Source organism: Vicugna pacos, chromosome 31 (assembly GCF_048564905.1).
Source record: "Vicugna pacos chromosome 31, VicPac4, whole genome shotgun sequence".
NCBI classification, from domain to species: Eukaryota; Metazoa; Chordata; class Mammalia; order Artiodactyla; family Camelidae; genus Vicugna; species Vicugna pacos.
This window is the reverse complement of record NC_133017.1, coordinates 10,224,716-10,291,954: the sequence shown is the minus strand read 5'-3', so window position 1 is coordinate 10,291,954 and position 67,239 is coordinate 10,224,716. Positions and strand designations below refer to the sequence as shown.

Sequence of the window (67,239 nt, the reverse complement as noted above, 5' to 3'; positions counted from 1 at the left end):
GACAAGGAAGGTGCAGGCCAAGGAATGTGCAGACCCTGGAGAGGACAATCCCTGGAATGTGCAGGCCCAGGAGTGTGCAGACCAAGCAGTGTGCACCCCCAGGAGTGTGCAGGGCAAGGAGTGTGCAGGCCCAGGAGTGTGCAGGCACAAGTGGGAGCAGCCCCAGTAGTGTGCAGACCCAGGAGTGTGCAGGCCTTGGAGTGTGCAGGCCCAGGAGGGTGCAAGCCCAGTCCAGGGCAGGTCCAGGAGTGTACAGGCCCAGGAGTGTGCAGACACCGGAGTGTGCAGCCCCAGTAGTGTGCATACCCAGCAGTGTGCAGGCCCAGGAGTGTTCAGTCCCTGTAGTGTCTGGAACCAGGGGACGTCAGGCCCCAGAGTGTGCAGGCCCAAGAAAGGGCAGGCCCAAGGGTGTTCAGGCGCAGGAATGGGGAGTCCCATGACCATACCCACCAAGCAGAGGGCAGGCCCAGGCGTGTACATGCCTAGGAGTGTGCCGGCACAGGAGGGAGTACGCTCAGGAGTGTGCAGGCCAAGGAGTGTGCAGACCGGAGTGTGCAGAGACAGGAGAGTGCAGGCCCAGTATTGTACAGGCCTAGGGCTGTGTATTTCAATCCGTGTGTAGCCCCAGGAGTGTGCCGGCACAGATGGGAACAAGCCTAGCTGTGCACAGGCATAAGTGGTAACAGGCCCAGGAGTGTACAAGCCCAGGTTCATGCAGGCCGAGGTGTGCGCAGGTCCAGGAGTGTGTAGGCCCAGGTGTGTGCTGTCCCAGGAGTGTGCGGGCCTAGGAGAACACAGGCTCTGGAGTGTGCAGGCCCAGGAGTGTGGAGGTCCATGAGAGGGCCGGGCGAATTGGAGGCAGGCCCAGGAGAGGGAAGGCCCATGAGTGTGCAGGCCCTGAGTGTGCACTCGAGGGATTGTGCGGGCCCAGGAGAGGGCAGGCCCTGGGTGGTGCAGGCCCAGGAGTGTGTAGGTACAGGAGGGAGGAGGCCCAGGAGTTTGCAGGCAAGGAGTGTGTAAGGATAGATGCGTACAGGCCCTGGAGTGTGCAGGTAAACTAGACATGGCTGATACATGGACAGTGAGTGCAAAGTTAGAAAGCCTCTGGGTTTTCCCTCTTTAGGGAGGGAGAGGGAGGCTCAGCATAGGTCCTTGAGCTTCCGCGAGAAAAGTGGCTCTCAGCCCAGGTCGGCTGCGGGCGCCTCTGGGGTTGTCACACCTGAGGGGCCCTCTGTGGACGGGTCCTGTGTTCTTGGCACTGACGTGGATTTTCCTCCTCCTCTTCCCCAAGGGGCGGTAGAGGCTCGGGGGGCAGCTTCCAGCCGATCACGGCCATCCTGCTGCCCTCATGCACGCTGGCCCTGCACGCCCGGCAGCTGGACGTCAGGCTGCAGCTGGACTACGTCTCCGCCTCGCAGGTAAGAGGAGCCCCGCTGCTTCCCTGGGGGCCGGCAAGGGGGTCCCTCGGGAGGGGTTTCGGTTGGGGGCTCCTGGCTAGACGCCGCAGCCGTGTGAGTGGCACCGTTGGGGTGAAGGAGGCTGGTGCCAGGGACAGGGCAGGCCCAGGAGTGTGCAGGCCCAGGAGTGTGCAGGCATAGGAGGGAGCAGGCCCAGTAGTGTGCAGGCCAAGTAGAGTGCAGGCCCTGAAGTTTGCAGGCCCAGCTGTGTGCAGACAGAGGAGTGTGCAGGCCAAGGAGGGTGCAGGCCCAGGGGTGTACAGGCCCAGGAGTGTGCAGGCCCAGGCGTGTGCAGACTCCGGAGTGTGCAGAGACAGGAGTGTGCAGGCCCAGAATTGTACAGGCCTAGGGCTGTGCAGGCCCAGCAGTGTTCAGGCCCAGGAGTGTGCAAAATCAGGAGTACACAGGCCCAGGTGTGTTCAGGCTCAAGATTGTGCATGTCCTGGAGTGTGCAGGCCCATGAGTGTGCAATCCAGGAGTGTGCAGGCCCAGTAGTGTGCAAGCCAGGGCCAGAGAAGGCCCATGCCAGGGAAGGCCCAGGAGTGTACAGATCCAGGATTGTGTAGGCCCAGGAGTGTGCATGCCCAGGAGTGTCCAGATGAGGGGTTTGAGACCGTGGTGGGATGTACTTCACGGGCATAAATAGCGTAAAAAGCATAAAACTACATGGTAGTGATGGTCGGACAGCATGGGAATGCACTTAATGTTCCTGAAATGCACAATTTAAAAGGGAAAAAAATCTGTATTTTATTAAAGGAAGTGGAAAATGGAAAAATACAGGATGCCATAAATGATGTAAAACAAATAAGCTAAACTAAAGAAAAACAAAACAAAAGCAAATTCAGGGGTAGGGAAGTCAACTTCGGGTAGGGGAGGGGATTTATGGTGGGATTTTGGAGAAGGTGTAGGAGGGTGCAGAGGGGGCAGAGCCCTAGGGGGTGATGATGCCTGAAATGGTTCTCCACTGCCCAGCGGCCCAGGTGCAGGTGCAGGAACTGCAGGCTTCTCAGGAGCAGCAAGATCAGCAGGAGCGGCAGGCTCTTCAGGAGTGGCAAGATCAGCAGGAGCGGCAGGCTCTTCAGGAGCGGCGGGCTCTTCAGGAATGGCAGGCTCTTCAGGAGCTGCAGGCTCTTCAGGAGCGGCTAGATGAGCAGGAATGGCAGGCTCTTCAGGAGCTGCAGGCTCTTCAGGAATGGCAGGCTCTTCAGGAGCTGCAGGCTCCTCAGGAGCGGCTAGATCAGCAGGAATGGCGGGCTCTTCAGGAGCAGCTAGATCAGCAGGAGCGTCAGGCTCTTCAGGATCGGTGGGCTCTTCAGGAGCGGCAGGCTCTTCAGGAGTGGCAAGATCAGCAGGAGCGGCAGGCTCTTCCGGAGCTGCAGGCTCTTCAGGAGTGGCTAGATCAGCAGGAACAGCAGGTTCTTCAGGAGTGGCTAGATCAGCAGGAATGGCGGGCTCTTCAGGAGCGGCTAGATCAGCAGGAACGGCAGGCGCTTCAGGAGCGGCGGGCTCTTCAGGAGTGGCGGGCTGTTCAGGAATGGCAGGCTCTTCAGGAGCTGCAGGCTCCTCAGGAGCGGCTAGATCAGCAGGAATGGCGGGCTCTTCAGGAGCAGCTAGATCAGCAGGAGCGTCAGGCTCTTCAGGATCGGTGGGCTCTTCAGGAGCGGCAGGCTCTTCAGGAGCCGTGGGCTCTTCAGGAGCGGCGGGCTCTTCAGGAGCGGCTAGATCAGGAGGAGAGGCAGGCTCTTCAGGAGCTGCAGGTTGTTCAAGAGCGGCAAGATCAGCAGGAGCGGCAGGCTCTTCAGGAGCGGCTAGATGAGCAGGAGCAGCAGGCTCTTCAGGAGCTGCAGGCAAGATCCTGGGGAGAGACCTGGGCGATGTCTGGGCAGGAGGCTGTGGTGGTGGGGAGCCCTTCATACCCAGACTCTTCCGGAGCCTGTGCTGGCCTTCCACAGTGTGGCACACCAGCCCCTCACTTGGGGAGCTGGCATGAGTGTCCTGGTTCCCCGGATCCTGCGGTGTCTGGCTCTGCAATGACAGTGACCGGCAGCCGGCCCGGCCCGCAGGTCTCAGAGCCCTGCCTGGCCAGGACCACTCCTGCTTCTGCCCCACTCGACCGTCTGCTGCCTGATCAGACTGGGACCTTGGTCATCTCAGTCACCCGGGAGGCAAGAGACACACCCTAGGGCATGGGCGCCACCTCGGGCAGCAGGGCCCTGCCCCGGTTCTCCACATCCCAGCCAGCCCGCTTGGACCCAGGTTGGTGACGTGATCGGCCCCCCAGGCCTCTGACCCTTCCTCAGCCTGCTCTTGCTTGAGGCAGGACCCCCCCAACATGACTGCCCCACCGCCACCAGTCAGGAAGGGGCTGTGGGGCCACCCGGGTGGGGTCTGAGTGGTGGCCCGGCCTGGGCGGGCCTGCCCTGGGCCTCCCTGTGTTACCTTTCGGTCCCTCTGGCCAAAAGGCCAGAGGCGCCTGGGGTGAGACCCGACCCACTGTCGGCACTGTTGGCAAAGGCCGTTGCTGCGGGCTTTCCGGGGGCCGCGACCTCGGGATCTTGGGATGCAACAAAACATGTCTGAGCTGAGCTGAGTTCACCAGCCAAGTCAGTTGAGAAGTGTCCTTCTCTACACAGCGGGTGCCTGGTGACCTGGGTCCCAAGTTCTGTTGGGCTCTGTTGCCAGGGAAGTGAGGTCACTTCCTGGGGTCCCCTTCCCCAAGCTTCCTCCTTACACAAAGCTCCCCAAGGGCCTTTTTGGGCTGTTGATGGCTCACTTCCCACCCCATGCCATGTCCACCCAGTGACACCAACTCGGCCCCTCCTATAGCCCTGGGGAGGCCTGGATGCAGCCAGGGTCACAGCTCTGATGACACAGCTGGCTTCAGACCCGGCTCCCCCGCCAGCAGTGCTGTCACCCTGGACAAGCCACCTGCTTCTCAGGGTCTCCCCAATCCCCCATCGGCGCAGTGGGGATCATCTGGACCCGGCTTCCTAGGAGAGCCATCATGTCTCTAGAACCACAAACACCTACTGCACCTGTCACCTCTGTGGGCTGGCATCACAGGGAGCTCATGCACAGACTCAGCAAAGGAAGGGCCCCACAGAGGGCTGGTGTGCAGGCCCAGGTGTGTGCAGGCACACGTAGGAGCAGGCCCAGTAGTGTGCAGGCCCAAGAGTGTGCAGGGGTAGGAGTGTGCAGACAGAGGAGTGCGCAGGACAAGGAGGGTGCAGGCCCAGGAGTGTGCAGGCCCTGGAGAGGACAATCCCTGGAACGTGCAGGCCCAGGACTGTGCAGACCAAGCAGTGTGCACCCCCAGGAGTGTGCAGGGCCAGGAGTGTGCAGGCACATGTGGGAGCAGCCCCAGTAGTGTGCAGACCCAGGAGTGTGCAGGCCGTGGAGTGTGCAGGCAAAGGAGGGTGCAGGCCCAGTCCAGGGCAGGTCCAGGAGTGTTCAGGCCCAGGAGTGTGCAGACACCGGAGTGTGCAGAGACAGGAGTGTGCAGGCCCAGGGCTGTGCAGACCCAGCAGTGTGCAGGCCCAGGAGTGTGCAGTCCCTGTACTGTGCAGAACCAGGGGACGTCAGGCCCCAGAGTGTGCAGGCCCAAGAAAGGGCAGGTCCAAGGGTGTTCAGGCGCAGGAATGGGGAGTCCCAGGACCGTGCCCACCAAGCAGAGGGCAGGCCCAGGCGTGTGCATGCCCAGGAGTGTGCAGGCACAGGAGGCAGCAGACCGAGGAGTGTGCAGACCCAGGTGTGTGCAGGCACAAGTGGGAGCAGTCCCAGTAGTGTGCAGGCCCAGAGTGTGCAGGTGCAGGATAGGGCCGGCCGAATTGGGGGCAGGCCCAGGAATTGGAAGGCGCAGGAGTGTGCAGGGCCAGAAGTGTGCTGTCCCAAGAGTGTGCAGTGCCAATAGTGTTCAGGCCCAGGAGTGTTCAGGACCAGGAGTTTGTAGGCCGAGGAGTATGTAGTCACAGGAGGGAGCAGGTACAGGAGTGTGGAAGCCCAGGAGTGTACAGGCCAATGTTCGTGCAGGCCCAGGTGTGCACAGGTCCAGGAGAGTGCATGCCCTGGTGTGTGCAGTCCCAGGAGTCTGCAGGCCCTGGGTTGTGCAGGCCCAGGAGTGTGTAGGTACAGGAGGGAGGAGGCCCAGGAGTTTGCAGGCAAGGAGTGTGTAAGGATAGATGCGTACAGGCCCTGGAGTGTGCAGGCCCTTGAGTGTGCACACGAGGGATTGTGCGAGCCCAGGAGAGGGCAGGCCCAGCAGTGTGCAGGCCCAGGAGTGTGCAGACACAGGAGGGATCAGTCACAGGAGTGTGCAGGTCCAGGAGTGTACAGGCCCAGGTGTGTTTAGGCCCAACATTGTGCAGGTCCAGGAGTGTGCAGGCCCAGGAGTGTGCAGACAGAGGAGTGTGCAGGCCAAGGAGGGTGCAGGCCCAGGCCAGGGAAGGCCCAGGAGTGTACAGGTCCAGGAGTGTGCAGGAGCAGGAGTGTGCAGACACTGGAGTGTGCAGAGACAGGAGTGTGCAGGCCCAGGAGTGTGCCGGCACAGGTGGGAACAGGGCTAGGAGTGTGCAGGCATAGATGGGAGCAGGCCCAGGAGTGTACAAGCCCAGGTTTATGCAGGTCCAAGTGTGCGCAGGTCCAGGAGTGTGAAGGCCCAGGTGTCTGCTGTCCCAGGAGTGTGCAGGTCCTGAAGTTTGCAGGCCCAGGAGTGTACAAGCCCAGGTTCATGCAGGCCCGAGTGTTCGCAGGTCCAGGAGTATGAAGGCCCAGGTGTCTGCTGTCCCAGGAGTGTGCAGGTCCTGAAGATTGCAGGTCCAGGAGTGTGCAGACAAAGGTGTGTGCAGGCCAAGGAGGGTGTAGGTCCTGGAGTGTACAGGCCCAGGAGTGTGCAGGCCAAGGCGTGTGCAGACTCCGCAGTGTGCAGAGACAGGATTGTGCAGGCCCAAGATTGTACAGGCCTTGGGCTGTGCAGCCCAGCAGTGTTCAGGCCCAGGAGTGTGCAAAATCAGGATTATACAGGCCCAGGTGTGTTCAAGCTAAACATTGTGCATGTCTTGGAGTGTGCAGGCCTATGAGTGTGCAATCCAGGTGTGTGCGGGCCCAACAGTGTGCAAGCCTAGGCCAGAGAAGGCCCATGCAGGGAAGGCCCAGGAGTGTACAGATCCAGGAGTGTGCAGGCCCAGGAGTGTGCATGCCCAGGAGTGTGCAGGCACAGGAGGGAGCAGGCCGAGGAGTGTGCAGTGCCAGGTGTGTGCAGGCACAAGTGGGAGCAGGCCCAGTAGTGTGAAGGCCCAAGAATGTGCAGGTCCTGGAGAGGGCCGGCCGAATAGGGGGCAGGCCCAGGAGAGGGAAGGCCCAGGAGTTTGCAGGCTCTGGAATGTGCACACGAGGATTTGTGCGGACCCAGGAGAGGGCAGGCCCAGGAGTGAGCAGACAGAGGAGTGTACAGGCCCAGGAGTGTGCAGGACCAGGAGTGTGCAGACACTGGAGTGTGCAGAGACAGGAGTGTGCAGTCCTAGGATTGTGACGGCACAGGAGGGACAGGCGAAGAAGTGTGTCGGCATAGGTGGGAGCAGGCCCAGTAGTGTGCAGGCACAGGTGGTAGTAGGCTAATGAGTGTGAAAGCCAAGGAGTGTGCAGACACCGGAGTGTGCAGAGACAGGGGAGTTCATATCCTGGAGTCTACAGGCCGAGGAGTGTGCAGGCCCAGGTGTGTGCAGGCACAAGTGGGAGCAGGCCCAGTAGTGTGAAGGCCCAAGGATGCACAGGTCCAGAAGAGGGCCGGCCGAATTTGGGGCAGGCCCAGGAGAGGGAAGTCCCAGGAGTGTGCAGGACCTGGAGTGTGCAGACACAGGAGGGATCAGTCACAGGTGTGTGCAGGTCCAGGGGTATACAGGCCCAGGTGTGTGCAGGCCCAACATTTTGTAGGTCCAGGAGAGGGCAGGCCCAGGAGTGTGCAGACAGTGGAGTGTGCAGGAAAAGGAATACGCAGGCCCAGGCCAGGGCAGGCCCAGGAGTGTACAGGCCCATGTGTGTGCAGGCCCTGGAGTTTGCAGGCCAAGGAGTGTGCAGGCCCAGGAGTGTGCAGACAGAGGAGTGCACAGGACAAGGAAGGTGCAGGCCAAGGAATGTGCAGACCCTGGAGAGGACAATCCCTGGAATGTGCAGGCCCAGGAGTGTGCAGACCAAGCAGTGTGCACCCCCAGGAGTGTGCAGGGCAAGGAGTGTGCAGGCCCAGGAGTGTGCAGGCACAAGTGGGAGCAGCCCCAGTAGTGTGCAGACCCAGGAGTGTGCAGGCCTTGGAGTGTGCAGGCCCAGGAGGGTGCAAGCCCAGTCCAGGGCAGGTCCAGGAGTGTACAGGCCCAGGAGTGTGCAGACACCGGAGTGTGCAGAGACAGGAGTGTGCGGCCCACGGCTGTGCATACCCAGCCGTGTGCAGGCCCAGGAGTGTTCAGTCCCTGTAGTGTCTGGAACCAGGGGACGTCAGGCCCCAGAGTGTGCAGGCCCAAGAAAGGGCAGGCCCAAGGGTGTTCAGGCGCAGGAATGGGGAGTCCCATGACCATACCCACCAAGCAGAGGGCAGGCCCAGGCGTGTACATGCCTAGGAGTGTGCCGGCACAGGAGGGAGTACGCTCAGGAGTGTGCAGGCCAAGGAGTGTGCAGACCGGAGTGTGCAGAGACAGGAGAGTGCAGGCCCAGTATTGTACAGGCCTAGGGCTGTGTATTTCAATCCGTGTGTAGCCCCAGGAGTGTGCCGGCACAGATGGGAACAAGCCTAGCTGTGCACAGGCATAAGTGGTAACAGGCCCAGGAGTGTACAAGCCCAGGTTCATGCAGGCCGAGGTGTGCGCAGGTCCAGGAGTGTGTAGGCCCAGGTGTGTGCTGTCCCAGGAGTGTGCGGGCCTAGGAGAACACAGGCTCTGGAGTGTGCAGGCCCAGGAGTGTGGAGGTCCATGAGAGGGCCGGGCGAATTGGAGGCAGGCCCAGGAGAGGGAAGGCCCATGAGTGTGCAGGCCCTGAGTGTGCACTCGAGGGATTGTGCGGGCCCAGGAGAGGGCAGGCCCTGGGTGGTGCAGGCCCAGGAGTGTGTAGGTACAGGAGGGAGGAGGCCCAGGAGTTTGCAGGCAAGGAGTGTGTAAGGATAGATGCGTACAGGCCCTGGAGTGTGCAGGTAAACTAGACATGGCTGATACATGGACAGTGAGTGCAAAGTTAGAAAGCCTCTGGGTTTTCCCTCTTTAGGGAGGGAGAGGGAGGCTCAGCATAGGTCCTTGAGCTTCCGCGAGAAAAGTGGCTCTCAGCCCAGGTCGGCTGCGGGCGCCTCTGGGGTTGTCACACCTGAGGGGCCCTCTGTGGACGGGTCCTGTGTTCTTGGCACTGACGTGGATTTTCCTCCTCCTCTTCCCCAAGGGGCGGTAGAGGCTCGGGGGGCAGCTTCCAGCCGATCACGGCCATCCTGCTGCCCTCATGCACGCTGGCCCTGCACGCCCGGCAGCTGGACGTCAGGCTGCAGCTGGACTACGTCTCCGCCTCGCAGGTAAGAGGAGCCCCGCTGCTTCCCTGGGGGCCGGCAAGGGGGTCCCTCGGGAGGGGTTTCGGTTGGGGGCTCCTGGCTAGACGCCGCAGCCGTGTGAGTGGCACCGTTGGGGTGAAGGAGGCTGGTGCCAGGGACAGGGCAGGCCCAGGAGTGTGCAGGCCCAGGAGTGTGCATGCCCAGGAGTGTGCAGGCATAGGAGGGAGCAGGCCCAGTAGTGTGCAGGCCAAGTAGAGTGCAGGCCCTGAAGTTTGCAGGCCCAGCTGTGTGCAGACAGAGGAGTGTGCAGGCCAAGGAGGGTGCAGGCCCAGGGGTGTTCAGGCCCAGGAGTGTGCAGGCCCAGGCGTGTGCAGACTCCGGAGTGTGCAGAGACAGGAGTGTGCAGGCCCAGAATTGTACAGGCCTAGGGCTGTGCAGGCCCAGCAGTGTTCAGGCCCAGGAGTGTGCAAAATCAGGAGTACACAGGCCCAGGTGTGTTCAGGCTCAAGATTGTGCATGTCCTGGAGTGTGCAGGCCCATGAGTGTGCAATCCAGGAGTGTGCAGGCCCAGTAGTGTGCAAGCCAGGGCCAGAGAAGGCCCATGCCAGGGAAGGCCCAGGAGTGTACAGATCCAGGATTGTGTAGGCCCAGGAGTGTGCATGCCCAGGAGTGTCCAGATGAGGGGTTTGAGACCGTGGTGGGATGTACTTCACGGGCATAAATAGTGTAAAAAGCATAAAACTACATGGTAGTGATGGTCGGACAGCATGGGAATGCACTTAATGTTCCTGAAATGCACAATTTAAAAGGGAAAAAAATCTGTATTTTATTAAAGGAAGTGGAAAATGGAAAAATACAGGATGCCATAAATGATGTAAAACAAATAAGCTAAACTAAAGAAAAACAAAACAAAAGCAAATTCAGGGGTAGGGAAGTCAACTTCGGGTAGGGGAGGGGATTTATGGTGGGATTTTGGAGAAGGTGTAGGAGGGTGCAGAGGGGGCAGAGCCCTAGGGGGTGATGATGCCTGAAATGGTTCTCCACTGCCCAGCGGCCCAGGTGCAGGTGCAGGAACTGCAGGCTTCTCAGGAGCAGCAAGATCAGCAGGAGCGGCAGGCTCTTCAGGAGTGGCAAGATCAGCAGGAGCGGCAGGCTCTTCAGGAGCGGCGGGCTCTTCAGGAATGGCAGGCTCTTCAGGAGCTGCAGGCTCTTCAGGAGCGGCTAGATGAGCAGGAATGGCAGGCTCTTCAGGAGCTGCAGGCTCTTCAGGAATGACAGGCTCTTCAGGAGCTGCAGGCTCCTCAGGAGCGGCTAGATCAGCAGGAATGGCGGGCTCTTCAGGAGCAGCTAGATCAGCAGGAGCGTCAGGCTCTTCAGGATCGGTGGGCTCTTCAGGAGCGGCAGGCTCTTCAGGAGTGGCAAGATCAGCAGGAGCGGCAGGCTCTTCCGGAGCTGCAGGCTCTTCAGGAGCGGCTAGATCAGCAGGAACAGCAGGTTCTTCAGGAGTGGCTAGATCAGCAGGAATGGCGGGCTCTTCAGGAGCGGCTAGATCAGCAGGAACGGCAGGCGCTTCAGGAGCGGCGGGCTCTTCAGGAGTGGCGGGCTCTTCAGGAATGGCAGGCTCTTCAGGAGCTGCAGGCTCCTCAGGAGCGGCTAGATCAGCAGGAATGGCGGGCTCTTCAGGAGCAGCTAGATCAGCAGGAGCGTCAGGCTCTTCAGGATCGGTGGGCTCTTCAGGAGCGGCAGGCTCTTCAGGAGCCGTGGGCTCTTCAGGAGCAGCGGGCTCTTCAGGAGCGGCTAGATCAGGAGGAGAGGCAGGCTCTTCAGGAGCTGCAGGTTGTTCAAGAGCGGCAAGATCAGCAGGAGCGGCAGGCTCTTCAGGAGCGGCTAGATGAGCAGGAGCAGCAGGCTCTTCAGGAGCTGCAGGCAAGATCCTGGGGAGAGACCTGGGCGATGTCTGGGCAGGAGGCTGTGGTGGTGGGGAGCCCTTCATACCCAGACTCTTCCGGAGCCTGTGCTGGCCTTCCACAGTGTGGCACACCAGCCCCTCACTTGGGGAGCTGGCATGAGTGTCCTGGTTCCCCGGATCCTGCGGTGTCTGGCTCTGCAATGACAGTGACCGGCAGCCGGCCCGGCCCGCAGGTCTCAGAGCCCTGCCTGGCCAGGACCACTCCTGCTTCTGCCCCACTCGACCGTCTGCTGCCTGATCAGACTGGGACCTTGGTCATCTCAGTCACCCGGGAGGCAAGAGACACACCCTAGGGCATGGGCGCCACCTCGGGCAGCAGGGCCCTGCCCCGGTTCTCCACATCCCAGCCAGCCCGCTTGGACCCAGGTTGGTGACGTGATCGGCCCCCCAGGCCTCTGACCCTTCCTCAGCCTGCTCTTGCTTGAGGCAGGACCCCCCCAACATGACTGCCCCACCGCCACCAGTCAGGAAGGGGCTGTGGGGCCACCCGGGTGGGGTCTGAGTGGTGGCCCGGCCTGGGCGGGCCTGCCCTGGGCCTCCCTGTGTTACCTTTCGGTCCCTCTGGCCAAAAGGCCAGAGGCGCCTGGGGTGAGACCCGACCCACTGTCGGCACTGTTGGCAAAGGCCGTTGCTGCGGGCTTTCCGGGGGCCGCGACCTCGGGATCTTGGGATGCAACAAAACATGTCTGAGCTGAGCTGAGTTCACCAGCCAAGTCAGTTGAGAAGTGTCCTTCTCTACACAGCGGGTGCCTGGTGACCTGGGTCCCAAGTTCTGTTGGGCTCTGTTGCCAGGGAAGTGAGGTCACTTCCTGGGGTCCCCTTCCCCAAGCTTCCTCCTTACACAAAGCTCCCCAAGGGCCTTTTTGGGCTGTTGATGGCTCACTTCCCACCCCATGCCATGTCCACCCAGTGACACCAACTCGGCCCCTCCTATAGCCCTGGGGAGGCCTGGATGCAGCCAGGGTCACAGCTCTGATGACACAGCTGGCTTCAGACCCGGCTCCCCCGCCAGCAGTGCTGTCACCCTGGACAAGCCACCTGCTTCTCAGGGTCTCCCCAATCCCCCATCGGCGCAGTGGGGATCATCTGGACCCGGCTTCCTAGGAGAGCCATCATGTCTCTAGAACCACAAACACCTACTGCACCTGTCACCTCTGTGGGCTGGCATCACAGGGAGCTCATGCACAGACTCAGCAAAGGAAGGGCCCCACAGAGGGCTGGTGTGCAGGCCCAGGTGTGTGCAGGCACACGTAGGAGCAGGCCCAGTAGTGTGCAGGCCCAAGAGTGTGCAGGGGTAGGAGTGTGCAGACAGAGGAGTGCGCAGGACAAGGAGGGTGCAGGCCCAGGAGTGTGCAGGCCCTGGAGAGGACAATCCCTGGAACGTGCAGGCCCAGGACTGTGCAGACCAAGCAGTGTGCACCCCCAGGAGTGTGCAGGGCCAGGAGTGTGCAGGCACATGTGGGAGCAGCCCCAGTAGTGTGCAGACCCAGGAGTGTGCAGGCCGTGGAGTGTGCAGGCAAAGGAGGGTGCAGGCCCAGTCCAGGGCAGGTCCAGGAGTGTTCAGGCCCAGGAGTGTGCAGACACCGGAGTGTGCAGAGACAGGAGTGTGCAGGCCCAGGGCTGTGCAGACCCAGCAGTGTGCAGGCCCAGGAGTGTGCAGTCCCTGTACTGTGCAGAACCAGGGGACGTCAGGCCCCAGAGTGTGCAGGCCCAAGAAAGGGCAGGTCCAAGGGTGTTCAGGCGCAGGAATGGGGAGTCCCAGGACCGTGCCCACCAAGCAGAGGGCAGGCCCAGGCGTGTGCATGCCCAGGAGTGTGCAGGCACAGGAGGCAGCAGACCGAGGAGTGTGCAGACCCAGGTGTGTGCAGGCACAAGTGGGAGCAGTCCCAGTAGTGTGCAGGCCCAGAGTGTGCAGGTGCAGGATAGGGCCGGCCGAATTGGGGGCAGGCCCAGGAATTGGAAGGCGCAGGAGTGTGCAGGGCCAGAAGTGTGCTGTCCCAAGAGTGTGCAGTGCCAATAGTGTTCAGGCCCAGGAGTGTTCAGGACCAGGAGTTTGTAGGCCGAGGAGTATGTAGTCACAGGAGGGAGCAGGTACAGGAGTGTGGAAGCCCAGGAGTGTACAGGCCAATGTTCGTGCAGGCCCAGGTGTGCACAGGTCCAGGAGAGTGCATGCCCTGGTGTGTGCAGTCCCAGGAGTCTGCAGGCCCTGGGTTGTGCAGGCCCAGGAGTGTGTAGGTACAGGAGGGAGGAGGCCCAGGAGTTTGCAGGCAAGGAGTGTGTAAGGATAGATGCGTACAGGCCCTGGAGTGTGCAGGCCCTTGAGTGTGCACACGAGGGATTGTGCGAGCCCAGGAGAGGGCAGGCCCAGCAGTGTGCAGGCCCAGGAGTGTGCAGACACAGGAGGGATCAGTCACAGGAGTGTGCAGGTCCAGGAGTGTACAGGCCCAGGTGTGTTTAGGCCCAACATTGTGCAGGTCCAGGAGTGTGCAGACCCAGGAGTGTGCAGACAGAGGAGTGTGCAGGCCAAGGAGGGTGCAGGCCCAGGCCAGGGAAGGCCCAGGAGTGTACAGGTCCAGGAGTGTGCAGGAGCAGGAGTGTGCAGACACTGGAGTGTGCAGAGACAGGAGTGTGCAGGCCCAGGAGTGTGCCGGCACAGGTGGGAACAGGGCTAGGAGTGTGCAGGCATAGATGGGAGCAGGCCCAGGAGTGTACAAGCCCAGGTTTATGCAGGTCCAAGTGTGCGCAGGTCCAGGAGTGTGAAGGCCCAGGTGTCTGCTGTCCCAGGAGTGTGCAGGTCCTGAAGTTTGCAGGCCCAGGAGTGTACAAGCCCAGGTTCATGCAGGCCCGAGTGTTCGCAGGTCCAGGAGTATGAAGGCCCAGGTGTCTGCTGTCCCAGGAGTGTGCAGGTCCTGAAGATTGCAGGCCCAGGAGTGTGCAGACAAAGGTGTGTGCAGGCCAAGGAGGGTGTAGGTCCTGGAGTGTACAGGCCCAGGAGTGTGCAGGCCAAGGCGTGTGCAGACTCCGCAGTGTGCAGAGACAGGATTGTGCAGGCCCAAGATTGTACAGGCCTTGGGCTGTGCAGCCCAGCAGTGTTCAGGCCCAGGAGTGTGCAAAATCAGGATTATACAGGCCCAGGTGTGTTCAGGCTAAACATTGTGCATGTCTTGGAGTGTGCAGGCCTATGAGTGTGCAATCCAGGTGTGTGCGGGCCCAACAGTGTGCAAGCCTAGGCCAGAGAAGGCCCATGCAGGGAAGGCCCAGGAGTGTACAGATCCAGGAGTGTGCAGGCCCAGGAGTGTGCATGCCCAGGAGTGTGCAGGCACAGGAGGGAGCAGGCCGAGGAGTGTGCAGTGCCAGGTGTGTGCAGGCACAAGTGGGAGCAGGCCCAGTAGTGTGAAGGCCCAAGAATGTGCAGGTCCTGGAGAGGGCCGGCCGAATAGGGGGCAGGCCCAGGAGAGGGAAGGCCCAGGAGTTTGCAGGCTCTGGAATGTGCACACGAGGATTTGTGCGGACCCAGGAGAGGGCAGGCCCAGGAGTGAGCAGACAGAGGAGTGTACAGGCCCAGGAGTGTGCAGGACCAGGAGTGTGCAGACACTGGAGTGTGCAGAGACAGGAGTGTGCAGTCCTAGGATTGTGACGGCACAGGAGGGACAGGCGAAGAAGTGTGTCGGCATAGGTGGGAGCAGGGCCAGTAGTGTGCAGGCACAGGTGGTAGTAGGCTAATGAGTGTGAAAGCCAAGGAGTGTGCAGACACCGGAGTGTGCAGAGACAGGGGAGTTCATATCCTGGAGTCTACAGGCCGAGGAGTGTGCAGGCCCAGGTGTGTGCAGGCACAAGTGGGAGCAGGCCCAGTAGTGTGAAGGCCCAAGGATGTACAGGTCCAGAAGAGGGCCGGCCGAATTTGGGGCAGGCCCAGGAGAGGGAAGTCCCAGGAGTGTGCAGGACCTGGAGTGTGCAGACACAGGAGGGATCAGTCACAGGTGTGTGCAGGTCCAGGGGTATACAGGCCCAGGTGTGTGCAGGCCCAACATTTTGTAGGTCCAGGAGAGGGCAGGCCCAGGAGTGTGCAGACAGTGGAGTGTGCAGGAAAAGGAATACGCAGGCCCAGGCCAGGGCAGGCCCAGGAGTGTACAGGCCCATGTGTGTGCAGGCCCTGGAGTTTGCAGGCCAAGGAGTGTGCAGGCCCAGGAGTGTGCAGACAGAGGAGTGCACAGGACAAGGAAGGTGCAGGCCAAGGAATGTGCAGACCCTGGAGAGGACAATCCCTGGAATGTGCAGGCCCAGGAGTGTGCAGACCAAGCAGTGTGCACCCCCAGGAGTGTGCAGGGCAAGGAGTGTGCAGGCCCAGGAGTGTGCAGGCACAAGTGGGAGCAGCCCCAGTAGTGTGCAGACCCAGGAGTGTGCAGGCCTTGGAGTGTGCAGGCCCAGGAGGGTGCAAGCCCAGTCCAGGGCAGGTCCAGGAGTGTACAGGCCCAGGAGTGTGCAGACACCGGAGTGTGCAGAGACAGGAGTGTGCGGCCCACGGCTGTGCATACCCAGCAGTGTGCAGGCCCAGGAGTGTTCAGTCCCTGTAGTGTCTGGAACCAGGGGACGTCAGGCCCCAGAGTGTGCAGGCCCAAGAAAGGGCAGGCCCAAGGGTGTTCAGGCGCAGGAATGGGGAGTCCCATGACCATACCCACCAAGCAGAGGGCAGGCCCAGGCGTGTACATGCCTAGGAGTGTGCCGGCACAGGAGGGAGTACGCTCAGGAGTGTGCAGGCCAAGGAGTGTGCAGACCGGAGTGTGCAGAGACAGGAGAGTGCAGGCCCAGTATTGTACAGGCCTAGGGCTGTGTATTTCAATCCGTGTGTAGCCCCAGGAGTGTGCCGGCACAGATGGGAACAAGCCTAGCTGTGCACAGGCATAAGTGGTAACAGGCCCAGGAGTGTACAAGCCCAGGTTCATGCAGGCCGAGGTGTGCGCAGGTCCAGGAGTGTGTAGGCCCAGGTGTGTGCTGTCCCAGGAGTGTGCGGGCCTAGGAGAACACAGGCTCTGGAGTGTGCAGGCCCAGGAGTGTGGAGGTCCATGAGAGGGCCGGGCGAATTGGAGGCAGGCCCAGGAGAGGGAAGGCCCATGAGTGTGCAGGCCCTGAGTGTGCACTCGAGGGATTGTGCGGGCCCAGGAGAGGGCAGGCCCTGGGTGGTGCAGGCCCAGGAGTGTGTAGGTACAGGAGGGAGGAGGCCCAGGAGTTTGCAGGCAAGGAGTGTGTAAGGATAGATGCGTACAGGCCCTGGAGTGTGCAGGTAAACTAGACATGGCTGATACATGGACAGTGAGTGCAAAGGTAGAAAGCCTCTGGGTTTTCCCTCTTTAGGGAGGGAGAGGGAGGCTCAGCATAGGTCCTTGAGCTTCCGCGAGAAAAGTGGCTCTCAGCCCAGGTCGGCTGCGGGCGCCTCTGGGGTTGTCACACCTGAGGGGCCCTCTGTGGACGGGTCCTGTGTTCTTGGCACTGACGTGGATTTTCCTCCTCCTCTTCCCCAAGGGGCGGTAGAGGCTCCGGGGGCAGCTTCCAGCCGATCACGGCCATCCTGCTGCCCTCATGCACGCTGGCCCTGCACGCCCGGCAGCTGGACGTCAGGCTGCAGCTGGACTACGTCTCCGCCTCGCAGGTAAGAGGAGCCCCGCTGCTTCCCTGGGGGCCGGCAAGGGGGTCCCTCGGGAGGGGTTTCGGTTGGGGGCTCCTGGCTAGACGCCGCAGCCGTGTGAGTGGCACCGTTGGGGTGAAGGAGGCTGGTGCCAGGGACAGGGCAGGCCCAGGAGTGTGCAGGCCCAGGAGTGTGCAGGCATAGGAGGGAGCAGGCCCAGTAGTGTGCAGGCCAAGTAGAGTGCAGGCCCTGAAGTTTGCAGGCCCAGCTGTGTGCAGACAGAGGAGTGTGCAGGCCAAGGAGGGTGCAGGCCCAGGGGTGTACAGGCCCAGGAGTGTGCAGGCCCAGGCGTGTGCAGACTCCGGAGTGTGCAGAGACAGGAGTGTGCAGGCCCAGAATTGTACAGGCCTAGGGCTGTGCAGGCCCAGCAGTGTTCAGGCCCAGGAGTGTGCAAAATCAGGAGTACACAGGCCCAGGTGTGTTCAGGCTCAAGATTGTGCATGTCCTGGAGTGTGCAGGCCCATGAGTGTGCAATCCAGGAGTGTGCAGGCCCAGTAGTGTGCAAGCCAGGGCCAGAGAAGGCCCATGCCAGGGAAGGCCCAGGAGTGTACAGATCCAGGATTGTGTAGGCCCAGGAGTGTGCATGCCCAGGAGTGTCCAGATGAGGGGTTTGAGACCGTGGTGGGATGTACTTCACGGGCATAAATAGCGTAAAAAGCATAAAACTACATGGTAGTGATGGTCGGACAGCATGGGAATGCACTTAATGTTCCTGAAATGCACAATTTAAAAGGGAAAAAAATCTGTATTTTATTAAAGGAAGTGGAAAATGGAAAAATACAGGATGCCATAAATGATGTAAAACAAATAAGCTAAACTAAAGAAAAACAAAACAAAAGCAAATTCAGGGGTAGGGAAGTCAACTTCGGGTAGGGGAGGGGATTTATGGTGGGATTTTGGAGAAGGTGTAGGAGGGTGCAGAGGGGGCAGAGCCCTAGGGGGTGATGATGCCTGAAATGGTTCTCCACTGCCCAGCGGCCCAGGTGCAGGTGCAGGAACTGCAGGCTTCTCAGGAGCAGCAAGATCAGCAGGAGCGGCAGGCTCTTCAGGAGTGGCAAGATCAGCAGGAGCGGCAGGCTCTTCAGGAGCGGCGGGCTCTTCAGGAATGGCAGGCTCTTCAGGAGCTGCAGGCTCTTCAGGAGCGGCTAGATGAGCAGGAATGGCAGGCTCTTCAGGAGCTGCAGGCTCTTCAGGAATGGCAGGCTCTTCAGGAGCTGCAGGCTCCTCAGGAGCGGCTAGATCAGCAGGAATGGCGGGCTCTTCAGGAGCAGCTAGATCAGCAGGAGCGTCAGGCTCTTCAGGATCGGTGGGCTCTTCAGGAGCGGCAGGCTCTTCAGGAGTGGCAAGATCAGCAGGAGCGGCAGGCTCTTCCGGAGCTGCAGGCTCTTCAGGAGCGGCTAGATCAGCAGGAACAGCAGGTTCTTCAGGAGTGGCTAGATCAGCAGGAATGGCGGGCTCTTCAGGAGCGGCTAGATCAGCAGGAACGGCAGGCGCTTCAGGAGCGGCGGGCTCTTCAGGAGTGGCGGGCTCTTCAGGAATGGCAGGCTCTTCAGGAGCTGCAGGCTCCTCAGGAGCGGCTAGATCAGCAGGAATGGCGGGCTCTTCAGGAGCAGCTAGATCAGCAGGAGCGTCAGGCTCTTCAGGATCGGTGGGCTCTTCAGGAGCGGCAGGCTCTTCAGGAGCCGTGGGCTCTTCAGGAGCGGCGGGCTCTTCAGGAGCGGCTAGATCAGGAGGAGAGGCAGGCTCTTCAGGAGCTGCAGGTTGTTCAAGAGCGGCAAGATCAGCAGGAGCGGCAGGCTCTTCAGGAGCGGCTAGATGAGCAGGAGCAGCAGGCTCTTCAGGAGCTGCAGGCAAGATCCTGGGGAGAGACCTGGGCGATGTCTGGGCAGGAGGCTGTGGTGGTGGGGAGCCCTTCATACCCAGACTCTTCCGGAGCCTGTGCTGGCCTTCCACAGTGTGGCACACCAGCCCCTCACTTGGGGAGCTGGCATGAGTGTCCTGGTTCCCCGGATCCTGCGGTGTCTGGCTCTGCAATGACAGTGACCGGCAGCCGGCCCGGCCCGCAGGTCTCAGAGCCCTGCCTGGCCAGGACCACTCCTGCTTCTGCCCCACTCGACCGTCTGCTGCCTGATCAGACTGGGACCTTGGTCATCTCAGTCACCCGGGAGGCAAGAGACACACCCTAGGGCATGGGCGCCACCTCGGGCAGCAGGGCCCTGCCCCGGTTCTCCACATCCCAGCCAGCCCGCTTGGACCCAGGTTGGTGACGTGATCGGCCCCCCAGGCCTCTGACCCTTCCTCAGCCTGCTCTTGCTTGAGGCAGGACCCCCCCAACATGACTGCCCCACCGCCACCAGTCAGGAAGGGGCTGTGGGGCCACCCGGGTGGGGTCTGAGTGGTGGCCCGGCCTGGGCGGGCCTGCCCTGGGCCTCCCTGTGTTACCTTTCGGTCCCTCTGGCCAAAAGGCCAGAGGCGCCTGGGGTGAGACCCGACCCACTGTCGGCACTGTTGGCAAAGGCCGTTGCTGCGGGCTTTCCGGGGGCCGCGACCTCGGGATCTTGGGATGCAACAAAACATGTCTGAGCTGAGCTGAGTTCACCAGCCAAGTCAGTTGAGAAGTGTCCTTCTCTACACAGCGGGTGCCTGGTGACCTGGGTCCCAAGTTCTGTTGGGCTCTGTTGCCAGGGAAGTGAGGTCACTTCCTGGGGTCCCCTTCCCCAAGCTTCCTCCTTACACAAAGCTCCCCAAGGGCCTTTTTGGGCTGTTGATGGCTCACTTCCCACCCCATGCCATGTCCACCCAGTGACACCAACTCGGCCCCTCCTATAGCCCTGGGGAGGCCTGGATGCAGCCAGGGTCACAGCTCTGATGACACAGCTGGCTTCAGACCCGGCTCCCCCGCCAGCAGTGCTGTCACCCTGGACAAGCCACCTGCTTCTCAGGGTCTCCCCAATCCCCCATCGGCGCAGTGGGGATCATCTGGACCCGGCTTCCTAGGAGAGCCATCATGTCTCTAGAACCACAAACACCTACTGCACCTGTCACCTCTGTGGGCTGGCATCACAGGGAGCTCATGCACAGACTCAGCAAAGGAAGGGCCCCACAGAGGGCTGGTGTGCAGGCCCAGGTGTGTGCAGGCACACGTAGGAGCAGGCCCAGTAGTGTGCAGGCCCAAGAGTGTGCAGGGGTAGGAGTGTGCAGACAGAGGAGTGCGCAGGACAAGGAGGGTGCAGGCCCAGGAGTGTGCAGGCCCTGGAGAGGACAATCCCTGGAACGTGCAGGCCCAGGACTGTGCAGACCAAGCAGTGTGCACCCCCAGGAGTGTGCAGGGCCAGGAGTGTGCAGGCACATGTGGGAGCAGCCCCAGTAGTGTGCAGACCCAGGAGTGTGCAGGCCGTGGAGTGTGCAGGCAAAGGAGGGTGCAGGCCCAGTCCAGGGCAGGTCCAGGAGTGTTCAGGCCCAGGAGTGTGCAGACACCGGAGTGTGCAGAGACAGGAGTGTGCAGGCCCAGGGCTGTGCAGACCCAGCAGTGTGCAGGCCCAGGAGTGTGCAGTCCCTGTACTGTGCAGAACCAGGGGACGTCAGGCCCCAGAGTGTGCAGGCCCAAGAAAGGGCAGGTCCAAGGGTGTTCAGGCGCAGGAATGGGGAGTCCCAGGACCGTGCCCACCAAGCAGAGGGCAGGCCCAGGCGTGTGCATGCCCAGGAGTGTGCAGGCACAGGAGGCAGCAGACCGAGGAGTGTGCAGACCCAGGTGTGTGCAGGCACAAGTGGGAGCAGTCCCAGTAGTGTGCAGGCCCAGAGTGTGCAGGTGCAGGATAGGGCCGGCCGAATTGGGGGCAGGCCCAGGAATTGGAAGGCGCAGGAGTGTGCAGGGCCAGAAGTGTGCTGTCCCAAGAGTGTGCAGTGCCAATAGTGTTCAGGCCCAGGAGTGTTCAGGACCAGGAGTTTGTAGGCCGAGGAGTATGTAGTCACAGGAGGGAGCAGGTACAGGAGTGTGGAAGCCCAGGAGTGTACAGGCCAATGTTCGTGCAGGCCCAGGTGTGCACAGGTCCAGGAGAGTGCATGCCCTGGTGTGTGCAGTCCCAGGAGTCTGCAGGCCCTGGGTTGTGCAGGCCCAGGAGTGTGTAGGTACAGGAGGGAGGAGGCCCAGGAGTTTGCAGGCAAGGAGTGTGTAAGGATAGATGCGTACAGGCCCTGGAGTGTGCAGGCCCTTGAGTGTGCACACGAGGGATTGTGCGAGCCCAGGAGAGGGCAGGCCCAGCAGTGTGCAGGCCCAGGAGTGTGCAGACACAGGAGGGATCAGTCACAGGAGTGTGCAGGTCCAGGAGTGTACAGGCCCAGGTGTGTTTAGGCCCAACATTGTGCAGGTCCAGGAGTGTGCAGGCCCAGGAGTGTGCAGACAGAGGAGTGTGCAGGCCAAGGAGGGTGCAGGCCCAGGCCAGGGAAGGCCCAGGAGTGTGCAGGAGCAGGAGTGTGCAGACACTGGAGTGTGCAGAGACAGGAGTGTGCAGGCCCAGGAGTGTGCCGGCACAGGTGGGAACAGGGCTAGGAGTGTGCAGGCATAGATGGGAGCAGGCCCAGGAGTGTACAAGCCCAGGTTTATGCAGGTCCAAGTGTGCGCAGGTCCAGGAGTGTGAAGGCCCAGGTGTCTGCTGTCCCAGGAGTGTGCAGGTCCTGAAGTTTGCAGGCCCAGGAGTGTACAAGCCCAGGTTCATGCAGGCCCGAGTGTTCGCAGGTCCAGGAGTATGAAGGCCCAGGTGTCTGCTGTCCCAGGAGTGTGCAGGTCCTGAAGATTGCAGGCCCAGGAGTGTGCAGACAAAGGTGTGTGCAGGCCAAGGAGGGTGTAGGTCCTGGAGTGTACAGGCCCAGGAGTGTGCAGGCCAAGGCGTGTGCAGACTCCGCAGTGTGCAGAGACAGGATTGTGCAGGCCCAAGATTGTACAGGCCTTGGGCTGTGCAGCCCAGCAGTGTTCAGGCCCAGGAGTGTGCAAAATCAGGATTATACAGGCCCAGGTGTGTTCAGGCTAAACATTGTGCATGTCTTGGAGTGTGCAGGCCTATGAGTGTGCAATCCAGGTGTGTGCGGGCCCAACAGTGTGCAAGCCTAGGCCAGAGAAGGCCCATGCAGGGAAGGCCCAGGAGTGTACAGATCCAGGAGTGTGCAGGCCCAGGAGTGTGCAGGCACAGGAGGGAGCAGGCCGAGGAGTGTGCAGTGCCAGGTGTGTGCAGGCACAAGTGGGAGCAGGCCCAGTAGTGTGAAGGCCCAAGAATGTGCAGGTCCTGGAGAGGGCCGGCCGAATAGGGGGCAGGCCCAGGAGAGGGAAGGCCCAGGAGTTTGCAGGCTCTGGAATGTGCACACGAGGATTTGTGCGGACCCAGGAGAGGGCAGGCCCAGGAGTGAGCAGACAGAGGAGTGTACAGGCCCAGAAGTGTGCAGGACCAGGAGTGTGCAGACACTGGAGTGTGCAGAGACAGGAGTGTGCAGTCCTAGGATTGTGACGGCACAGGAGGGACAGGCGAAGAAGTGTGTCGGCATAGGTGGGAGCAGGCCCAGTAGTGTGCAGGCACAGGTGGTAGTAGGCTAATGAGTGTGAAAGCCAAGGAGTGTGCAGACACCGGAGTGTGCAGAGACAGGGGAGTTCATATCCTGGAGTCTACAGGCCGAGGAGTGTGCAGGCCCAGGTGTGTGCAGGCACAAGTGGGAGCAGGCCCAGTAGTGTGAAGGCCCAAGGATGTACAGGTCCAGAAGAGGGCCGGCCGAATTTGGGGCAGGCCCAGGAGAGGGAAGTCCCAGGAGTGTGCAGGACCTGGAGTGTGCAGACACAGGAGGGATCAGTCACAGGTGTGTGCAGGTCCAGGGGTATACAGGCCCAGGTGTGTGCAGGCCCAACATTTTGTAGGTCCAGGAGAGGGCAGGCCCAGGAGTGTGCAGACAGTGGAGTGTGCAGGAAAAGGAATACGCAGGCCCAGGCCAGGGCAGGCCCAGGAGTGTACAGGCCCATGTGTGTGCAGGCCCTGGAGTTTGCAGGCCAAGGAGTGTGCAGGCCCAGGAGTGTGCAGACAGAGGAGTGCACAGGACAAGGAAGGTGCAGGCCAAGGAATGTGCAGACCCTGGAGAGGACAATCCCTGGAATGTGCAGGCCCAGGAGTGTGCAGACCAAGCAGTGTGCACCCCCAGGAGTGTGCAGGGCAAGGAGTGTGCAGGCCCAGGAGTGTGCAGGCACAAGTGGGAGCAGCCCCAGTAGTGTGCAGACCCAGGAGTGTGCAGGCCTTGGAGTGTGCAGGCCCAGGAGGGTGCAAGCCCAGTCCAGGGCAGGTCCAGGAGTGTACAGGCCCAGGAGTGTGCAGACACCGGAGTGTGCAGCCCCAGTAGTGTGCATACCCAGCAGTGTGCAGGCCCAGGAGTGTTCAGTCCCTGTAGTGTCTGGAACCAGGGGACGTCAGGCCCCAGAGTGTGCAGGCCCAAGAAAGGGCAGGCCCAAGGGTGTTCAGGCGCAGGAATGGGGAGTCCCATGACCATACCCACCAAGCAGAGGGCAGGCCCAGGCGTGTACATGCCTAGGAGTGTGCCGGCACAGGAGGGAGTACGCTCAGGAGTGTGCAGGCCAAGGAGTGTGCAGACCGGAGTGTGCAGAGACAGGAGAGTGCAGGCCCAGTATTGTACAGGCCTAGGGCTGTGTATTTCAATCCGTGTGTAGCCCCAGGAGTGTGCCGGCACAGATGGGAACAAGCCTAGCTGTGCACAGGCATAAGTGGTAACAGGCCCAGGAGTGTACAAGCCCAGGTTCATGCAGGCCGAGGTGTGCGCAGGTCCAGGAGTGTGTAGGCCCAGGTGTGTGCTGTCCCAGGAGTGTGCGGGCCTAGGAGAACACAGGCTCTGGAGTGTGCAGGCCCAGGAGTGTGGAGGTCCATGAGAGGGCCGGGCGAATTGGAGGCAGGCCCAGGAGAGGGAAGGCCCATGAGTGTGCAGGCCCTGAGTGTGCACTCGAGGGATTGTGCGGGCCCAGGAGAGGGCAGGCCCTGGGTGGTGCAGGCCCAGGAGTGTGTAGGTACAGGAGGGAGGAGGCCCAGGAGTTTGCAGGCAAGGAGTGTGTAAGGATAGATGCGTACAGGCCCTGGAGTGTGCAGGTAAACTAGACATGGCTGATACATGGACAGTGAGTGCAAAGTTAGAAAGCCTCTGGGTTTTCCCTCTTTAGGGAGGGAGAGGGAGGCTCAGCATAGGTCCTTGAGCTTCCGCGAGAAAAGTGGCTCTCAGCCCAGGTCGGCTGCGGGCGCCTCTGGGGTTGTCACACCTGAGGGGCCCTCTGTGGACGGGTCCTGTGTTCTTGGCACTGACGTGGATTTTCCTCCTCCTCTTCCCCAAGGGGCGGTAGAGGCTCCGGGGGCAGCTTCCAGCCGATCACGGCCATCCTGCTGCCCTCATGCACGCTGGCCCTGCACGCCCGGCAGCTGGACGTCAGGCTGCAGCTGGACTACGTCTCCGCCTCGCAGGTAAGAGGAGCCCCGCTGCTTCCCTGGGGGCCGGCAAGGGGGTCCCTCGGGAGGGGTTTCGGTTGGGGGCTCCTGGCTAGACGCCGCAGCCGTGTGAGTGGCACCGTTGGGGTGAAAGAGGCTGGTGCCAGGGACAGGGCAGGCCCAGGAGTGTGCAGGCCCAGGAGTGTGCATGCCCAGGAGTGTGCAGGCATAGGAGGGAGCAGGCCCAGTAGTGTGCAGGCCAAGTAGAGTGCAGGCCCTGAAGTTTGCAGGCCCAGCTGTGTGCAGACAGAGGAGTGTGCAGGCCAAGGAGGGTGCAGGCCCAGGGGTGTACAGGCCCAGGAGTGTGCAGGCCCAGGCGTGTGCAGACTCCGGAGTGTGCAGAGACAGGAGTGTGCAGGCCCAGGATTGTACAGGCCTAGGGCTGTGCAGGCCCAGCAGTGTTCAGGCCCAGGAGTGTGCAAAATCAGGAGTATACAGGCCCAGGTGTGTTCAGGCTCAAGATTGTGCAAGTCCTGGAGTGTGCAGGCCCATGAGTGTGCAATCCAGGAGTGTGCGGGCCCAGTAGTGTGCAAGCCAGGACCAGAGAAGGCCCATTTCAGGGAAGGCCCAGGAGTGTACATATCCAGGGGTGTGCAGGACCAGGAGTGTGCAGACACTGGAGTGTGCAGAGACAGGAGTGTGCAGTCCCAGGATTGTGACGGCACAGGAGGGACAGGCGAAGAAGTGTGTCGGCATAGGTGGGAGCAGGCCCAGTAGTGTGCAGGCACAGGTGGTAGTAGGCTAATGAGTGTGAAAGCCAAGGAGTGTGCAGACACCGTAGTGTGCAGAGACAGGGGAGTGCATATCCTGGAGTCTACAGGCCGAGGAGTGTGCAGGCCCAGGTGTGTGCAGGCACAAGTGGGAGCAGGCCCAGTAGTGTGAAGGCCCAAGGATGTACAGGTCCAGGAGAGGGCCGGCCGAATTTGGGGCAGGCCCAGGAGAGGGAAGTCCCAGGAGTGTGCAGGACCTGGAGTGTGCAGACACAGGAGGGATCAGTCACAGGTGTGTGCAGGTCCAGGGGTATACAGGCCCAGGTGTGTGCAGGCCCAACATTTTGTAGGTCCAGGAGAGGGCAGGCCCAGGAGTGTGCAGACAGTGGAGTGTGCAGGAAAAGGAATACGCAGGCCCAGGCCAGGGCAGGCCCAGGAGTGTACAGGCCCATGTGTGTGCAGGCCCTGGAGTTTGCAGGCCAAGGAGTGTGCAGGCCCAGGAGTGTGCAGACAGAGGAGTGCACAGGACAAGGAAGGTGCAGGCCAAGGAATGTGCAGACCCTGGAGAGGACAATCCCTGGAATGTGCAGGCCCAGGAGTGTGCAGACCAAGCAGTGTGCACCCCCAGGAGTGTGCAGGGCAAGGAGTGTGCAGGCCCAGGAGTGTGCAGGCACAAGTGGGAGCAGCCCCAGTAGTGTGCAGACCCAGGAGTGTGCAGGCCTTGGAGTGTGCAGGCCCAGGAGGGTGCAAGCCCAGTCCAGGGCAGGTCCAGGAGTGTACAGGCCCAGGAGTGTGCAGACACCGGAGTGTGCAGAGACAGGAGTGTGCGGCCCACGGCTGTGCATACCCAGCAGTGTGCAGGCCCAGGAGTGTTCAGTCCCTGTAGTGTCTGGAACCAGGGGACGTCAGGCCCCAGAGTGTGCAGGCCCAAGAAAGGGCAGGCCCAAGGGTGTTCAGGCGCAGGAATGGGGAGTCCCATGACCATACCCACCAAGCAGAGGGCAGGCCCAGGCGTGTACATGCCTAGGAGTGTGCCGGCACAGGAGGGAGTACGCTCAGGAGTGTGCAGGCCAAGGAGTGTGCAGACCGGAGTGTGCAGAGACAGGAGAGTGCAGGCCCAGTATTGTACAGGCCTAGGGCTGTGTATTTCAATCCGTGTGTAGCCCCAGGAGTGTGCCGGCACAGATGGGAACAAGCCTAGCTGTGCACAGGCATAAGTGGTAACAGGCCCAGGAGTGTACAAGCCCAGGTTCATGCAGGCCGAGGTGTGCGCAGGTCCAGGAGTGTGTAGGCCCAGGTGTGTGCTGTCCCAGGAGTGTGCGGGCCTAGGAGAACACAGGCTCTGGAGTGTGCAGGCCCAGGAGTGTGGAGGTCCATGAGAGGGCCGGGCGAATTGGAGGCAGGCCCAGGAGAGGGAAGGCCCATGAGTGTGCAGGCCCTGAGTGTGCACTCGAGGGATTGTGCGGGCCCAGGAGAGGGCAGGCCCTGGGTGGTGCAGGCCCAGGAGTGTGTAGGTACAGGAGGGAGGAGGCCCAGGAGTTTGCAGGCAAGGAGTGTGTAAGGATAGATGCGTACAGGCCCTGGAGTGTGCAGGTAAACTAGACATGGCTGATACATGGACAGTGAGTGCAAAGTTAGAAAGCCTCTGGGTTTTCCCTCTTTAGGGAGGGAGAGGGAGGCTCAGCATAGGTCCTTGAGCTTCCGCGAGAAAAGTGGCTCTCAGCCCAGGTCGGCTGCGGGCGCCTCTGGGGTTGTCACACCTGAGGGGCCCTCTGTGGACGGGTCCTGTGTTCTTGGCACTGACGTGGATTTTCCTCCTCCTCTTCCCCAAGGGGCGGTAGAGGCTCGGGGGGCAGCTTCCAGCCGATCACGGCCATCCTGCTGCCCTCATGCACGCTGGCCCTGCACGCCCGGCAGCTGGACGTCAGGCTGCAGCTGGACTACGTCTCCGCCTCGCAGGTAAGAGGAGCCCCGCTGCTTCCCTGGGGGCCGGCAAGGGGGTCCCTCGGGAGGGGTTTCGGTTGGGGGCTCCTGGCTAGACGCCGCAGCCGTGTGAGTGGCACCGTTGGGGTGAAGGAGGCTGGTGCCAGGGACAGGGCAGGCCCAGGAGTGTGCATGCCCAGGAGTGTGCAGGCATAGGAGGGAGCAGGCCCAGTAGTGTGCAGGCCAAGTAGAGTGCAGGCCCTGAAGTTTGCAGGCCCAGCTGTGTGCAGACAGAGGAGTGTGCAGGCCAAGGAGGGTGCAGGCCCAGGGGTGTACAGGCCCAGGAGTGTGCAGGCCCAGGCGTGTGCAGACTCCGGAGTGTGCAGAGACAGGAGTGTGCAGGCCCAGAATTGTACAGGCCTAGGGCTGTGCAGGCCCAGCAGTGTTCAGGCCCAGGAGTGTGCAAAATCAGGAGTACACAGGCCCAGGTGTGTTCAGGCTCAAGATTGTGCATGTCCTGGAGTGTGCAGGCCCATGAGTGTGCAATCCAGGAGTGTGCAGGCCCAGTAGTGTGCAAGCCAGGGCCAGAGAAGGCCCATGCCAGGGAAGGCCCAGGAGTGTACAGATCCAGGATTGTGTAGGCCCAGGAGTGTGCATGCCCAGGAGTGTCCAGATGAGGGGTTTGAGACCGTGGTGGGATGTACTTCACGGGCATAAATAGCGTAAAAAGCATAAAACTACATGGTAGTGATGGTCGGACAGCATGGGAATGCACTTAATGTTCCTGAAATGCACAATTTAAAAGGGAAAAAAATCTGTATTTTATTAAAGGAAGTGGAAAATGGAAAAATACAGGATGCCATAAATGATGTAAAACAAATAAGCTAAACTAAAGAAAAACAAAACAAAAGCAAATTCAGGGGTAGGGAAGTCAACTTCGGGTAGGGGAGGGGATTTATGGTGGGATTTTGGAGAAGGTGTAGGAGGGTGCAGAGGGGGCAGAGCCCTAGGGGGTGATGATGCCTGAAATGGTTCTCCACTGCCCAGCGGCCCAGGTGCAGGTGCAGGAACTGCAGGCTTCTCAGGAGCAGCAAGATCAGCAGGAGCGGCAGGCTCTTCAGGAGTGGCAAGATCAGCAGGAGCGGCAGGCTCTTCAGGAGCGGCGGGCTCTTCAGGAATGGCAGGCTCTTCAGGAGCTGCAGGCTCTTCAGGAGCGGCTAGATGAGCAGGAATGGCAGGCTCTTCAGGAGCTGCAGGCTCTTCAGGAATGGCAGGCTCTTCAGGAGCTGCAGGCTCCTCAGGAGCGGCTAGATCAGCAGGAATGGCGGGCTCTTCAGGAGCAGCTAGATCAGCAGGAGCGTCAGGCTCTTCAGGATCGGTGGGCTCTTCAGGAGCGGCAGGCTCTTCAGGAGTGGCAAGATCAGCAGGAGCGGCAGGCTCTTCCGGAGCTGCAGGCTCTTCAGGAGCGGCTAGATCAGCAGGAACAGCAGGTTCTTCAGGAGTGGCTAGATCAGCAGGAATGGCGGGCTCTTCAGGAGCGGCTAGATCAGCAGGAACGGCAGGCGCTTCAGGAGCGGCGGGCTCTTCAGGAGTGGCGGGCTCTTCAGGAATGGCAGGCTCTTCAGGAGCTGCAGGCTCCTCAGGAGCGGCTAGATCAGCAGGAATGGCGGGCTCTTCAGGAGCAGCTAGATCAGCAGGAGCGTCAGGCTCTTCAGGATCGGTGGGCTCTTCAGGAGCGGCAGGCTCTTCAGGAGCCGTGGGCTCTTCAGGAGCGGCGGGCTCTTCAGGAGCGGCTAGATCAGGAGGAGAGGCAGGCTCTTCAGGAGCTGCAGGTTGTTCAAGAGCGGCAAGATCAGCAGGAGCGGCAGGCTCTTCAGGAGCGGCTAGATGAGCAGGAGCAGCAGGCTCTTCAGGAGCTGCAGGCAAGATCCTGGGGAGAGACCTGGGCGATGTCTGGGCAGGAGGCTGTGGTGGTGGGGAGCCCTTCATACCCAGACTCTTCCAGAGCCTGTGCTGGCCTTCCACAGTGTGGCACACCAGCCCCTCACTTGGGGAGCTGGCATGAGTGTCCTGGTTCCCCGGATCCTGCGGTGTCTGGCTCTGCAATGACAGTGACCGGCAGCCGGCCCGGCCCGCAGGTCTCAGAGCCCTGCCTGGCCAGGACCACTCCTGCTTCTGCCCCACTCGACCGTCTGCTGCCTGATCAGACTGGGACCTTGGTCATCTCAGTCACCCGGGAGGCAAGAGACACACCCTAGGGCATGGGCGCCACCTCGGGCAGCAGGGCCCTGCCCCGGTTCTCCACATCCCAGCCAGCCCGCTTGGACCCAGGTTGGTGACGTGATCGGCCCCCCAGGCCTCTGACCCTTCCTCAGCCTGCTCTTGCTTGAGGCAGGACCCCCCCAACATGACTGCCCCACCGCCACCAGTCAGGAAGGGGCTGTGGGGCCACCCGGGTGGGGTCTGAGTGGTGGCCCGGCCTGGGCGGGCCTGCCCTGGGCCTCCCTGTGTTACCTTTCGGTCCCTCTGGCCAAAAGGCCAGAGGCGCCTGGGGTGAGACCCGACCCACTGTCGGCACTGTTGGCAAAGGCCGTTGCTGCGGGCTTTCCGGGGGCCGCGACCTCGGGATCTTGGGATGCAACAAAACATGTCTGAGCTGAGCTGAGTTCACCAGCCAAGTCAGTTGAGAAGTGTCCTTCTCTACACAGCGGGTGCCTGGTGACCTGGGTCCCAAGTTCTGTTGGGCTCTGTTGCCAGGGAAGTGAGGTCACTTCCTGGGGTCCCCTTCCCCAAGCTTCCTCCTTACACAAAGCTCCCCAAGGGCCTTTTTGGGCTGTTGATGGCTCACTTCCCACCCCATGCCATGTCCACCCAGTGACACCAACTCGGCCCCTCCTATAGCCCTGGGGAGGCCTGGATGCAGCCAGGGTCACAGCTCTGATGACACAGCTGGCTTCAGACCCGGCTCCCCCGCCAGCAGTGCTGTCACCCTGGACAAGCCACCTGCTTCTCAGGGTCTCCCCAATCCCCCATCGGCGCAGTGGGGATCATCTGGACCCGGCTTCCTAGGAGAGCCATCATGTCTCTAGAACCACAAACACCTACTGCACCTGTCACCTCTGTGGGCTGGCATCACAGGGAGCTCATGCACAGACTCAGCAAAGGAAGGGCCCCACAGAGGGCTGGTGTGCAGGCCCAGGTGTGTGCAGGCACACGTAGGAGCAGGCCCAGTAGTGTGCAGGCCCAAGAGTGTGCAGGGGTAGGAGTGTGCAGACAGAGGAGTGCGCAGGACAAGGAGGGTGCAGGCCCAGGAGTGTGCAGGCCCTGGAGAGGACAATCCCTGGAACGTGCAGGCCCAGGACTGTGCAGACCAAGCAGTGTGCACCCCCAGGAGTGTGCAGGGCCAGGAGTGTGCAGGCACATGTGGGAGCAGCCCCAGTAGTGTGCAGACCCAGGAGTGTGCAGGCCGTGGAGTGTGCAGGCAAAGGAGGGTGCAGGCCCAGTCCAGGGCAGGTCCAGGAGTGTTCAGGCCCAGGAGTGTGCAGACACCGGAGTGTGCAGAGACAGGAGTGTGCAGGCCCAGGGCTGTGCAGACCCAGCAGTGTGCAGGCCCAGGAGTGTGCAGTCCCTGTACTGTGCAGAACCAGGGGACGTCAGGCCCCAGAGTGTGCAGGCCCAAGAAAGGGCAGGTCCAAGGGTGTTCAGGCGCAGGAATGGGGAGTCCCAGGACCGTGCCCACCAAGCAGAGGGCAGGCCCAGGCGTGTGCATGCCCAGGAGTGTGCAGGCACAGGAGGCAGCAGACCGAGGAGTGTGCAGACCCAGGTGTGTGCAGGCACAAGTGGGAGCAGTCCCAGTAGTGTGCAGGCCCAGAGTGTGCAGGTGCAGGATAGGGCCGGCCGAATTGGGGGCAGGCCCAGGAATTGGAAGGCGCAGGAGTGTGCAGGGCCAGAAGTGTGCTGTCCCAAGAGTGTGCAGTGCCAATAGTGTTCAGGCCCAGGAGTGTTCAGGACCAGGAGTTTGTAGGCCGAGGAGTATGTAGTCACAGGAGGGAGCAGGTACAGGAGTGTGGAAGCCCAGGAGTGTACAGGCCAATGTTCGTGCAGGCCCAGGTGTGCACAGGTCCAGGAGAGTGCATGCCCTGGTGTGTGCAGTCCCAGGAGTCTGCAGGCCCTGGGTTGTGCAGGCCCAGGAGTGTGTAGGTACAGGAGGGAGGAGGCCCAGGAGTTTGCAGGCAAGGAGTGTGTAAGGATAGATGCGTACAGGCCCTGGAGTGTGCAGGCCCTTGAGTGTGCACACGAGGGATTGTGCGAGCCCAGGAGAGGGCAGGCCCAGCAGTGTGCAGGCCCAGGAGTGTGCAGACACAGGAGGGATCAGTCACAGGAGTGTGCAGGTCCAGGAGTGTACAGGCCCAGGTGTGTTTAGGCCCAACATTGTGCAGGTCCAGGAGTGTGCAGGCCCAGGAGTGTGCAGACAGAGGAGTGTGCAGGCCAAGGAGGGTGCAGGCCCAGGCCAGGGAAGGCCCAGGAGTGTACAGGTCCAGGAGTGTGCAGGAGCAGGAGTGTGCAGACACTGGAGTGTGCAGAGACAGGAGTGTGCAGGCCCAGGAGTGTGCCGGCACAGGTGGGAACAGGGCTAGGAGTGTGCAGGCATAGATGGGAGCAGGCCCAGGAGTGTACAAGCCCAGGTTTATGCAGGTCCAAGTGTGCGCAGGTCCAGGAGTGTGAAGGCCCAGGTGTCTGCTGTCCCAGGAGTGTGCAGGTCCTGAAGTTTGCAGGCCCAGGAGTGTACAAGCCCAGGTTCATGCAGGCCCGAGTGTTCGCAGGTCCAGGAGTATGAAGGCCCAGGTGTCTGCTGTCCCAGGAGTGTGCAGGTCCTGAAGATTGCAGGCCCAGGAGTGTGCAGACAAAGGTGTGTGCAGGCCAAGGAGGGTGTAGGTCCTGGAGTGTACAGGCCCAGGAGTGTGCAGGCCAAGGCGTGTGCAGACTCCGCAGTGTGCAGAGACAGGATTGTGCAGGCCCAAGATTGTACAGGCCTTGGGCTGTGCAGCCCAGCAGTGTTCAGGCCCAGGAGTGTGCAAAATCAGGATTATACAGGCCCAGGTGTGTTCAAGCTAAACATTGTGCATGTCTTGGAGTGTGCAGGCCTATGAGTGTGCAATCCAGGTGTGTGCGGGCCCAACAGTGTGCAAGCCTAGGCCAGAGAAGGCCCATGCAGGGAAGGCCCAGGAGTGTACAGATCCAGGAGTGTGCAGGCCCAGGAGTGTGCATGCCCAGGAGTGTGCAGGCACAGGAGGGAGCAGGCCGAGGAGTGTGCAGTGCCAGGTGTGTGCAGGCACAAGTGGGAGCAGGCCCAGTAGTGTGAAGGCCCAAGAATGTGCAGGTCCTGGAGAGGGCCGGCCGAATAGGGGGCAGGCCCAGGAGAGGGAAGGCCCAGGAGTTTGCAGGCTCTGGAATGTGCACACGAGGATTTGTGCGGACCCAGGAGAGGGCAGGCCCAGGAGTGAGCAGACAGAGGAGTGTACAGGCCCAGGAGTGTGCAGGACCAGGAGTGTGCAGACACTGGAGTGTGCAGAGACAGGAGTGTGCAGTCCTAGGATTGTGACGGCACAGGAGGGACAGGCGAAGAAGTGTGTCGGCATAGGTGGGAGCAGGCCCAGTAGTGTGCAGGCACAGGTGGTAGTAGGCTAATGAGTGTGAAAGCCAAGGAGTGTGCAGACACCGGAGTGTGCAGAGACAGGGGAGTTCATATCCTGGAGTCTACAGGCCGAGGAGTGTGCAGGCCCAGGTGTGTGCAGGCACAAGTGGGAGCAGGCCCAGTAGTGTGAAGGCCCAAGGATGTACAGGTCCAGAAGAGGGCCGGCCGAATTTGGGGCAGGCCCAGGAGAGGGAAGTCCCAGGAGTGTGCAGGACCTGGAGTGTGCAGACACAGGAGGGATCAGTCACAGGTGTGTGCAGGTCCAGGGGTATACAGGCCCAGGTGTGTGCAGGCCCAACATTTTGTAGGTCCAGGAGAGGGCAGGCCCAGGAGTGTGCAGACAGTGGAGTGTGCAGGAAAAGGAATACGCAGGCCCAGGCCAGGGCAGGCCCAGGAGTGTACAGGCCCATGTGTGTGCAGGCCCTGGAGTTTGCAGGCCAAGGAGTGTGCAGGCCCAGGAGTGTGCAGACAGAGGAGTGCACAGGACAAGGAAGGTGCAGGCCAAGGAATGTGCAGACCCTGGAGAGGACAATCCCTGGAATGTGCAGGCCCAGGAGTGTGCAGACCAAGCAGTGTGCACCCCCAGGAGTGTGCAGGGCAAGGAGTGTGCAGGCCCAGGAGTGTGCAGGCACAAGTGGGAGCAGCCCCAGTAGTGTGCAGACCCAGGAGTGTGCAGGCCTTGGAGTGTGCAGGCCCAGGAGGGTGCAAGCCCAGTCCAGGGCAGGTCCAGGAGTGTACAGGCCCAGGAGTGTGCAGACACCGGAGTGTGCAGAGACAGGAGTGTGCGGCCCACGGCTGTGCATACCCAGCCGTGTGCAGGCCCAGGAGTGTTCAGTCCCTGTAGTGTCTGGAACCAGGGGACGTCAGGCCCCAGAGTGTGCAGGCCCAAGAAAGGGCAGGCCCAAGGGTGTTCAGGCGCAGGAATGGGGAGTCCCATGACCATACCCACCAAGCAGAGGGCAGGCCCAGGCGTGTACATGCCTAGGAGTGTGCCGGCACAGGAGGGAGTACGCTCAGGAGTGTGCAGGCCAAGGAGTGTGCAGACCGGAGTGTGCAGAGACAGGAGAGTGCAGGCCCAGTATTGTACAGGCCTAGGGCTGTGTATTTCAATCCGTGTGTAGCCCCAGGAGTGTGCCGGCACAGATGGGAACAAGCCTAGCTGTGCACAGGCATAAGTGGTAACAGGCCCAGGAGTGTACAAGCCCAGGTTCATGCAGGCCGAGGTGTGCGCAGGTCCAGGAGTGTGTAGGCCCAGGTGTGTGCTGTCCCAGGAGTGTGCGGGCCTAGGAGAACACAGGCTCTGGAGTGTGCAGGCCCAGGAGTGTGGAGGTCCATGAGAGGGCCGGGCGAATTGGAGGCAGGCCCAGGAGAGGGAAGGCCCATGAGTGTGCAGGCCCTGAGTGTGCACTCGAGGGATTGTGCGGGCCCAGGAGAGGGCAGGCCCTGGGTGGTGCAGGCCCAGGAGTGTGTAGGTACAGGAGGGAGGAGGCCCAGGAGTTTGCAGGCAAGGAGTGTGTAAGGATAGATGCGTACAGGCCCTGGAGTGTGCAGGTAAACTAGACATGGCTGATACATGGACAGTGAGTGCAAAGTTAGAAAGCCTCTGGGTTTTCCCTCTTTAGGGAGGGAGAGGGAGGCTCAGCATAGGTCCTTGAGCTTCCGCGAGAAAAGTGGCTCTCAGCCCAGGTCGGCTGCGGGCGCCTCTGGGGTTGTCACACCTGAGGGGCCCTCTGTGGACGGGTCCTGTGTTCTTGGCACTGACGTGGATTTTCCTCCTCCTCTTCCCCAAGGGGCGGTAGAGGCTCGGGGGGCAGCTTCCAGCCGATCACGGCCATCCTGCTGCCCTCATGCACGCTGGCCCTGCACGCCCGGCAGCTGGACGTCAGGCTGCAGCTGGACTACGTCTCCGCCTCGCAGGTAAGAGGAGCCCCGCTGCTTCCCTGGGGGCCGGCAAGGGGGTCCCTCGGGAGGGGTTTCGGTTGGGGGCTCCTGGCTAGACGCCGCAGCCGTGTGAGTGGCACCGTTGGGGTGAAGGAGGCTGGTGCCAGGGACAGGGCAGGCCCAGGAGTGTGCAGGCCCAGGAGTGTGCATGCCCAGGAGTGTGCAGGCATAGGAGGGAGCAGGCCCAGTAGTGTGCAGGCCAAGTAGAGTGCAGGCCCTGAAGTTTGCAGGCCCAGCTGTGTGCAGACAGAGGAGTGTGCAGGCCAAGGAGGGTGCAGGCCCAGGGGTGTTCAGGCCCAGGAGTGTGCAGGCCCAGGCGTGTGCAGACTCCGGAGTGTGCAGAGACAGGAGTGTGCAGGCCCAGAATTGTACAGGCCTAGGGCTGTGCAGGCCCAGCAGTGTTCAGGCCCAGGAGTGTGCAAAATCAGGAGTACACAGGCCCAGGTGTGTTCAGGCTCAAGATTGTGCATGTCCTGGAGTGTGCAGGCCCATGAGTGTGCAATCCAGGAGTGTGCAGGCCCAGTAGTGTGCAAGCCAGGGCCAGAGAAGGCCCATGCCAGGGAAGGCCCAGGAGTGTACAGATCCAGGATTGTGTAGGCCCAGGAGTGTGCATGCCCAGGAGTGTCCAGATGAGGGGTTTGAGACCGTGGTGGGATGTACTTCACGGGCATAAATAGCGTAAAAAGCATAAAACTACATGGTAGTGATGGTCGGACAGCATGGGAATGCACTTAATGTTCCTGAAATGCACAATTTAAAAGGGAAAAAAATCTGTATTTTATTAAAGGAAGTGGAAAATGGAAAAATACAGGATGCCATAAATGATGTAAAACAAATAAGCTAAACTAAAGAAAAACAAAACAAAAGCAAATTCAGGGGTAGGGAAGTCAACTTCGGGTAGGGGAGGGGATTTATGGTGGGATTTTGGAGAAGGTGTAGGAGGGTGCAGAGGGGGCAGAGCCCTAGGGGGTGATGATGCCTGAAATGGTTCTCCACTGCCCAGCGGCCCAGGTGCAGGTGCAGGAACTGCAGGCTTCTCAGGAGCAGCAAGATCAGCAGGAGCGGCAGGCTCTTCAGGAGTGGCAAGATCAGCAGGAGCGGCAGGCTCTTCAGGAGCGGCGGGCTCTTCAGGAATGGCAGGCTCTTCAGGAGCTGCAGGCTCTTCAGGAGCGGCTAGATGAGCAGGAATGGCAGGCTCTTCAGGAGCTGCAGGCTCTTCAGGAATGGCAGGCTCTTCAGGAGCTGCAGGCTCCTCAGGAGCGGCTAGATCAGCAGGAATGGCGGGCTCTTCAGGAGCAGCTAGATCAGCAGGAGCGTCAGGCTCTTCAGGATCGGTGGGCTCTTCAGGAGCGGCAGGCTCTTCAGGAGTGGCAAGATCAGCAGGAGCGGCAGGCTCTTCCGGAGCTGCAGGCTCTTCAGGAGCGGCTAGATCAGCAGGAACAGCAGGTTCTTCAGGAGTGGCTAGATCAGCAGGAATGGCGGGCTCTTCAGGAGCGGCTAGATCAGCAGGAACGGCAGGCGCTTCAGGAGCGGCGGGCTCTTCAGGAGTGGCGGGCTCTTCAGGAATGGCAGGCTCTTCAGGAGCTGCAGGCTCCTCAGGAGCGGCTAGATCAGCAGGAATGGCGGGCTCTTCAGGAGCAGCTAGATCAGCAGGAGCGTCAGGCTCTTCAGGATCGGTGGGCTCTTCAGGAGCGGCAGGCTCTTCAGGAGCCGTGGGCTCTTCAGGAGCGGCGGGCTCTTCAGGAGCGGCTAGATCAGGAGGAGAGGCAGGCTCTTCAGGAGCTGCAGGTTGTTCAAGAGCGGCAAGATCAGCAGGAGCGGCAGGCTCTTCAGGAGCGGCTAGATGAGCAGGAGCAGCAGGCTCTTCAGGAGCTGCAGGCAAGATCCTGGGGAGAGACCTGGGCGATGTCTGGGCAGGAGGCTGTGGTGGTGGGGAGCCCTTCATACCCAGACTCTTCCGGAGCCTGTGCTGGCCTTCCACAGTGTGGCACACCAGCCCCTCACTTGGGGAGCTGGCATGAGTGTCCTGGTTCCCCGGATCCTGCGGTGTCTGGCTCTGCAATGACAGTGACCGGCAGCCGGCCCGGCCCGCAGGTCTCAGAGCCCTGCCTGGCCAGGACCACTCCTGCTTCTGCCCCACTCGACCGTCTGCTGCCTGATCAGACTGGGACCTTGGTCATCTCAGTCACCCGGGAGGCAAGAGACACACCCTAGGGCATGGGCGCCACCTCGGGCAGCAGGGCCCTGCCCCGGTTCTCCACATCCCAGCCAGCCCGCTTGGACCCAGGTTGGTGACGTGATCGGCCCCCCAGGCCTCTGACCCTTCCTCAGCCTGCTCTTGCTTGAGGCAGGACCCCCCCAACATGACTGCCCCACCGCCACCAGTCAGGAAGGGGCTGTGGGGCCACCCGGGTGGGGTCTGAGTGGTGGCCCGGCCTGGGCGGGCCTGCCCTGGGCCTCCCTGTGTTACCTTTCGGTCCCTCTGGCCAAAAGGCCAGAGGCGCCTGGGGTGAGACCCGACCCACTGTCGGCACTGTTGGCAAAGGCCGTTGCTGCGGGCTTTCCGGGGGCCGCGACCTCGGGATCTTGGGATGCAACAAAACATGTCTGAGCTGAGCTGAGTTCACCAGCCAAGTCAGTTGAGAAGTGTCCTTCTCTACACAGCGGGTGCCTGGTGACCTGGGTCCCAAGTTCTGTTGGGCTCTGTTGCCAGGGAAGTGAGGTCACTTCCTGGGGTCCCCTTCCCCAAGCTTCCTCCTTACACAAAGCTCCCCAAGGGCCTTTTTGGGCTGTTGATGGCTCACTTCCCACCCCATGCCATGTCCACCCAGTGACACCAACTCGGCCTCTCCTATAGCCCTGGGGAGGCCTGGATGCAGCCAGGGTCACAGCTCTGATGACACAGCTGGCTTCAGACCCGGCTCCCCCGCCAGCAGTGCTGTCACCCTGGACAAGCCACCTGCTTCTCAGGGTCTCCCCAATCCCCCATCGGCGCAGTGGGGATCATCTGGACCCGGCTTCCTAGGAGAGCCATCATGTCTCTAGAACCACAAACACCTACTGCACCTGTCACCTCTGTGGGCTGGCATCACAGGGAGCTCATGCACAGACTCAGCAAAGGAAGGGCCTCACAGAGGGCTGGTGTGCAGGCCCAGGTGTGTGCAGGCACACGTAGGAGCAGGCCCAGTAGTGTGCAGGCCCAAGAGTGTGCAGGGGTAGGAGTGTGCAGACAGAGGAGTGCGCAGGACAAGGAGGGTGCAGGCCCAGGAGTGTGCAGGCCCTGGAGAGGACAATCCCTGGAACGTGCAGGCCCAGGACTGTGCAGACCAAGCAGTGTGCACCCCCAGGAGTGTGCAGGGCCAGGAGTGTGCAGGCACATGTGGGAGCAGCCCCAGTAGTGTGCAGACCCAGGAGTGTGCAGGCCGTGGAGTGTGCAGGCAAAGGAGGGTGCAGGCCCAGTCCAGGGCAGGTCCAGGAGCGTTCAGGCCCAGGAGTGTGCAGACACCGGAGTGTGCAGAGACAGGAGTGTGCAGGCCCAGGGCTGTGCAGACCCAGCAGTGTGCAGGCCCAGGAGTGTGCAGTCCCTGTACTGTGCAGAACCAGGGGACGTCAGGCCCCAGAGTGTGCAGGCCCAAGAAAGGGCAGGTCCAAGGGTGTTCAGGCGCAGGAATGGGGAGTCCCAGGACCGTGCCCACCAAGCAGAGGGCAGGCCCAGGCGTGTGCATGCCCAGGAGTGTGCAGGCACAGGAGGCAGCAGACCGAGGAGTGTGCAGACCCAGGTGTGTGCAGGCACAAGTGGGAGCAGTCCCAGTAGTGTGCAGGCCCAGAGTGTGCAGGTGCAGGATAGGGCCGGCCGAATTGGGGGCAGGCCCAGGAATTGGAAGGCGCAGGAGTGTGCAGGGCCAGAAGTGTGCTGTCCCAAGAGTGTGCAGTGCCAATAGTGTTCAGGCCCAGGAGTGTTCAGGACCAGGAGTTTGTAGGCCGAGGAGTATGTAGTCACAGGAGGGAGCAGGTACAGGAGTGTGGAAGCCCAGGAGTGTACAGGCCAATGTTCGTGCAGGGCCAGGTGTGCACAGGTCCAGGAGAGTGCATGCCCTGGTGTGTGCAGTCCCAGGAGTCTGCAGGCCCTGGGTTGTGCAGGCCCAGGAGTGTGTAGGTACAGGAGGGAGGAGGCCCAGGAGTTTGCAGGCAAGGAGTGTGTAAGGATAGATGCGTACAGGCCCTGGAGTGTGCAGGCCCTTGAGTGTGCACACGAGGGATTGTGCGAGCCCAGGAGAGGGCAGGCCCAGCAGTGTGCAGGCCCAGGAGTGTGCAGACACAGGAGGGATCAGTCACAGGAGTGTGCAGGTCCAGGAGTGTACAGGCCCAGGTGTGTTTAGGCCCAACATTGTGCAGGTCCAGGAGTGTGCAGACCCAGGAGTGTGCAGACAGAGGAGTGTGCAGGCCAAGGAGGGTGCAGGCCCAGGCCAGGGAAGGCCCAGGAGTGTACAGGTCCAGGAGTGTGCAGGAGCAGGAGTGTGCAGACACTGGAGTGTGCAGAGACAGGAGTGTGCAGGCCCAGGAGTGTGCCGGCACAGGTGGGAACAGGGCTAGGAGTGTGCAGGCATAGATGGGAGCAGGCCCAGGAGTGTACAAGCCCAGGTTTATGCAGGTCCAAGTGTGCGCAGGTCCAGGAGTGTGAAGGCCCAGGTGTCTGCTGTCCCAGGAGTGTGCAGGTCCTGAAGTTTGCAGGCCCAGGAGTGTACAAGCCCAGGTTCATGCAGGCCCGAGTGTTCGCAGGTCCAGGAGTATGAAGGCCCAGGTGTCTGCTGTCCCAGGAGTGTGCAGGTCCTGAAGATTGCAGGCCCAGGAGTGTGCAGACAAAGGTGTGTGCAGGCCAAGGAGGGTGTAGGTCCTGGAGTGTACAGGCCCAGGAGTGTGCAGGCCAAGGCGTGTGCAGACTCCGCAGTGTGCAGAGACAGGATTGTGCAGGCCCAAGATTGTACAGGCCTTGGGCTGTGCAGCCCAGCAGTGTTCAGGCCCAGGAGTGTGCAAAATCAGGATTATACAGGCCCAGGTGTGTTCAGGCTAAACATTGTGCATGTCTTGGAGTGTGCAGGCCTATGAGTGTGCAATCCAGGTGTGTGCGGGCCCAACAGTGTGCAAGCCTAGGCCAGAGAAGGCCCATGCAGGGAAGGCCCAGGAGTGTACAGATCCAGGAGTGTGCAGGCCCAGGAGTGTGCATGCCCAGGAGTGTGCAGGCACAGGAGGGAGCAGGCCGAGGAGTGTGCAGTGCCAGGTGTGTGCAGGCACAAGTGGGAGCAGGCCCAGTAGTGTGAAGGCCCAAGAATGTGCAGGTCCTGGAGAGGGCCGGCCGAATAGGGGGCAGGCCCAGGAGAGGGAAGGCCCAGGAGTTTGCAGGCTCTGGAATGTGCACACGAGGATTTGTGCGGACCCAGGAGAGGGCAGGCCCAGGAGTGAGCAGACAGAGGAGTGTACAGGCCCAGGAGTGTGCAGGACCAGGAGTGTGCAGACACTGGAGTGTGCAGAGACAGGAGTGTGCAGTCCTAGGATTGTGACGGCACAGGAGGGACAGGCGAAGAAGTGTGTCGGCATAGGTGGGAGCAGGCCCAGTAGTGTGCAGGCACAGGTGGTAGTAGGCTAATGAGTGTGAAAGCCAAGGAGTGTGCAGACACCGGAGTGTGCAGAGACAGGGGAGTTCATATCCTGGAGTCTACAGGCCGAGGAGTGTGCAGGCCCAGGTATGTGCAGGCACAAGTGGGAGCAGGCCCAGTAGTGTGAAGGCCCAAGGATGTACAGGTCCAGAAGAGGGCCGGCCGAATTTGGGGCAGGCCCAGGAGAGGGAAGTCCCAGGAGTGTGCAGGACCTGGAGTGTGCAGACACAGGAGGGATCAGTCACAGGTGTGTGCAGGTCCAGGGGTATACAGGCCCAGGTGTGTGCAGGCCCAACATTTTGTAGGTCCAGGAGAGGGCAGGCCCAGGAGTGTGCAGACAGTGGAGTGTGCAGGAAAAGGAATACGCAGGCCCAGGCCAGGGCAGGCCCAGGAGTGTACAGGCCCATGTGTGTGCAGGCCCTGGAGTTTGCAGGCCAAGGAGTGTGCAGGCCCAGGAGTGTGCAGACAGAGGAGTGCACAGGACAAGGAAGGTGCAGGCCAAGGAATGTGCAGACCCTGGAGAGGACAATCCCTGGAATGTGCAGGCCCAGGAGTGTGCAGACCAAGCAGTGTGCACCCCCAGGAGTGTGCAGGGCAAGGAGTGTGCAGGCCCAGGAGTGTGCAGGCACAAGTGGGAGCAGCCCCAGTAGTGTGCAGACCCAGGAGTGTGCAGGCCTTGGAGTGTGCAGGCCCAGGAGGGTGCAAGCCCAGTCCAGGGCAGGTCCAGGAGTGTACAGGCCCAGGAGTGTGCAGACACCGGAGTGTGCAGCCCCAGTAGTGTGCATACCCAGCAGTGTGCAGGCCCAGGAGTGTTCAGTCCCTGTAGTGTCTGGAACCAGGGGACGTCAGGCCCCAGAGTGTGCAGGCCCAAGAAAGGGCAGGCCCAAGGGTGTTCAGGCGCAGGAATGGGGAGTCCCATGACCATACCCACCAAGCAGAGGGCAGGCCCAGGCGTGTACATGCCTAGGAGTGTGCCGGCACAGGAGGGAGTACGCTCAGGAGTGTGCAGGCCAAGGAGTGTGCAGACCGGAGTGTGCAGAGACAGGAGAGTGCAGGCCCAGTATTGTACAGGCCTAGGGCTGTGTATTTCAATCCGTGTGTAGCCCCAGGAGTGTGCCGGCACAGATGGGAACAAGCCTAGCTGTGCACAGGCATAAGTGGTAACAGGCCCAGGAGTGTACAAGCCCAGGTTCATGCAGGCCGAGGTGTGCGCAGGTCCAGGAGTGTGTAGGCCCAGGTGTGTGCTGTCCCAGGAGTGTGCGGGCCTAGGAGAACACAGGCTCTGGAGTGTGCAGGCCCAGGAGTGTGGAGGTCCATGAGAGGGCCGGGCGAATTGGAGGCAGGCCCAGGAGAGGGAAGGCCCATGAGTGTGCAGGCCCTGAGTGTGCACTCGAGGGATTGTGCGGGCCCAGGAGAGGGCAGGCCCTGGGTGGTGCAGGCCCAGGAGTGTGTAGGTACAGGAGGGAGGAGGCCCAGGAGTTTGCAGGCAAGGAGTGTGTAAGGATAGATGCGTACAGGCCCTGGAGTGTGCAGGTAAACTAGACATGGCTGATACATGGACAGTGAGTGCAAAGGTAGAAAGCCTCTGGGTTTTCCCTCTTTAGGGAGGGAGAGGGAGGCTCAGCATAGGTCCTTGAGCTTCCGCGAGAAAAGTGGCTCTCAGCCCAGGTCGGCTGCGGGCGCCTCTGGGGTTGTCACACCTGAGGGGCCCTCTGTGGACGGGTCCTGTGTTCTTGGCACTGACGTGGATTTTCCTCCTCCTCTTCCCCAAGGGGCGGTAGAGGCTCGGGGGCAGCTTCCAGCCGATCACGGCCATCCTGCTGCCCTCATGCACGCTGGCCCTGCACGCCCGGCAGCTGGACGTCAGGCTGCAGCTGGACTACGTCTCCGCCTCGCAGGTAAGAGGAGCCCCGCTGCTTCCCTGGGGGCCGGCAAGGGGGTCCCTCGGGAGGGGTTTCGGTTGGGGGCTCCTGGCTAGACGCCGCAGCCGTGTGAGTGGCACCGTTGGGGTGAAGGAGGCTGGTGCCAGGGACAGGGCAGGCCCAGGAGTGTGCAGGCCCAGGAGTGTGCATGCCCAGGAGTGTGCAGGCATAGGAGGGAGCAGGCCCAGTAGTGTGCAGGCCAAGTAGAGTGCAGGCCCTGAAGTTTGCAGGCCCAGCTGTGTGCAGACAGAGGAGTGTGCAGGCCAAGGAGGGTGCAGGCCCAGGGGTGTACAGGCCCAGGAGTGTGCAGGCCCAGGCGTGTGCAGACTCCGGAGTGTGCAGAGACAGGAGTGTGCAGGCCCAGGATTGTACAGGCCTAGGGCTGTGCAGGCCCAGCAGTGTTCAGGCCCAGGAGTGTGCAAAATCAGGAGTATACAGGCCCAGGTGTGTTCAGGCTCAAGATTGTGCAAGTCCTGGAGTGTGCAGGCCCATGAGTGTGCAATCCAGGAGTGTGCGGGCCCAGTAGTGTGCAAGCCAGGACCAGAGAAGGCCCATTTCAGGGAAGGCCCAGGAGTGTACATATCCAGGGGTGTGCAGGACCAGGAGTGTGCAGACACTGGAGTGTGCAGAGACAGGAGTGTGCAGTCCCAGGATTGTGACGGCACAGGAGGGACAGGCGAAGAAGTGTGTCGGCATAGGTGGGAGCAGGCCCAGTAGTGTGCAGGCACAGGTGGTAGTAGGCTAATGAGTGTGAAAGCCAAGGAGTGTGCAGACACCGTAGTGTGCAGAGACAGGGGAGTGCATATCCTGGAGTCTACAGGCCGAGGAGTGTGCAGGCCCAGGTGTGTGCAGGCACAAGTGGGAGCAGGCCCAGTAGTGTGAAGGCCCAAGGATGTACAGGTCCAGGAGAGGGCCGGCCGAATTTGGGGCAGGCCCAGGAGAGGGAAGTCCCAGGAGTGTGCAGGACCTGGAGTGTGCAGACACAGGAGGGATCAGTCACAGGTGTGTGCAGGTCCAGGGGTATACAGGCCCAGGTGTGTGCAGGCCCAACATTTTGTAGGTCCAGGAGAGGGCAGGCCCAGGAGTGTGCAGACAGTGGAGTGTGCAGGAAAAGGAATACGCAGGCCCAGGCCAGGGCAGGCCCAGGAGTGTACAGGCCCATGTGTGTGCAGGCCCTGGAGTTTGCAGGCCAAGGAGTGTGCAGGCCCAGGAGTGTGCAGACAGAGGAGTGCACAGGACAAGGAAGGTGCAGGCCAAGGAATGTGCAGACCCTGGAGAGGACAATCCCTGGAATGTGCAGGCCCAGGAGTGTGCAGACCAAGCAGTGTGCACCCCCAGGAGTGTGCAGGGCAAGGAGTGTGCAGGCCCAGGAGTGTGCAGGCACAAGTGGGAGCAGCCCCAGTAGTGTGCAGACCCAGGAGTGTGCAGGCCTTGGAGTGTGCAGGCCCAGGAGGGTGCAAGCCCAGTCCAGGGCAGGTCCAGGAGTGTACAGGCCCAGGAGTGTGCAGACACGGGAGTGTGCAGAGACAGGAGTGTGCGGCCCACGGCTGTGCATACCCAGCCGTGTGCAGGCCCAGGAGTGTTCAGTCCCTGTAGTGTCTGGAACCAGGGGACGTCAGGCCCCAGAGTGTGCAGGCCCAAGAAAGGGCAGGCCCAAGGGTGTTCAGGCGCAGGAATGGGGAGTCCCATGACCATACCCACCAAGCAGAGGGCAGGCCCAGGCGTGTACATGCCTAGGAGTGTGCCGGCACAGGAGGGAGTACGCTCAGGAGTGTGCAGGCCAAGGAGTGTGCAGACCGGAGTGTGCAGAGACAGGAGAGTGCAGGCCCAGTATTGTACAGGCCTAGGGCTGTGTATTTCAATCCGTGTGTAGCCCCAGGAGTGTGCCGGCACAGATGGGAACAAGCCTAGCTGTGCACAGGCATAAGTGGTAACAGGCCCAGGAGTGTACAAGCCCAGGTTCATGCAGGCCGAGGTGTGCGCAGGTCCAGGAGTGTGTAGGCCCAGGTGTGTGCTGTCCCAGGAGTGTGCGGGCCTAGGAGAACACAGGCTCTGGAGTGTGCAGGCCCAGGAGTGTGGAGGTCCATGAGAGGGCCGGGCGAATTGGAGGCAGGCCCAGGAGAGGGAAGGCCCATGAGTGTGCAGGCCCTGAGTGTGCACTCGAGGGATTGTGCGGGCCCAGGAGAGGGCAGGCCCTGGGTGGTGCAGGCCCAGGAGTGTGTAGGTACAGGAGGGAGGAGGCCCAGGAGTTTGCAGGCAAGGAGTGTGTAAGGATAGATGCGTACAGGCCCTGGAGTGTGCAGGTAAACTAGACATGGCTGATACATGGACAGTGAGTGCAAAGTTAGAAAGCCTCTGGGTTTTCCCTCTTTAGGGAGGGAGAGGGAGGCTCAGCATAGGTCCTTGAGCTTCCGCGAGAAAAGTGGCTCTCAGCCCAGGTCGGCTGCGGGCGCCTCTGGGGTTGTCACACCTGAGGGGCCCTCTGTGGACGGGTCCTGTGTTCTTGGCACTGACGTGGATTTTCCTCCTCCTCTTCCCCAAGGGGCGGTAGAGGCTCGGGGGGCAGCTTCCAGCCGATCACGGCCATCCTGCTGCCCTCATGCACGCTGGCCCTGCACGCCCGGCAGCTGGACGTCAGGCTGCAGCTGGACTACGTCTCCGCCTCGCAGGTAAGAGGAGCCCCGCTGCTTCCCTGGGGGCCGGCAAGGGGGTCCCTCGGGAGGGGTTTCGGTTGGGGGCTCCTGGCTAGACGCCGCAGCCGTGTGAGTGGCACCGTTGGGGTGAAGGAGGCTGGTGCCAGGGACAGGGCAGGCCCAGGAGTGTGCATGCCCAGGAGTGTGCAGGCATAGGAGGGAGCAGGCCCAGTAGTGTGCAGGCCAAGTAGAGTGCAGGCCCTGAAGTTTGCAGGCCCAGCTGTGTGCAGACAGAGGAGTGTGCAGGCCAAGGAGGGTGCAGGCCCAGGGGTGTACAGGCCCAGGAGTGTGCAGGCCCAGGCGTGTGCAGACTCCGGAGTGTGCAGAGACAGGAGTGTGCAGGCCCAGAATTGTACAGGCCTAGGGCTGTGCAGGCCCAGCAGTGTTCAGGCCCAGGAGTGTGCAAAATCAGGAGTACACAGGCCCAGGTGTGTTCAGGCTCAAGATTGTGCATGTCCTGGAGTGTGCAGGCCCATGAGTGTGCAATCCAGGAGTGTGCAGGCCCAGTAGTGTGCAAGCCAGGGCCAGAGAAGGCCCATGCCAGGGAAGGCCCAGGAGTGTACAGATCCAGGATTGTGTAGGCCCAGGAGTGTGCATGCCCAGGAGTGTCCAGATGAGGGGTTTGAGACCGTGGTGGGATGTACTTCACGGGCATAAATAGCGTAAAAAGCATAAAACTACATGGTAGTGATGGTCGGACAGCATGGGAATGCACTTAATGTTCCTGAAATGCACAATTTAAAAGGGAAAAAAATCTGTATTTTATTAAAGGAAGTGGAAAATGGAAAAATACAGGATGCCATAAATGATGTAAAACAAATAAGCTAAACTAAAGAAAAACAAAACAAAAGCAAATTCAGGGGTAGGGAAGTCAACTTCGGGTAGGGGAGGGGATTTATGGTGGGATTTTGGAGAAGGTGTAGGAGGGTGCAGAGGGGGCAGAGCCCTAGGGGGTGATGATGCCTGAAATGGTTCTCCACTGCCCAGCGGCCCAGGTGCAGGTGCAGGAACTGCAGGCTTCTCAGGAGCAGCAAGATCAGCAGGAGCGGCAGGCTCTTCAGGAGTGGCAAGATCAGCAGGAGCGGCAGGCTCTTCAGGAGCGGCGGGCTCTTCAGGAATGGCAGGCTCTTCAGGAGCTGCAGGCTCTTCAGGAGCGGCTAGATGAGCAGGAATGGCAGGCTCTTCAGGAGCTGCAGGCTCTTCAGGAATGGCAGGCTCTTCAGGAGCTGCAGGCTCCTCAGGAGCGGCTAGATCAGCAGGAATGGCGGGCTCTTCAGGAGCAGCTAGATCAGCAGGAGCGTCAGGCTCTTCAGGATCGGTGGGCTCTTCAGGAGCGGCAGGCTCTTCAGGAGTGGCAAGATCAGCAGGAGCGGCAGGCTCTTCCGGAGCTGCAGGCTCTTCAGGAGCGGCTAGATCAGCAGGAACAGCAGGTTCTTCAGGAGTGGCTAGATCAGCAGGAATGGCGGGCTCTTCAGGAGCGGCTAGATCAGCAGGAACGGCAGGCGCTTCAGGAGCGGCGGGCTCTTCAGGAGTGGCGGGCTCTTCAGGAATGGCAGGCTCTTCAGGAGCTGCAGGCTCCTCAGGAGCGGCTAGATCAGCAGGAATGGCGGGCTCTTCAGGAGCAGCTAGATCAGCAGGAGCGTCAGGCTCTTCAGGATCGGTGGGCTCTTCAGGAGCGGCAGGCTCTTCAGGAGCCGTGGGCTCTTCAGGAGCGGCGGGCTCTTCAGGAGCGGCTAGATCAGGAGGAGAGGCAGGCTCTTCAGGAGCTGCAGGTTGTTCAAGAGCGGCAAGATCAGCAGGAGCGGCAGGCTCTTCAGGAGCGGCTAGATGAGCAGGAGCAGCAGGCTCTTCAGGAGCTGCAGGCAAGATCCTGGGGAGAGACCTGGGCGATGTCTGGGCAGGAGGCTGTGGTGGTGGGGAGCCCTTCATACCCAGACTCTTCCGGAGCCTGTGCTGGCCTTCCACAGTGTGGCACACCAGCCCCTCACTTGGGGAGCTGGCATGAGTGTCCTGGTTCCCCGGATCCTGCGGTGTCTGGCTCTGCAATGACAGTGACCGGCAGCCGGCCCGGCCCGCAGGTCTCAGAGCCCTGCCTGGCCAGGACCACTCCTGCTTCTGCCCCACTCGACCGTCTGCTGCCTGATCAGACTGGGACCTTGGTCATCTCAGTCACCCGGGAGGCAAGAGACACACCCTAGGGCATGGGCGCCACCTCGGGCAGCAGGGCCCTGCCCCGGTTCTCCACATCCCAGCCAGCCCGCTTGGACCCAGGTTGGTGACGTGATCGGCCCCCCAGGCCTCTGACCCTTCCTCAGCCTGCTCTTGCTTGAGGCAGGACCCCCCCAACATGACTGCCCCACCGCCACCAGTCAGGAAGGGGCTGTGGGGCCACCCGGGTGGGGTCTGAGTGGTGGCCCGGCCTGGGCGGGCCTGCCCTGGGCCTCCCTGTGTTACCTTTCGGTCCCTCTGGCCAAAAGGCCAGAGGCGCCTGGGGTGAGACCCGACCCACTGTCGGCACTGTTGGCAAAGGCCGTTGCTGCGGGCTTTCCGGGGGCCGCGACCTCGGGATCTTGGGATGCAACAAAACATGTCTGAGCTGAGCTGAGTTCACCAGCCAAGTCAGTTGAGAAGTGTCCTTCTCTACACAGCGGGTGCCTGGTGACCTGGGTCCCAAGTTCTGTTGGGCTCTGTTGCCAGGGAAGTGAGGTCACTTCCTGGGGTCCCCTTCCCCAAGCTTCCTCCTTACACAAAGCTCCCCAAGGGCCTTTTTGGGCTGTTGATGGCTCACTTCCCACCCCATGCCATGTCCACCCAGTGACACCAACTCGGCCCCTCCTATAGCCCTGGGGAGGCCTGGATGCAGCCAGGGTCACAGCTCTGATGACACAGCTGGCTTCAGACCCGGCTCCCCCGCCAGCAGTGCTGTCACCCTGGACAAGCCACCTGCTTCTCAGGGTCTCCCCAATCCCCCATCGGCGCAGTGGGGATCATCTGGACCCGGCTTCCTAGGAGAGCCATCATGTCTCTAGAACCACAAACACCTACTGCACCTGTCACCTCTGTGGGCTGGCATCACAGGGAGCTCATGCACAGACTCAGCAAAGGAAGGGCCCCACAGAGGGCTGGTGTGCAGGCCCAGGTGTGTGCAGGCACACGTAGGAGCAGGCCCAGTAGTGTGTAGGCCCAAGAGTGTGCAGGGGTAGGAGTGTGCAGACAGAGGAGTGCGCAGGACAAGGAGGGTGCAGGCCCAGGAGTGTGCAGGCTCTGGAGAGGACAATCCCTGGAACGTGCAGGCCCAGGACTGTGCAGACCAAGCAGTGTGCACCCCCAGGAGTGTGCAGGGCCAGGAGTGTGCAGGCACATGTGGGAGCAGCCCCAGTAGTGTGCAGACCCAGGAGTGTGCAGGCCGTGGAGTGTGCAGGCAAAGGAGGGTGCAGGCCCAGTCCAGGGCAGGTCCAGGAGTGTTCAGGCCCAGGAGTGTGCAGACACCGGAGTGTGCAGAGACAGGAGTGTGCAGGCCCAGGGCTGTGCAGACCCAGCAGTGTGCAGGCCCAGGAGTGTGCAGTCCCTGTACTGTGCAGAACCAGGGGACGTCAGGCCCCAGAGTGTGCAGGCCCAAGAAAGGGCAGGTCCAAGGGTGTTCAGGCGCAGGAATGGGGAGTCCCAGGACCGTGCCCACCAAGCAGAGGGCAGGCCCAGGCGTGTGCATGCCCAGGAGTGTGCAGGCACAGGAGGCAGCAGACCGAGGAGTGTGCAGACCCAGGTGTGTGCAGGCACAAGTGGGAGCAGTCCCAGTAGTGTGCAGGCCCAGAGTGTGCAGGTGCAGGATAGGGCCGGCCGAATTGGGGGCAGGCCCAGGAATTGGAAGGCGCAGGAGTGTGCAGGGCCAGAAGTGTGCTGTCCCAAGAGTGTGCAGTGCCAATAGTGTTCAGGCCCAGGAGTGTTCAGGACCAGGAGTTTGTAGGCCGAGGAGTATGTAGTCACAGGAGGGAGCAGGTACAGGAGTGTGGAAGCCCAGGAGTGTACAGGCCAATGTTCGTGCAGGCCCAGGTGTGCACAGGTCCAGGAGAGTGCATGCCCTGGTGTGTGCAGTCCCAGGAGTCTGCAGGCCCTGGGTTGTGCAGGCCCAGGAGTGTGTAGGTACAGGAGGGAGGAGGCCCAGGAGTTTGCAGGCAAGGAGTGTGTAAGGATAGATGCGTACAGGCCCTGGAGTGTGCAGGCCCTTGAGTGTGCACACGAGGGATTGTGCGAGCCCAGGAGAGGGCAGGCCCAGCAGTGTGCAGGCCCAGGAGTGTGCAGACACAGGAGGGATCAGTCACAGGAGTGTGCAGGTCCAGGAGTGTACAGGCCCAGGTGTGTTTAGGCCCAACATTGTGCAGGTCCAGGAGTGTGCAGGCCCAGGAGTGTGCAGACAGAGGAGTGTGCAGGCCAAGGAGGGTGCAGGCCCAGGCCAGGGAAGGCCCAGGAGTGTACAGGTCCAGGAGTGTGCAGGAGCAGGAGTGTGCAGACACTGGAGTGTGCAGAGACAGGAGTGTGCAGGCCCAGGAGTGTGCCGGCACAGGTGGGAACAGGGCTAGGAGTGTGCAGGCATAGATGGGAGCAGGCCCAGGAGTGTACAAGCCCAGGTTTATGCAGGTCCAAGTGTGCGCAGGTCCAGGAGTGTGAAGGCCCAGGTGTCTGCTGTCCCAGGAGTGTGCAGGTCCTGAAGTTTGCAGGCCCAGGAGTGTACAAGCCCAGGTTCATGCAGGCCCGAGTGTTCGCAGGTCCAGGAGTATGAAGGCCCAGGTGTCTGCTGTCCCAGGAGTGTGCAGGTCCTGAAGATTGCAGGCCCAGGAGTGTGCAGACAAAGGTGTGTGCAGGCCAAGGAGGGTGTAGGTCCTGGAGTGTACAGGCCCAGGAGTGTGCAGGCCAAGGCGTGTGCAGACTCCGCAGTGTGCAGAGACAGGATTGTGCAGGCCCAAGATTGTACAGGCCTTGGGCTGTGCAGCCCAGCAGTGTTCAGGCCCAGGAGTGTGCAAAATCAGGATTATACAGGCCCAGGTGTGTTCAAGCTAAACATTGTGCATGTCTTGGAGTGTGCAGGCCTATGAGTGTGCAATCCAGGTGTGTGCAGGCCCAACAGTGTGCAAGCCTAGGCCAGAGAAGGCCCATGCAGGGAAGGCCCAGGAGTGTACAGATCCAGGAGTGTGCAGGCCCAGGAGTGTGCATGCCCAGGAGTGTGCAGGCACAGGAGGGAGCAGGCCGAGGAGTGTGCAGTGCCAGGTGTGTGCAGGCACAAGTGGGAGCAGGCCCAGTAGTGTGAAGGCCCAAGAATGTGCAGGTCCTGGAGAGGGCCGGCCGAATAGGGGGCAGGCCCAGGAGAGGGAAGGCCCAGGAGTTTGCAGGCTCTGGAATGTGCACACGAGGATTTGTGCGGACCCAGGAGAGGGCAGGCCCAGGAGTGAGCAGACAGAGGAGTGTACAGGCCCAGGAGTGTGCAGGACCAGGAGTGTGCAGACACTGGAGTGTGCAGAGACAGGAGTGTGCAGTCCTAGGATTGTGACGGCACAGGAGGGACAGGCGAAGAAGTGTGTCGGCATAGGTGGGAGCAGGCCCAGTAGTGTGCAGGCACAGGTGGTAGTAGGCTAATGAGTGTGAAAGCCAAGGAGTGTGCAGACACCGGAGTGTGCAGAGACAGGGGAGTTCATATCCTGGAGTCTACAGGCCGAGGAGTGTGCAGGCCCAGGTGTGTGCAGGCACAAGTGGGAGCAGGCCCAGTAGTGTGAAGGCCCAAGGATGTACAGGTCCAGAAGAGGGCCGGCCGAATTTGGGGCAGGCCCAGGAGAGGGAAGTCCCAGGAGTGTGCAGGACCTGGAGTGTGCAGACACAGGAGGGATCAGTCACAGGTGTGTGCAGGTCCAGGGGTATACAGGCCCAGGTGTGTGCAGGCCCAACATTTTGTAGGTCCAGGAGAGGGCAGGCCCAGGAGTGTGCAGACAGTGGAGTGTGCAGGAAAAGGAATACGCAGGCCCAGGCCAGGGCAGGCCCAGGAGTGTACAGGCCCATGTGTGTGCAGGCCCTGGAGTTTGCAGGCCAAGGAGTGTGCAGGCCCAGGAGTGTGCAGACAGAGGAGTGCACAGGACAAGGAAGGTGCAGGCCAAGGAATGTGCAGACCCTGGAGAGGACAATCCCTGGAATGTGCAGGCCCAGGAGTGTGCAGACCAAGCAGTGTGCACCCCCAGGAGTGTGCAGGGCAAGGAGTGTGCAGGCCCAGGAGTGTGCAGGCACAAGTGGGAGCAGCCCCAGTAGTGTGCAGACCCAGGAGTGTGCAGGCCTTGGAGTGTGCAGGCCCAGGAGGGTGCAAGCCCAGTCCAGGGCAGGTCCAGGAGTGTACAGGCCCAGGAGTGTGCAGACACGGGAGTGTGCAGAGACAGGAGTGTGCGGCCCACGGCTGTGCATACCCAGCCGTGTGCAGGCCCAGGAGTGTTCAGTCCCTGTAGTGTCTGGAACCAGGGGACGTCAGGCCCCAGAGTGTGCAGGCCCAAGAAAGGGCAGGCCCAAGGGTGTTCAGGCGCAGGAATGGGGAGTCCCATGACCATACCCACCAAGCAGAGGGCAGGCCCAGGCGTGTACATGCCTAGGAGTGTGCCGGCACAGGAGGGAGTACGCTCAGGAGTGTGCAGGCCAAGGAGTGTGCAGACCGGAGTGTGCAGAGACAGGAGAGTGCAGGCCCAGTATTGTACAGGCCTAGGGCTGTGTATTTCAATCCGTGTGTAGCCCCAGGAGTGTGCCGGCACAGATGGGAACAAGCCTAGCTGTGCACAGGCATAAGTGGTAACAGGCCCAGGAGTGTACAAGCCCAGGTTCATGCAGGCCGAGGTGTGCGCAGGTCCAGGAGTGTGTAGGCCCAGGTGTGTGCTGTCCCAGGAGTGTGCGGGCCTAGGAGAACACAGGCTCTGGAGTGTGCAGGCCCAGGAGTGTGGAGGTCCATGAGAGGGCCGGGCGAATTGGAGGCAGGCCCAGGAGAGGGAAGGCCCATGAGTGTGCAGGCCCTGAGTGTGCACTCGAGGGATTGTGCGGGCCCAGGAGAGGGCAGGCCCTGGGTGGTGCAGGCCCAGGAGTGTGTAGGTACAGGAGGGAGGAGGCCCAGGAGTTTGCAGGCAAGGAGTGTGTAAGGATAGATGCGTACAGGCCCTGGAGTGTGCAGGTAAACTAGACATGGCTGATACATGGACAGTGAGTGCAAAGGTAGAAAGCCTCTGGGTTTTCCCTCTTTAGGGAGGGAGAGGGAGGCTCAGCATAGGTCCTTGAGCTTCCGCGAGAAAAGTGGCTCTCAGCCCAGGTCGGCTGCGGGCGCCTCTGGGGTTGTCACACCTGAGGGGCCCTCTGTGGACGGGTCCTGTGTTCTTGGCACTGACGTGGATTTTCCTCCTCCTCTTCCCCAAGGGGCGGTAGAGGCTCCGGGGGCAGCTTCCAGCCGATCACGGCCATCCTGCTGCCCTCATGCACGCTGGCCCTGCACGCCCGGCAGCTGGACGTCAGGCTGCAGCTGGACTACGTCTCCGCCTCGCAGGTAAGAGGAGCCCCGCTGCTTCCCTGGGGGCCGGCAAGGGGGTCCCTCGGGAGGGGTTTCGGTTGGGGGCTCCTGGCTAGACGCCGCAGCCGTGTGAGTGGCACCGTTGGGGTGAAGGAGGCTGGTGCCAGGGACAGGGCAGGCCCAGGAGTGTGCAGGCCCAGGAGTGTGCATGCCCAGGAGTGTGCAGGCATAGGAGGGAGCAGGCCCAGTAGTGTGCAGGCCAAGTAGAGTGCAGGCCCTGAAGTTTGCAGGCCCAGCTGTGTGCAGACAGAGGAGTGTGCAGGCCAAGGAGGGTGCAGGCCCAGGGGTGTACAGGCCCAGGAGTGTGCAGGCCCAGGCGTGTGCAGACTCCGGAGTGTGCAGAGACAGGAGTGTGCAGGCCCAGGATTGTACAGGCCTAGGGCTGTGCAGGCCCAGCAGTGTTCAGGCCCAGGAGTGTGCAAAATCAGGAGTATACAGGCCCAGGTGTGTTCAGGCTCAAGATTGTGCAAGTCCTGGAGTGTGCAGGCCCATGAGTGTGCAATCCAGGAGTGTGCGGGCCCAGTAGTGTGCAAGCCAGGACCAGAGAAGGCCCATTTCAGGGAAGGCCCAGGAGTGTACATATCCAGGGGTGTGCAGGACCAGGAGTGTGCAGACACTGGAGTGTGCAGAGACAGGAGTGTGCAGTCCCAGGATTGTGACGGCACAGGAGGGACAGGCGAAGAAGTGTGTCGGCATAGGTGGGAGCAGGCCCAGTAGTGTGCAGGCACAGGTGGTAGTAGGCTAATGAGTGTGAAAGCCAAGGAGTGTGCAGACACCGTAGTGTGCAGAGACAGGGGAGTGCATATCCTGGAGTCTACAGGCCGAGGAGTGTGCAGGCCCAGGTGTGTGCAGGCACAAGTGGGAGCAGGCCCAGTAGTGTGAAGGCCCAAGGATGTACAGGTCCAGGAGAGGGCCGGCCGAATTTGGGGCAGGCCCAGGAGAGGGAAGTCCCAGGAGTGTGCAGGACCTGGAGTGTGCAGACACAGGAGGGATCAGTCACAGGTGTGTGCAGGTCCAGGGGTATACAGGCCCAGGTGTGTGCAGGCCCAACATTTTGTAGGTCCAGAAGAGGGCAGGCCCAGGAGTGTGCAGACAGTGGAGTGTGCAGGAAAAGGAATATGCAGGCCCAGGCCAGGGCAGGCCCAGGAGTGTACAGGCCCATGTGTGTGCAGGCCCTGGAGTTTGCAGGCCAAGGAGTGTGCAGGCCCAGGAGTGTGCAGACAGAGGAGTGCACAGGACAAGGAAGGTGCAGGCCAAGGAATGTGCAGACCCTGGAGAGGACAATCCCTGGAATGTGCAGGCCCAGGAGTGTGCAGACCAAGCAGTGTGCACCCCCAGGAGTGTGCAGGGCAAGGAGTGTGCAGGCCCAGGAGTGTGCAGGCACATGTGGGAGCAGCCCCAGTAGTGTGCAGACCCAGGAGTGTGCAGGCCTTGGAGTGTGCAGGCCCAGGAGGGTGCAAGCCCAGTCCAGGGCAGGTCCAGGAGTGTACAGGCCCAGGAGTGTGCAGACACCGGAGTGTGCAGAGACAGGAGTGTGCGGCCCACGGCTGTGCATACCCAGCCGTGTGCAGGCCCAGGAGTGTTCAGTCCCTGTAGTGTCTGGAACCAGGGGACGTCAGGCCCCAGAGTGTGCAGGCCCAAGAAAGGGCAGGCCCAAGGGTGTTCAGGCGCAGGAATGGGGAGTCCCATGACCATACCCACCAAGCAGAGGGCAGGCCCAGGCGTGTACATGCCTAGGAGTGTGCCGGCACAGGAGGGAGTACGCTCAGGAGTGTGCAGGCCAAGGAGTGTGCAGACCGGAGTGTGCAGAGACAGGAGAGTGCAGGCCCAGTATTGTACAGGCCTAGGGCTGTGTATTTCAATCCGTGTGTAGCCCCAGGAGTGTGCCGGCACAGATGGGAACAAGCCTAGCTGTGCACAGGCATAAGTGGTAACAGGCCCAGGAGTGTACAAGCCCAGGTTCATGCAGGCCGAGGTGTGCGCAGGTCCAGGAGTGTGTAGGCCCAGGTGTGTGCTGTCCCAGGAGTGTGCGGGCCTAGGAGAACACAGGCTCTGGAGTGTGCAGGCCCAGGAGTGTGGAGGTCCATGAGAGGGCCGGGCGAATTGGAGGCAGGCCCAGGAGAGGGAAGGCCCATGAGTGTGCAGGCCCTGAGTGTGCACTCGAGGGATTGTGCGGGCCCAGGAGAGGGCAGGCCCTGGGTGGTGCAGGCCCAGGAGTGTGTAGGTACAGGAGGGAGGAGGCCCAGGAGTTTGCAGGCAAGGAGTGTGTAAGGATAGATGCGTACAGGCCCTGGAGTGTGCAGGTAAACTAGACATGGCTGATACATGGACAGTGAGTGCAAAGTTAGAAAGCCTCTGGGTTTTCCCTCTTTAGGGAGGGAGAGGGAGGCTCAGCATAGGTCCTTGAGCTTCCGCGAGAAAAGTGGCTCTCAGCCCAGGTCGGCTGCGGGCGCCTCTGGGGTTGTCACACCTGAGGGGCCCTCTGTGGACGGGTCCTGTGTTCTTGGCACTGACGTGGATTTTCCTCCTCCTCTTCCCCAAGGGGCGGTAGAGGCTCGGGGGGCAGCTTCCAGCCGATCACGGCCATCCTGCTGCCCTCATGCACGCTGGCCCTGCACGCCCGGCAGCTGGACGTCAGGCTGCAGCTGGACTACGTCTCCGCCTCGCAGGTAAGAGGAGCCCCGCTGCTTCCCTGGGGGCCGGCAAGGGGGTCCCTCGGGAGGGGTTTCGGTTGGGGGCTCCTGGCTAGACGCCGCAGCCGTGTGAGTGGCACCGTTGGGGTGAAGGAGGCTGGTGCCAGGGACAGGGCAGGCCCAGGAGTGTGCAGGCCCAGGAGTGTGCATGCCCAGGAGTGTGCAGGCATAGGAGGGAGCAGGCCCAGTAGTGTGCAGGCCAAGTAGAGTGCAGGCCCTGAAGTTTGCAGGCCCAGCTGTGTGCAGACAGAGGAGTGTGCAGGCCAAGGAGGGTGCAGGCCCAGGGGTGTTCAGGCCCAGGAGTGTGCAGGCCCAGGCGTGTGCAGACTCCGGAGTGTGCAGAGACAGGAGTGTGCAGGCCCAGAATTGTACAGGCCTAGGGCTGTGCAGGCCCAGCAGTGTTCAGGCCCAGGAGTGTGCAAAATCAGGAGTACACAGGCCCAGGTGTGTTCAGGCTCAAGATTGTGCATGTCCTGGAGTGTGCAGGCCCATGAGTGTGCAATCCAGGAGTGTGCAGGCCCAGTAGTGTGCAAGCCAGGGCCAGAGAAGGCCCATGCCAGGGAAGGCCCAGGAGTGTACAGATCCAGGATTGTGTAGGCCCAGGAGTGTGCATGCCCAGGAGTGTCCAGATGAGGGGTTTGAGACCGTGGTGGGATGTACTTCACGGGCATAAATAGCGTAAAAAGCATAAAACTACATGGTAGTGATGGTCGGACAGCATGGGAATGCACTTAATGTTCCTGAAATGCACAATTTAAAAGGGAAAAAAATCTGTATTTTATTAAAGGAAGTGGAAAATGGAAAAATACAGGATGCCATAAATGATGTAAAACAAATAAGCTAAACTAAAGAAAAACAAAACAAAAGCAAATTCAGGGGTAGGGAAGTCAACTTCGGGTAGGGGAGGGGATTTATGGTGGGATTTTGGAGAAGGTGTAGGAGGGTGCAGAGGGGGCAGAGCCCTAGGGGGTGATGATGCCTGAAATGGTTCTCCACTGCCCAGCGGCCCAGGTGCAGGTGCAGGAACTGCAGGCTTCTCAGGAGCAGCAAGATCAGCAGGAGCGGCAGGCTCTTCAGGAGTGGCAAGATCAGCAGGAGCGGCAGGCTCTTCAGGAGCGGCGGGCTCTTCAGGAATGGCAGGCTCTTCAGGAGCTGCAGGCTCTTCAGGAGCGGCTAGATGAGCAGGAATGGCAGGCTCTTCAGGAGCTGCAGGCTCTTCAGGAATGGCAGGCTCTTCAGGAGCTGCAGGCTCCTCAGGAGCGGCTAGATCAGCAGGAATGGCGGGCTCTTCAGGAGCAGCTAGATCAGCAGGAGCGTCAGGCTCTTCAGGATCGGTGGGCTCTTCAGGAGCGGCAGGCTCTTCAGGAGTGGCAAGATCAGCAGGAGCGGCAGGCTCTTCCGGAGCTGCAGGCTCTTCAGGAGCGGCTAGATCAGCAGGAACAGCAGGTTCTTCAGGAGTGGCTAGATCAGCAGGAATGGCGGGCTCTTCAGGAGCGGCTAGATCAGCAGGAACGGCAGGCGCTTCAGGAGCGGCGGGCTCTTCAGGAGTGGCGGGCTCTTCAGGAATGGCAGGCTCTTCAGGAGCTGCAGGCTCCTCAGGAGCGGCTAGATCAGCAGGAATGGCGGGCTCTTCAGGAGCAGCTAGATCAGCAGGAGCGTCAGGCTCTTCAGGATCGGTGGGCTCTTCAGGAGCGGCAGGCTCTTCAGGAGCCGTGGGCTCTTCAGGAGCGGCGGGCTCTTCAGGAGCGGCTAGATCAGGAGGAGAGGCAGGCTCTTCAGGAGCTGCAGGTTGTTCAAGAGCGGCAAGATCAGCAGGAGCGGCAGGCTCTTCAGGAGCGGCTAGATGAGCAGGAGCAGCAGGCTCTTCAGGAGCTGCAGGCAAGATCCTGGGGAGAGACCTGGGCGATGTCTGGGCAGGAGGCTGTGGTGGTGGGGAGCCCTTCATACCCAGACTCTTCCGGAGCCTGTGCTGGCCTTCCACAGTGTGGCACACCAGCCCCTCACTTGGGGAGCTGGCATGAGTGTCCTGGTTCCCCGGATCCTGCGGTGTCTGGCTCTGCAATGACAGTGACCGGCAGCCGGCCCGGCCCGCAGGTCTCAGAGCCCTGCCTGGCCAGGACCACTCCTGCTTCTGCCCCACTCGACCGTCTGCTGCCTGATCAGACTGGGACCTTGGTCATCTCAGTCACCCGGGAGGCAAGAGACACACCCTAGGGCATGGGCGCCACCTCGGGCAGCAGGGCCCTGCCCCGGTTCTCCACATCCCAGCCAGCCCGCTTGGACCCAGGTTGGTGACGTGATCGGCCCCCCAGGCCTCTGACCCTTCCTCAGCCTGCTCTTGCTTGAGGCAGGACCCCCCCAACATGACTGCCCCACCGCCACCAGTCAGGAAGGGGCTGTGGGGCCACCCGGGTGGGGTCTGAGTGGTGGCCCGGCCTGGGCGGGCCTGCCCTGGGCCTCCCTGTGTTACCTTTCGGTCCCTCTGGCCAAAAGGCCAGAGGCGCCTGGGGTGAGACCCGACCCACTGTCGGCACTGTTGGCAAAGGCCGTTGCTGCGGGCTTTCCGGGGGCCGCGACCTCGGGATCTTGGGATGCAACAAAACATGTCTGAGCTGAGCTGAGTTCACCAGCCAAGTAGGTTGAGAAGTGTCCTTCTCTACACAGCGGGTGCCTGGTGACCTGGGTCCCAAGTTCTGTTGGGCTCTGTTGCCAGGGAAGTGAGGTCACTTCCTGGGGTCCCCTTCCCCAAGCTTCCTCCTTACACAAAGCTCCCCAAGGGCCTTTTTGGGCTGTTGATGGCTCACTTCCCACCCCATGCCATGTCCACCCAGTGACACCAACTCGGCCCCTCCTATAGCCCTGGGGAGGCCTGGATGCAGCCAGGGTCACAGCTCTGATGACACAGCTGGCTTCAGACCCGGCTCCCCCGCCAGCAGTGCTGTCACCCTGGACAAGCCACCTGCTTCTCAGGGTCTCCCCAATCCCCCATCGGCGCAGTGGGGATCATCTGGACCCGGCTTCCTAGGAGAGCCATCATGTCTCTAGAACCACAAACACCTACTGCACCTGTCACCTCTGTGGGCTGGCATCACAGGGAGCTCATGCACAGACTCAGCAAAGGAAGGGCCCCACAGAGGGCTGGTGTGCAGGCCAAGGAGTGTGCAGGCCCAGGACTGTGCAGACGAGGCATTGTGTGGGCCCAGGAGAGGGCAGGCCTAGGAGTGTGCAGGGACAGAAGTGTGCAGGCCCAGGAGTGTGCAGGGCCAGTAGTGTTCAGGCCCCGGAGAGTGCAGGAAAGGTGAGGGCCATCACAGGAGAGGGCAGGGCCAAATGGGGCAGGCCAAGGAGTGTGCAGGACAAGGAGTTTGTAGGCCGAGGAGTATGCGGTCACAGGAGTGAGCAGGCCCAGGTGTGTGCAGTCCTTGGAGTGTGCAGGCCCAGGAGAGGGCATGCCCTGGAATGTGCAGGCCCAGGAGTGTGTAGGTACAGGAGGGAGCAGGCCCAGGAGTTTGCAGACGAAGGAGTGTGTAGGGACAGATGCGAGCAGGCCCTGGAGTGTGCAGCGCCAGGAGTGTGCTGGTCCATGAGAGGGTCGGCCGAAGTGGGGGCTGGCCCGGGATAGGTCATGGCCAGGGGTGTGTAGGTCAAGACTGTGCTTGCCCAGGATTATACAGTCCCAGGAGTGAGCATGTACAGGAGTGTGCAGGCCCAGGAGTGTAGAAGCCCAGGTTTGTGCAGGCCCAGGTGTGCGCAGGTCCAGGAGCATGCAGGCCCAGGTGTGTGCAGTCCCAGGAGAGTGCAGGCCCTGGAGAGGACAGGCCCTCGAATGTGCAGGCCCAGGAGTGTGCAGGCCAAGCAGTGAGCACCCCCAGGAGTGTGTAGGCCCAGGAGTGTACAGGCCCAGGAGTGTGCAGCCCCAGGCGTGTGCAGACTCCGGAGTGTGCAGACACAGGGGTGTGCAGGCCCAGGACTGTACAGGTTAGGGCTGTGCAGGCCTAGCAGTGTCCAGGCCCAGGAGTGTGCAAAATCAGGAGTATACAGGCCCAGGTGTGTTCAGGCTCAAGATTGTGCATGTCCTGGAGTGTGCAGGCCCATGAGTGTGCAATCCAGGAGTGTGCGGGCCCAGTAGTGTGCAAGCCAGGGCCAGAGAAGGCCCATACCAGGGAAGGCCCAGGAGTGTACATATCCAGGGGTGTGCAGGCCCATGAGTGTGCAGGCCCAGAGTGTGCACTCGAGGGATTGTGCGGGCCCAGGAGAGGGCAGGCCCAGCAGTGTGCAGGCCCAGGAGTGTGCAGACACAGGAGGGATCAGTCACAGGAGTGTGCAGATCCAGGAGTATACAGGCCCAGGTGTGTGCAGGCCCAACCTTGTGCAGGCCCAGGAATGTGCAGACAGAGGAGTGTGCAGGCCAAGGAGGGTGCAGGCCCAGGCCAGGGCAGGCCTAAGAGGGTACAGACCCTGGAGTGTGCAGGCCCAGGAGTATGCATGCCCAGGGCTGTGAGTCCCAGCAGTGTTCAGGCCCAGGAGTGTGCAGAATCAGGAGTATACAGGCCCAGGTGTGTTCAGGCTCAAGATTGTGCCTGTCCTGGAGTGTGCAGGCCCATGAGTGTGCAATCAAGGAGTGTGCGGGTCCAGTAGTGTGCAAGCCCAGGCCAGAGAAGGCCTTGCCAGGGAAGGCCCAGGAGTGTACAGATCCAGGATTGTGCTGGCCCAGGAGTGTGCATGCGCAGGACTGTGCACGCACAAGAGGGAGCAGGCCGAGGAGGGTGCAGTCCCAGGTGTGTGCAGGCACAAGTGGGAGCAGGCCCAGTAGTGTGAAGGCCCAAGAATGTGCAGGTCCTGGAGAGGGCCGGCCGAATAGGGGGCAGGCCCAGGAGAGGGAAGGCCCAGGAGTTTGCAGGCTCTGGAATGTGCACACGAGGATTTGTGCGGACCCAGGAGAGGGCAGGCCCAGGAGTGAGCAGACAGAGGAGTGTACAGGCCCAGGAGTGTGCAGGACCAGGAGTGTGCAGACACTGGAGTGTGCAGAGACAGGAGTGTGCAGGCCCAGGAGTGTGCCGGCACAGGTGGGAACAGGGCTAGGAGTGTGCAGGCATAGATGGGAGCAGGCCCAGGAGTGTACAAGCCCAGGTTTATGCAGGTCCAAGTGTGCGCAGGTCCAGGAGTATGAAGGCCCAGGTGTCTGCTGTCCCAGGAGTGTGCAGGTCCTGAAGTTTGCAGGCCCAGGAGTGTACAAGCCCAGGTTCACGCAGGCCCGAGTGTTCGCAGGTCCAGGAGTATGAAGGCCCAGGTGTCTGCTGTCCCAGGAGTGTGCAGGTCCTGAAGATTGCAGGCCCAGGAGTGTGCAGACAAAGGTGTGTGCAGGCCAAGGAGGGTGTAGGTCCTGGAGTGTACAGGCCCAGGAGTGTGCAGGCCAAGGCGTGTGCAGACTCCGCAGTGTGCAGAGACAGGATTGTGCAGGCCCAAGATTGTACAGGCCTTGGGCTGTGCAGCCCAGCAGTGTTCAGGCCCAGGAGTGTGCAAAATCAGGATTATACAGGCCCAGGTGTGTTCAGGCTAAACATTGTGCATGTCTTGGAGTGTGCAGGCCTATGAGTGTGCAATCCAGGTGTGTGCGGGCCCAACAGTGTGCAAGCCTAGGCCAGAGAAGGCCCATGCACGGAAGGCCCAGGAGTGTACAGATCCAGGAGTGTGCAGGCCCAGGAGTGTGCATGCCCAGGAGTGTGCAGGCACAGGAGGGAGCAGGCCGAGGAGTGTGCAGTGCCAGGTGTGTGCAGGCACAAGTGGGAGCAGGCCCAGTAGTGTGAAGGCCCAAGAATGTGCAGGTCCTGGAGAGGGCCGGCCGAATAGGGGGCAGGCCCAGGAGAGGGAAGGCCCAGGAGTTTGCAGGCTCTGGAATGTGCACACGAGGATTTGTGCGGACCCAGGAGAGGGCAGGCCCAGGAGTGAGCAGACAGAGGAGTGTACAGGCCCAGGAGTGTGCAGGACCAGGAGTGTGCAGACACTGGAGTGTGCAGAGACAGGAGTGTGCAGGCCCAGGAGTGTGCCGGCACAGGTGGGAACAGGGCTAGGAGTGTGCAGGCATAGATGGGAGCAGGCCCAGGAGTGTACAAGCCCAGGTTTATGCAGGTCCAAGTGTGCGCACGTCCAGGAGTATGAAGGCCCAGGTGTCTGCTGTCCCAGGAGTGTGCAGGTCCTGAAGTTTGCAGGCCCAGGAGTGTGCTGACACAGTAGGGATCAGTCACAGGAGTGTGCAGGTCCAGGAGTGTGCCGGCCCAGGTGTGTGCAGGCCCAACATTGTGCAGTCCCAGGAGTGTGCAGGCCCAGGTATGTGCAGGCCCAGGCCATGGCAGGCCCAGGAGGGTACAGACCCTGGAGTGTGCAGACCCAGGAGTATGCATGCCCAGGGCTGTGAGGCCCAGCATTTTTCAGGCCCTGGAGTGTACAGAATCAGGTGTATACAGGCCAAGGTGTGTTAATGCCCAAGATTGTGCAGGTCCTGTTGTGTGCAGACCCATGAGTGTGCAGTTCGAGCAGTGTGCAGGCCCAGTAGTGTTCAGGCCCAGGAGTGTGCAAAATCAGGAGTATACAGGTCCAGGTGTGTTCAGGCTCAAGATTGTGCATGTCCTGGAGTGTGCAGGCCCATGAGTGTGCAATCCAGGAGTGTGCAGGCCCAGTAGTGTGCAAGCCAGGGCCAGAGAAGGCCCATGCCAGGGAAGGCCCAGGAGTGTACAGATCCAGGAGTGTGCAGGCCCAGGAGTGTGCATGCCCAGGAGTGTCCAGAGGAGGGGTTTGAGGCCGTGGTGGGATGTACTTCACAGGCATAAATAGCGTAAAGAGCATAAAACTACATGATAGTGATGGTCGGACAGCATGGGAATGCACTTAATGTTCCTGAAATGCACAATTTAAAAGGGAAAAAAATCTGTATTTTATTAAAGGAGGTGGAAAATTGAAAAATATAGGATGCCATAAATGATGTAAAACAAATAACCTAAACTAAAGAAAAACAAAACAAAAGCAAATTCAGGGGTAGGGAAGTCAACTTCGGGTAGGGGAGGGGATTTATGGTGGGATTTTGGAGAAGGTGTAGGAGGGTGCAGAGGGGCACAGCCCTAGTGGGTGATGATGCCTAAAATGGTTCTCCACTGCCCAGCGGCCCAGGTGCAGGTGCAGGAACTGCAGGCTTCTCAGGAGCAGCAAGATCAGCAGGAGCAGCAGGCTCTTCAGGAGTGGCAAGATCAGCAGGAGCTGCAGGCTCTTCAGGAGTGGCAAGATCAGCAGGAGCTGCAGGCTCTTCAGGAGTGGCAAGATCAGCAGGAGCGGCAGGCTCTTCAGGAGCTGCAGGCTCTTCAGGATCGGCTAGATCAGCAGGAACGGCAGGTTCTTCAGGAGCGGCTAGATCAGCAGGAATGGCGGGCTCTTCAGGAGTGTCTAGATCAGCAGGAACGGCAGGCGCTTCAGGAGCGGCGGGCTCTTCAGGAATGGCAGGCTCTTCAGGAGCCGTGGGCTCTTCAGGAGCGGCTAGATCAGCAGGAGAGGCAGGCTCTTCAGGAGAGGCAGGCTCTTCAGGAGCGGCTAGATCAGCAGGAGCGGCAGGCTCTTCAGGAGCAGCGGGCTCTTCAGGAGCGGCTAGATCAGCAGGAACGGCGGGCTCTTCATATGCAGTTGGAGCAGCAGGATCTTCATGTTCAGCAGGAGCAGCTGGAGGGAGTTCGCGTTCTCCTGCTGGACCCTGGTGGTCCTGTTTTTGTTCTCTGGCGTCTTCCCCTGCCCCTGCCTGCTCTGGACCTGTAACTGTTGGACGTGGAGAGAGCTTTAAGTCTAGTGGTTGTGCTCAGGCACAACCTGGAAAAAGGTACCCACATGGCTCCCTTTCCACGTGCCTTTTCAAGGACAGAAATCTTCCCAGAGCTTTGCAGACAGCTCCCACCGAGCAAGTGCCCACAGGCACTTGTTCTGTGACTGAATTCTTCCAGACAGGTGGTCTGAGGCCCGTCTTTGTTCTGGTCCCAACAGCAGACTTTGGGAATGCCTCCCTGTGTGGCCCAGCCCTCCGCCCTCCCTCACCTACACACCCGCACCGGCCCTGCCCTTCTCACCTTTGGGCTGTGCTTCGGGGGGCTCCTGGCCCTCTACCTGAATCCCCGGGTGGTGGGCCCGGTGCTCCAGGTCAGAGCCGGGGGTGCTGAGCTGCCCCTCAGCCCTGGGCAAGATCCTGGGGAGAGACCTGGGCGACGTCTGGGCAGGAGGCCGTGGTGGTGGGGAGCCCTTCATACCCAGACTCTTCCGGAGCCTGTGCTGGCCTTCCACAGTGTGGCACACCAGCCCCTCACTTGGGGAGCTGGCATGAGTGTCCTGGTTCCCCGGATCCTGCGGTGTCTGGCTCTGCAATGACAGTGACCGGCAGCCGGCCCGGCCCGGAGGTCTCAGAGCCCTGCCTGGCCAGGACCACTCCTGCTTCTGCCCCACTCGACCGTCTGCTGCCTGATCAGACTGGGACCTTGGTCATCTCAGTCACCCGGGAGGCAAGAGACACACCCTAGGGCATGGGCGCCACCTCGGGCAGCAGGGCCCTGCCCCGGTTCTCCACATCCCAGCCAGCCCGCTTGGACCCAGGTTGGTGACGTGATCGGCCCCCCAGGCCTCTGACCCTTCCTCAGCCTGCTCTTGCTTGAGGCAGGACCCCCCCAACATGACTGCCCCACCGCCACCAGTCAGGAAGGGGCTGTGGGGCCACCCGGGTGGGGTCTGAGTGGTGGCCTGGCCTGGGCGGGCCTGCCCTGGGCCTCCCTGTGTTACCTTTCGGTCCCTCTGGCCAAAAGGCCAGAGGCGCCTGGGGTGAGACCCGACCCACTGTCGGCACTGTTGGCAAAGGCCGTTGCTGCGGGCTTTCCGGGGGCCGCGACCTCGGGATCTTGGGATGCAACAAAACATGTCTGAGCTGAGCTGAGTTCACCAGCCAAGTAGGTTGAGAAGTGTCCTTCTCTACACAGCGGGTGCCTGGTGACCTGGGTCCCAAGTTCTGTTGGGCTCTGTTGCCAGGGAAGTGAGGTCACTTCCTGGGGTCCCCTTCCCCAAGCTTCCTCCTTACACAAAGCTCCCCAAGGGCCTCTCTGGGCTGTTGATGGCTCACTTCCCACCCCATGCCATGTCCACCCAGTGACACCAACTCGGCCCCTCCTATAGCCCTGGGGAGGCCTGGATGCAGCCAGGGTCACAGCTCTGATGACACAGCTGGCTTCAGACCCGGCTCCCCCGCCAGCAGTGCTGTCACCCTGGACAAGCCACCTGCTTCTCAGGGTCTCCCCAATCCCCCATCGGCGCAGTGGGGATCATCTGGACCCGGCTTCCTAGGAGAGCCATCATGTCTCTAGAACCACAAACACCTACTGCACCTGTCACCTCTGTGGGCTGGCATCACAGGGAGCTCATGCACAGACTCAGCAAAGGAAGGGCCCCACAGAGGGCTGGTGTGCAGGCCCAGGTGTGTGCAGGCACACGTAGGAGCAGGCCCAGTAGTGTGCAGGCCCAAGAGTGTGCAGGGGTAGGAGTGTGCAGACAGAGGAGTGCGCAGGACAAGGAGGGTGCAGGCCCAGGAGTGTGCAGACCCTGGAGAGGACAATCCCTGGAACGTGCAGGCCCAGGACTGTGCAGACCAAGCAGTGTGCACCCCCAGGAGTGTGCAGGGCCAGGAGTGTGCAGGCACATGTGGGAGCAGCCCCAGGAGTGTGCAGACCCAGGAGTGTGCAGGCCGTGGAGTGTGCAGGCAAAGGAGGGTGCAGGCCCAGTCCAGGGCAGGTCCAGGAGCGTTCAGGCCCAGGAGTGTGCAGACACCGGAGTGTGCAGAGACAGGAGTGTGCAGGCCCAGGGCTGTGCAGACCCAGCAGTGTGCAGGCCCAGGAGTGTGCAGTCCCTGTACTGTGCAGAACCAGGGGACGTCAGGCCCCAGAGTGTGCAGGCCCAAGAAAGGGCAGGTCCAAGGGTGTTCAGGCGCAGGAATGGGGAGTCCCAGGACCGTGCCCACCAAGCAGAGGGCAGGCCCAGGCGTGTGCATGCCCAGGAGTGTGCAGGCACAGGAGGCAGCAGACCGAGGAGTGTGCAGACCCAGGTGTGTGCAGGCACAAGTGGGAGCAGTCCCAGTAGTGTGCAGGCCCAGAGTGTGCAGGTGCAGGATAGGGCCGGCCGAATTGGGGGCAGGCCCAGGAATTGGAAGGCGCAGGAGTGTGCAGGGCCAGAAGTGTGCTGTCCCAAGAGTGTGCAGTGCCAATAGTGTTCAGGCCCAGGAGTGTTCAGGACCAGGAGTTTGTAGGCCGAGGAGTATGTAGTCACAGGAGGGAGCAGGTACAGGAGTGTGGAAGCCCAGGAGTGTACAGGCCAATGTTCGTGCAGGGCCAGGTGTGCACAGGTCCAGGAGAGTGCATGCCCTGGTGTGTGCAGTCCCAGGAGTCTGCAGGCCCTGGGTTGTGCAGGCCCAGGAGTGTGTAGGTACAGGAGGGAGGAGGCCCAGGAGTTTGCAGGCAAGGAGTGTGTAAGGATAGATGCGTACAGGCCCTGGAGTGTGCAGGCCCTTGAGTGTGCACACGAGGGATTGTGCGAGCCCAGGAGAGGGCAGGCCCAGCAGTGTGCAGGCCCAGGAGTGTGCAGACACAGGAGGGATCAGTCACAGGAGTGTGCAGGTCCAGGAGTGTACAGGCCCAGGTGTGTTTAGGCCCAACATTGTGCAGGTCCAGGAGTGTGCAGACCCAGGAGTGTGCAGACAGAGGAGTGTGCAGGCCAAGGAGGGTGCAGGCCCAGGCCAGGGAAGGCCCAGGAGTGTACAGGTCCAGGAGTGTGCAGGAGCAGGAGTGTGCAGACACTGGAGTGTGCAGAGACAGGAGTGTGCAGGCCCAGGAGTGTGCCGGCACAGGTGGGAACAGGGCTAGGAGTGTGCAGGCATAGATGGGAGCAGGCCCAGGAGTGTACAAGCCCAGGTTTATGCAGGTCCAAGTGTGCGCAGGTCCAGGAGTGTGAAGGCCCAGGTGTCTGCTGTCCCAGGAGTGTGCAGGTCCTGAAGTTTGCAGGCCCAGGAGTGTACAAGCCCAGGTTCATGCAGGCCCGAGTGTTCGCAGGTCCAGGAGTATGAAGGCCCAGGTGTCTGCTGTCCCAGGAGTGTGCAGGTCCTGAAGATTGCAGGCCCAGGAGTGTGCAGACAAAGGTGTGTGCAGGCCAAGGAGGGTGTAGGTCCTGGAGTGTACAGGCCCAGGAGTGTGCAGGCCAAGGCGTGTGCAGACTCCGCAGTGTGCAGAGACAGGATTGTGCAGGCCCAAGATTGTACAGGCCTTGGGCTGTGCAGCCCAGCAGTGTTCAGGCCCAGGAGTGTGCAAAATCAGGATTATACAGGCCCAGGTGTGTTCAGGCTAAACATTGTGCATGTCTTGGAGTGTGCAGGCCTATGAGTGTGCAATCCAGGTGTGTGCGGGCCCAACAGTGTGCAAGCCTAGGCCAGAGAAGGCCCATGCAGGGAAGGCCCAGGAGTGTACAGATCCAGGAGTGTGCAGGCCCAGGAGTGTGCATGCCCAGGAGTGTGCAGGCACAGGAGGGAGCAGGCCGAGGAGTGTGCAGTGCCAGGTGTGTGCAGGCACAAGTGGGAGCAGGCCCAGTAGTGTGAAGGCCCAAGAATGTGCAGGTCCTGGAGAGGGCCGGCCGAATAGGGGGCAGGCCCAGGAGAGGGAAGGCCCAGGAGTTTGCAGGCTCTGGAATGTGCACACGAGGATTTGTGCGGACCCAGGAGAGGGCAGGCCCAGGAGTGAGCAGACAGAGGAGTGTACAGGCCCAGGAGTGTGCAGGACCAGGAGTGTGCAGACACTGGAGTGTGCAGAGACAGGAGTGTGCAGTCCTAGGATTGTGACGGCACAGGAGGGACAGGCGAAGAAGTGTGTCGGCATAGGTGGGAGCAGGCCCAGTAGTGTGCAGGCACAGGTGGTAGTAGGCTAATGAGTGTGAAAGCCAAGGAGTGTGCAGACACCGGAGTGTGCAGAGACAGGGGAGTTCATATCCTGGAGTCTACAGGCCGAGGAGTGTGCAGGCCCAGGTGTGTGCAGGCACAAGTGGGAGCAGGCCCAGTAGTGTGAAGGCCCAAGGATGTACAGGTCCAGAAGAGGGCCGGCCGAATTTGGGGCAGGCCCAGGAGAGGGAAGTCCCAGGAGTGTGCAGGACCTGGAGTGTGCAGACACAGGAGGGATCAGTCACAGGTGTGTGCAGGTCCAGGGGTATACAGGCCCAGGTGTGTGCAGGCCCAACATTTTGTAGGT

The 67,239-nt window shown here is 61.2% G+C and overlaps 1 protein-coding gene across 2 annotated transcripts; it reads left to right on the top strand.

The window, feature by feature from the left end:
- Positions 1-52,128: 52,128 nt before the first annotated feature.
- LOC140690631 (uncharacterized) lies at positions 52,129-63,019 on the top strand. Of its 2 annotated transcripts, XM_072952515.1 has the most exons (4): positions 52,129-52,229; positions 54,796-54,922; positions 57,041-57,233; positions 62,103-63,019. In XM_072952515.1, exons 3-4 carry the CDS (start codon positions 57,164-57,166, stop codon positions 62,741-62,743), a joined length of 711 nt encoding a protein of 236 aa, XP_072808616.1. In that variant the 5' UTR covers positions 52,129-52,229; positions 54,796-54,922; positions 57,041-57,163; the 3' UTR covers positions 62,744-63,019. The 2 variants fall into 2 exon arrangements, with proteins under 2 accessions (XP_072808616.1, XP_072808617.1); XM_072952516.1 differs by lacking the exons at positions 52,129-52,229; positions 54,796-54,922 and having other exon boundaries at positions 56,899-57,233.
- Positions 63,020-67,239: the final 4,220 nt, after the last annotated feature.

Bases quoted from the DNA above. Each gene is read 5' to 3' on its own strand.
- LOC140690631 (XM_072952515.1), top strand. From the start codon at position 57,164: ATGGGCGCCACCTCGGGCAGCAGGGCCCTGCCCCGGTTCTCCACATCC. The intron at 57,234-62,102 runs GTTGGTGACGTG...TCCACTGCCCAG, and splicing joins GCCAGCCCGCTTGGACCCAG to CGGCCCAGGTGCAGGTGCAG.